General features: G+C 46.4%; 6 protein-coding genes across 10 annotated transcripts in view; 4 read left to right on the plus strand and 2 right to left on the minus strand.

Moving 5' to 3' along the window:
• htra4 (HtrA serine peptidase 4) overlaps nt 1-11,980 on the plus strand; it is a gene marked incomplete at both ends in the record, with an annotated part of 16,908 nt that extends 4,928 nt beyond the window's left edge. Inside the window, 8 exons of the mRNA XM_079749892.1 lie at nt 2,093-2,192; nt 3,189-3,393; nt 5,982-6,176; nt 7,881-7,913; nt 8,642-8,756; nt 9,407-9,464; nt 9,865-9,960; nt 11,812-11,980. Of these exons, the coding sequence (XP_079606018.1) occupies nt 2,093-2,192; nt 3,189-3,393; nt 5,982-6,176; nt 7,881-7,913; nt 8,642-8,756; nt 9,407-9,464; nt 9,865-9,960; nt 11,812-11,980 (971 nt within the window). The remainder of the gene's footprint in view (nt 1-2,092; nt 2,193-3,188; nt 3,394-5,981; nt 6,177-7,880; nt 7,914-8,641; nt 8,757-9,406; nt 9,465-9,864; nt 9,961-11,811) is intronic.
• Nucleotides 11,981-13,823: 1,843 nt separating this feature from the next.
• On the minus strand, nt 13,824-19,890 carry tm2d2 (TM2 domain containing 2). 2 transcript variants are annotated; one of them, XM_079731124.1, is made up of 5 exons: nt 19,495-19,890; nt 18,791-18,878; nt 17,689-17,804; nt 16,927-17,002; nt 13,824-15,622 (listed from the first exon to the last, which is right to left on the minus strand). In XM_079731124.1, exons 1-5 carry the CDS (start codon nt 19,791-19,793, stop codon nt 15,377-15,379), a joined length of 825 nt encoding a protein of 274 aa, XP_079587250.1. In that variant the 5' UTR covers nt 19,794-19,890; the 3' UTR covers nt 13,824-15,376. The 2 variants fall into 2 exon arrangements, with proteins under 2 accessions (XP_079587250.1, XP_079587251.1); XM_079731125.1 differs by lacking the exon at nt 16,927-17,002 and having other exon boundaries at nt 13,825-15,622.
• A 3,358-nt stretch (nt 19,891-23,248) lies between these two features.
• Nucleotides 23,249-24,655, minus strand: tbx3b (T-box transcription factor 3b; the record flags this gene model as incomplete). Its single annotated transcript, XM_079758253.1, has 4 exons — nt 23,249-23,356; nt 23,565-23,711; nt 23,934-24,201; nt 24,291-24,655. The coding sequence occupies 4 exons, from the start codon at nt 24,653-24,655 to the stop codon at nt 23,249-23,251; spliced, it is 888 nt and encodes a 295-aa protein (XP_079614379.1).
• A 5,520-nt stretch (nt 24,656-30,175) lies between these two features.
• lman2lb (lectin, mannose-binding 2-like b) lies at nt 30,176-37,922 on the plus strand (the record flags this gene model as incomplete). Its single annotated transcript, XM_079756610.1, has 8 exons — nt 30,176-30,365; nt 31,009-31,127; nt 31,530-31,647; nt 32,440-32,522; nt 33,327-33,488; nt 34,116-34,230; nt 36,494-36,619; nt 37,161-37,922. 8 exons carry the CDS (start codon nt 30,176-30,178, stop codon nt 37,301-37,303), a joined length of 1,056 nt encoding a protein of 351 aa, XP_079612736.1. The 3' UTR covers nt 37,304-37,922.
• Nucleotides 37,923-40,026: 2,104 nt separating this feature from the next.
• On the plus strand, nt 40,027-45,782 carry LOC307072158 (leukocyte surface antigen CD53-like). 2 transcript variants are annotated; one of them, XM_079731358.1, is made up of 8 exons: nt 40,027-40,179; nt 40,925-41,032; nt 41,603-41,791; nt 42,410-42,484; nt 43,243-43,353; nt 44,188-44,295; nt 45,165-45,248; nt 45,542-45,782. In XM_079731358.1, the coding sequence occupies exons 2-8, from the start codon at nt 40,970-40,972 to the stop codon at nt 45,608-45,610; spliced, it is 699 nt and encodes a 232-aa protein (XP_079587484.1). In that variant the 5' UTR covers nt 40,027-40,179; nt 40,925-40,969; the 3' UTR covers nt 45,611-45,782. The 2 variants fall into 2 exon arrangements, with proteins under 2 accessions (XP_079587484.1, XP_079587483.1); XM_079731357.1 differs by having other exon boundaries at nt 45,564-45,782.
• Nucleotides 45,783-52,170: 6,388 nt separating this feature from the next.
• Nucleotides 52,171-57,548, plus strand: LOC307072530 (leukocyte surface antigen CD53-like). Of its 3 annotated transcripts, XM_079731851.1 has the most exons (9): nt 52,218-52,288; nt 53,018-53,190; nt 53,481-53,564; nt 54,525-54,710; nt 55,105-55,179; nt 55,712-55,819; nt 56,388-56,534; nt 56,830-56,916; nt 57,249-57,548. In XM_079731851.1, the coding sequence occupies exons 3-9, from the start codon at nt 53,502-53,504 to the stop codon at nt 57,318-57,320; spliced, it is 738 nt and encodes a 245-aa protein (XP_079587977.1). In that variant the 5' UTR covers nt 52,218-52,288; nt 53,018-53,190; nt 53,481-53,501; the 3' UTR covers nt 57,321-57,548. The 3 variants fall into 3 exon arrangements, with proteins under 3 accessions (XP_079587976.1, XP_079587978.1, XP_079587977.1); XM_079731850.1 differs by lacking the exon at nt 53,018-53,190 and having other exon boundaries at nt 52,171-52,288; XM_079731852.1 differs by lacking the exon at nt 53,018-53,190 and having other exon boundaries at nt 52,171-52,288; nt 56,833-56,916.
• Nucleotides 57,549-58,235: the final 687 nt, after the last annotated feature.

Below are 58,235 nucleotides of genomic sequence, written 5' to 3' on the forward strand. Positions count from 1 at the left end.
CACGCACGTACACGCGCACACACACACATGTACGCGCAATCCAGTTTTTCCGTAACAAGCCAATTGAAGTTAAGTTACATTCTCATTAGTGAAACTGGCAACAAGCTGAATTGCCTTCATTAAAACACAACATTCAATAGATAGAAGGCGTTCGCGCCTCGATATCGGTGTCACTCTGCGCGTCTCGGTGACTGACTGGAGTCACGCCAAGCGATAACTGCGTTAGCGCCGATGTTTCCAGGTCCTGCTGCGTTCCTCCAGCTCCGACGACAAGCCTGAGTAGAGACACGAGACTCAAGACGAAGTTACTCACTCGATATGAGGACCGATGTGCAGATGGCTCCGCGGAACCGGAGTGATCTGAGTAGGGTTGAAGAACATTTGTGTTCTGAAAGGTGGGATTTTGCCCCCCTGTGGTTGAGGTGGGGTCGTGCGTTCATTCATTGGGAGGACTCCCTGGCCCACCGCTCAGTGTTTGTTTTGTGCGTTTCTACGTCGGCTGTCGTAGTTCATTCAGCTGTCATGACTATCCCTGGAACGAGCTTGAAGACATGTCGTAAATGCAATACTACTTCAGGTAGAGATGATTCATCCTTTCACCTAAGATAGAGATGGAAGTATGATTCGCCCTGTCACTTAAGATAGAGATGGAAGCATGATACACCCCGTCACCTCCGGTAGAGATAGAAACATGATCCACCCTGTCAACTCAGACAGTGATAGAAACATTATTCACCCTGTCACCTCAAATAAAGATGGAAGGGTGATTCACCCTGTCACCTCAGATAGAGATGGAAGGGTGGCTCACCCTGTCACATCCGATAGAGATGGTGAACCCAAAGCAACAGGTTTGAGACGCAGCCCCAGCCCGTGTGTCCACGCCCACATGTCACCCAGAGAAATGGAGAGCTCTTCACCAGGTCTGTTCCACCCCCTCCGTCTCCGGTCCTCTGGATATACGGACCAGCGCTCGGCGTACGGCAGCTGCTAACCATCTCCAGGGCTGTGGTGGGCTCTCTGGTCTGCGGCTGTGCTCAGAGTGGTGCGTGTGAAGTCTTGTGGCAACAGAAAGGTTCAGCCTGCGGCGGCGGAGATAAATCATACAGGGGGAGAAGGAGATCTGGCTGGCAGAGCTTCTGCCACCCTTAGGATACATCAAAAGGGCTCTGTGCTACAGAGCCCCGAGCTATGTGTGTGTGAGTGTGTGCGCATGTGTGAAGGTATGTGTGTGATGGGTTATATATATATATATGTGTGTGTGTGTGTGTGTGTGTGCATGGGGTGTGTACGTGTGTGTATATGTATGTGTGTGCATGTGTGTCAGCATGTGTAAGTGTGTGAGGGTGTGCGTATGTGATTTACATATCATATATATTTATTTATATATATTTATGTGTGTATGTGTGTGCATTGGGGTGTGTGCATGTGTGTATATAATGTATGTATGTGCTTGCATGTGTGTCTGTGTGCCTTGAAGCTATGTATTAAAAAATAATGACTACATTTTTTTACCGTTCGGGAATTTACAGCCTAACCTCTGTAGAATGTTCTAGAAGGCGTCATAAAAGACGACATAAGAGAAACTCTGAACATAGATGTGCCACCACTTGCCAAAAATGTATCTTCTTGAATATTGACCTTCTCCCCTCACCAGAGCTGGTTTCAAGCCACACTTGTGAAAACACCCATCTGATGTGGAAGTGAGGTTATCCTAATGAAGAATATTGATCAATAATCGTAATAAGGTTTTATAGATCTATCTATCTATGCCGCATGGTGCCGTGGAATACCAGCTTTCCATGACCTCCAACATAAACATGAATGGGTATACCAATATAAATAAACAATGAAATGATATCTCGAGAAACGCTCAAGACATAATGTAAATTTTTGTGTATCGAATTAACCGGGCTACTTTTGGGCCAGGGATATATCTGAGCTGGTTAGCCCTGGCCTAAAAGGTTTATGATTAACATGAAATGTATTTAATAAGCCCACTTCATTCAAGCCATGTCCAGGTTGTGTTTAGGATGAGTGTCAGGAGGCTGGGCTTTGAACCCAGGTGCTTTGTTATTTTGTGTTGTTGCTGTAGGCACCAGGCATCCTGAGAGCATGCGCTACAAATTCAACTTCATCGCTGACGTGGTGGACAAGATCGCCCCGGCCGTGGTCCACCTGGAGCTCTTCAGAAGGTACCAGGACAGTGGCGTTAGGTGTTCCCCTCCCAGCCCAGAGGAACTGACTCCCATCCCCCATGTCAACAGTTTACCTGGAGGCTTCCTAGAGCAAGACCAACCCCTACCTGCTCCTTAATGACCTGTCTCTGTACTGTCTAACCACGACCTGCTCCTTAGTGACCTGTCTCTGTACTGTCTAACCACGACCTGCTCCTTAATGACCTCTCTCTGCACTGTCTAACCCCTACCTGCTCCATAATGACCTGTCTCTGTACTGTCTAACCCCTACCTGCTCCTTAATGACCTGTCTCTGTACTGTCTAACCCCTACCTGCTCCTTAATGACCTGTCTCTGTACTGTCTAACCCCTACCTGCTCCTTAATGACCTGTCTCTGTACTGTCTAACCCCTACCTGCTCCTTAATGACCTGTCTCTGTACTGTCTAACCCCTACCTGCTCCTTAATGACCTGTCTCTGTACTGTCTAACCCCTACCTGCTCCTTAATGACCTGTCTCTGTACTGTCTAACCCCTACCTGATCCTTAATAACCACAGATATGTCTTTGTCATTTGGAGAGCTGGTTGAAATGTTACACTGCACAACATTTACTTATTTTGATAAAAGCATCTGTAGCTGAATGACTGAATAGTAAATATTCTATCTGAGTAGAAGACAGACCGTCTTGTAGATCAGAACACTTCATCCATCATCCTCAGCAAAATAGCATCTATTTTCATCAACATCTCTATGTCCATGTCTGACTCCCACCTCCTCTCTCCCTCTCTCCCTCTATCTCCCTCTCCCTCTCTCTCTCTTCCATCCCTCTCTCCCTCTCTCCCCCTCTCTCTCTCTCCCTCTCCATCTCTTTCTCTCTCTGTGTCTCTGCCCCCTCTCTCTCCCTCCCTCTCCATCTCTCTCACTCGCTCTCTCTCCCTCTCTCTCTCCCTCTCTCTCTCCCTCTCTCTCTCTCTCTCTCTCTCTCTCACTCCCCCCCCCCCCCTCCCCCCCAGCATGCCGTTCTCTGAGCAGGAAGTCCCGGTGTCCAGCGGGTCAGGGTTCATCGTGTCCCAGGACGGCTGGATCGTCACCAACGCCCACGTGGTGGCCAACAAGAGGCGCATCAGGGTGGAGCTTCAGAGCGGCGTGCGCTACGACGCCACCATCACCGACGTGGACAACAAGCTGGATGTGGCTCTCATCAAGATCGACTCGGAGGTAGATGGCGGGAACACGGTCGGGCGTTCGAACCCCTCTGAAGGCGTGGTTTTTAGAAGGGACTCTGTACTGTCGGGTTGGATGTCCTTGCACTTAATGTACACACTCATTGCATGTTGTCGACCTGGCACTTACTTTGCTCACTGACGCCGCATTCACACTAGGGTGAGGGTGTGTCTGACGTATAGGGGCCTAGTCTTTGTAGACGCAGCCTGCTCCCAATCAAAACGCTTCCCGCTACAAAGCCGATGTGTGGATATAAATACAAAAGATGACACAAACAACAGGTGTCCATAAACCATCCTATCGATTCCACATTTCTTTTCAACGGCACGATTTTTCCTGCTTCTTCCTGCTTGTTATTGCAAAATGGATCCAGTAGTCGGGGTGGAGTGTATTTGCATAACCGCGATCTGATTGGCCGACGGATCTGTCGCTGCCTGAAAAGTTTAACATTTCTCAGGCCGCGGCGCCGACAGAACAGACGGACCTACAATGCATATCGAGAGCGTCCCATGCAAAGTCAATGAGATTCGTCTACGGACGGAGGTAGTTTGAATGCGCACTTATTTTATGTTGTCGACCTGGCACTTAATGTACGCACTTATTGTGTGTCGTAAGTCCTGTCACTTAGTGTACACACTTATTGAATGTTGTACGTCCTTGCACTTAAAAATAGTACCTGTAGCATCTTATACTAGCTGTCTTTGTTGTATACAGGGAATGGGTTAACCAAGTGATTGTTAGTACTTGGCACTTGGTTCTGTGAACATCCTTACTGTACCGACGGCGATATATTGTTTCTCTTTCTTCTGACAAATGTATTTTTTTTTAGTCGCTTAGGATAAAAACGTCTGCTAAAAGCCTTGATTGTAAAGGCAAATTACTCTGGGCGTGTCCGTACCAGTGCCAAGAAACCAGTGAAACCAGTCCTGCACAACCATAACCTCTGGGCTGAACATGTATTCGTAGTCATAGTGTTAAAATAACTTAAAATAACCTAATAAAAAGCAAAACCAGGCGTCTGAGAGATTGGTTGATTAGCTGAAATCATTTCTTAGCCGAGTTTGTGATATTGTGATATATTGTATATTTATATCTTTTTGATGCATATTATCTTCTTGACAAGATATTTGGTCGACGTGGAATGGAAACATCCTTCTTATTTGACATTATTAGATGCTGTTTTCCATCACTTTAAGTCGAGGCGAGAGAGACAAACCTTGTGATGTTGGAATTTGCAGCGAAATACAGAACATATTTTGAGCTTTAGAAATGAGTTGTAAAATTTAAAATTCTCCTGCAGAGAGCGAATCAACAGGAGAGGATTATGACAACATGGGATTTTTTGATCTCCCTAAATTTCAAACACTCGACAACACCTGGGTGAACACCTGCCTACCCATGTGGGGTCAGCCCGCGTACACTCATAGCTCCGGGTAGCTCTTAGCATCGCAGTCAATCAAAGCTCCGAGGTGGGCCGCGGGTTCTCCGAGACGGAGTTCCAAAGGATCCCCTCTTCAGCCCGACATTCCACCAGCAGAACGCGGCGAACCAACCCCGAAGGCAGTGAAAGACACCTTCACCCCCGGGCCTCAAGCTGGGTCTCAAGCTGTCCCACTGAAAGCTCTGCTCTGGCACGGGGACTAACTTGTGTTTGATTCCGGTGATTCAACCTTTCCATTCAAAGCAGACCCGGGGAAAAGGCAGGCGTGGACAGGCTCGGGAATAAGAAACTGTTGATTTATTTAGTCATCAATTCACAACACACATCAGATGCAAATAGTCGACACACGAGCCAAAACAAATAGCTAGATGAAAGTACCGTGAGTTCCCAGGATGGGAGGCCAGAGTGTAAGCCCATTAGTGAAGGCTAAGGAGCCGGCGTCTTGATCTGCGTTGGCCTGCAGAGCTTTACCCCCCCCGGAGGGAAACAGTCCAGCGTGACGCCGCAGCCATTTATGTTGAGTAAAAAATGAGTACAATTTCTTCACAAGATCCGATTGGTCTTCTTCTGCTCAATCTGTTCTTGTAGTTGTAAGTACTTTTCCTTCTCCTCTGACCCTTATCTGTGTTTGTTCCACGCTGCTCTCTTGGCAGCTGGGAAGAGATGAATCTGGTTCAATAAGAAAAGGAAATAAGAAACCATGCGAGCAGTTTATCCGAAAAATGAAAATTAAGTTGATAAATAAGTAAAAAATAAGAAAAAATAAGGGAGAATTAGCATAACGGTACACATTTTCTGGCAGTCATTCCAAATAAAAGTATCAATCAAACTCAGAGAAAAATCGTACATTTCCCACAATAAAAGCCACTTTTTTTAAAGTAACTCAATAACTCGATCTTACAATATTATTGTAAAATAATATTCATTTGTACTTTTAAGTCATTGACCAGATGTTTTTATCCAAAGGGACTTGCAGTGGATTCAGATACAGGTTACCAAGGAGCAGCTGGAGGTTAGCATGCTAAGCTAAAGGCTGCCTACAGGTCAGACAGCGGACCCCCGCCTTGAACCCCGAGACCTCTGGGCCGGAGCCCAAAGCCCTGACCCCCTACCCTGTTGGTTGTGCCCCCCCCCCCGGTAGTACCCGCTGCCGGTGCTGCAGCTGGGCCGGTCCTCAGACCTGCGGCCGGGGGAGTTTGTGGTGGCGATCGGCAGTCCCTTCTCCCTGCAGAACACGGTGACCACGGGGATCATCAGCACGGCTCAGAGACACGGCGCAGAGCTGGGCCTCGCCGGCTCCACCATGGAGTACATCCAGACGGACGCCATCATCAACGTGAGGCTAGACCGTCTCCCTCCCTCTCTCGCTAGTGACGTCTTTAGGTCATCAACGTGAGACGGGCCTCTCTCACTACTGATCCTCTCTCACTAGTGATGTCTTTAGGTCATCAACGTGAGACGGGCCTCTCTCACTACTGATCCTCTCTCACTAGTGATGTCTTTAGGTCATCAACATGAGACCAAACCGTCTCCCTCCCTGTCTCACTAGTGCTGTCTTAGATCAACAACATGAGACCAGCCTCTCTCGCTAGTGATGTCTTTAGGTCATCAACGTGAGACGGGCCTCTCTCACTACTGATCCTCTCTCACTAGTGATGTCTTTAGGTCATCAACGTGAGACGGGCCTCTCTCACAACTGATCCTCTCTCACTAGTGATGTCTTTAGGTCATCAACATGAGACCAAACCGTCTCCCTCCCTCTCTTACTAGTGCTGTCTTAGATCAACAACATGAGACCAGCCTCTCTCGCTAGTGATGTCATTAGGTCATCAACCTTAGACGGGCCTCTCACTACTGATCCTCTCTCACTAGTGATGTCTTTAGGTCATCAACGTGAGACCAAACCGCCTCCCTCCCTCTCTCACTAGTGCTGTCTTAGATCAACAACATGAGACCAGCCTCTCTCGCTAGTGATGTCTTTAGGTCATCAACGTGAGACGGGCCTCTCTCACTACTGATCCTCTCTCACTAGTGATGTCTTTAGGTCATCAACATGAGACCAAACCGTCTCCCTCCATCTCTCACTATTGCTGTCTTAGATCAACAACATGAGACCAGCCTCTCTCGCTAGTGATGTCTTAAGGTCATCAACGTGAGACGGGCCTCTCTCACTACTGATCCTCTCTCATTAGTGATGTCTTTAGGTCATCAACATGAGACCAAATTGTCTCCCTCCCTGTCTCACTAGTGCTGTCATAGATCAACAACATGAGAACAGCCTCTCTCGCTAGTGATGTCTTTAGGTCATCAACGTGAGACGGGCCTCTCTCACTACTGATCCTCTCTCACTAGTGGTGTCTTTAGGTCATCAACATGAGACCAAACCGTCTCCCTCCCTCTCTCACTAGTGCTGTCTTAGATCAACAACATGAGACCAGCCTCTCTCACTAGTGATGTCTTTAGATCATCCTCTCTCACTAGTGATGCCTTCAGATCATCCTCTCTCACTAGTGATGCCTTTAGATCATCCTCTCTCACTAGTGATGCCTTTAGATCATCCTCTCTCACTAGTGATGTCTTTAGATCATCCTCTCTCACTAGTGATGTCTCTAGATCAACAACATGAGACCAGCCTTTCTCACTAGTTATGTATTTAGACCAGCCTTTCTCACTAGTGATGTCTTTAGATCATCCTCTCTCACTAGGGATGTGTTTGGATGTATTTATAGGATGTATTTATAGGATGTTTAGTTCTACGATGAATTATATGTATATCAGATTTAGGTTAAAGTGTGGTTATATTGTGGGTTGGTAGCGAGGCTTTTGATGAATTAATGGCTACACTGGAGTCGCTTGAATATTCAGCCTTTGTAAAAGTGTTTGAGGTGAGTGACACACACAATGAGGATTTCATGCTGAAAAATGAGTGTTTCAACATAATTGATGGATTTTCTCCACTTTGTCTCTGAAGTCGTTAAAATGCAGTTTATTTCTTCTCCACATGTGTTTCTCTTCTCATCGGCTCCTGTTCCACCGGCAGTACGGGAACTCAGGAGGCCCGCTGGTGAATCTGGTCAGTGGATCTACATTATGTTAATCCGTCCGACTATGAGCCCAACGTATGATTATAAATGAGGCTGATCGGGGGAGCTGCGGCCGGCCTATCGGATGCTCTCGCTGTTCGTCTGCTCTGTATTAATCCGGGGTCTCTCATTGGCTCGTTAATGAAACACAAGCGAGCAATGGGGATTCTGTTTTATTCACCACCAAGGTCTGCACGCCGCAATCTGCTCTTAAACCGCCAATCCCCTCCTGGAAACACTTAACGTTGGGTGGGGTGGGTGGGCTGGGTGGAGGTGGGTGGAGGTGGGTGGGGGTGCGAGCGGTTCTGTTAGGAATAAAGGACGAGCGAGCGAGTGTCCTTGTGGGTTCGAAGGTCACGCCCGACTACATATTTATTGTTCTGCGCCGGCATTAAGGTTTATATCTTAAAATTACATTCACGGCTTCTTAAAATTACATTCATTCACCAAGGACACAGCCCCCCTCCACCGTCTCACTTATTTTATTTTATGCGGCAACGGTTGCCATACCAACGGTAGTTTCCTGGAAATTGTCCTTCGCCGTTCCGGTGGGGGGAGTGACAGGAGTGGAGGCTCCCCTCCCCAAAAAAAAGAGATCCTTTTTTTTAATGTGGTTCTTTGGATGTCAGCGCTGGGTTGTTAAACACTAAAGAGACTGTAAGTTATGTGCACGGGGAGATAATGAAATTGCGCCTCCATTTTCCTCTCCGCTCGACAGGACGGCGATGTAATAGGCATTAACACCCTCAAAGTCACCGCGGGGATATCCTTTGCCATCCCCGCCGACAAGATACGGCAGTTCCTCGCCGAGTCCTACGACAGACAGACCAAGGGTAACCCGGGGAGCCATCTTCGCTCTAACCGCCTCACTGGAGTCTGAGTGCAGTGCAGTCTTCATGAGGCTCATGTTTTCATGAGCCTCATGTTTTCATTAGCCTCATGTTTTCACGAGGCTCACTTAACGTGAGCCTCGTGATAACATGAGCCTCATGAAGACATGAACTTCATGAAAACATGAGCCTTATGAAAAAACATGAACCTGGAGTAAAACATGAACCTTGTAAAAACATGAACCTTGTAAAAACATGAACCTTGTGAAAACATGAACCTCATGAATTCATGAACCTCATGAAAACTAGAGCATCATGAAACATGAACCTTGTGAAATCATGAACCTTGTGAAAACATGGACCTCATGAATTCATGAACCTCATGAAAACTAGAGCATCATGAAACATGAACCTTGTGAAATCATGAACCTTGTGAAAACATGGACCTCATGAAAACATGAACTTCGTGAAAACATGATTTCGCAATGATCAGAACCTTATTCATTAAATGTGGTTACATCATTTAGAAACAGGAGTAAAGTGCGTTAATGCCATTATTTACGCTAAATAACCTTTGATAATAACAAGCAGGAAATAATTAAATGTTATAATACCATTGTTTGGAAGCTATTGACTGTTTTGACGTTATTCAGGAAGTACCAAGTCGAAGAAGAAGTACATAGGAATCCGTATGCTGCAGCTGTCCCCATCGTGAGTACAGACAGAATAACTACACCTCACCACCGACACATCACTAGATACACCACATCAACACCCTCAGTCCCAGTCTGATAATAGCAGGGACTCTGATTCCAAAGTACATAATTCAGTGCATTAACATGCAGATTTAAAACCTGGTTTGGACCCCATTTAGGACCGGTCTTTGTTTCCATGACAACACACCCCCACTCTAACCACCGTTAGACGACACTCTTTATATTATACTCAGCTTTGTATGACCTATACTTGACATATCATAACGTCCCGGATAAACGGACGAGGTCAGAAAAAGGCTCTTGTTTACAAGGACAGCGAGTCCCGCCCCCTCTCATATATGATTGGTTGCCCTCGCCCAATCATCCGTCGGGGTGTCCTCTCCCCCCCCCCTCAGGATGATCCGGGGTCTGAGAGAACGGAGCCCAGACTTGCCAGACATCACCTCCGGGGTCTACGTCTATGAGGTCATCACTGGGGCTGCGGCCGACAGGTACCACACACACTCATATAAGCCACATACACACAAACACACACACACACACACACACACACACACACACACACACACACACAGAGGGCTGGTGGTACCTAGTGATACCTAGCGGTAGAACCCCCTACCCGTCGGCCTCCTAGACCACAATGACCCCTAACCCCTAGCTGCTCATTACTGACATGCATCAAAAGGAACCTCAGTCCGCTGAATGACTAAACAGTAACTAGACGTCAGTGTTCCTGCTGGCCTACCGAGAGCTACGATAACAGAAGCACAGCAGACTGTCCACCAAACGAGACGTAAACACCAGCACGTCTTCCCTGGTCCAGACCAATTAGCAGGTCTCACGCAGGGACGGGGGGTGTTCTCTGAATCCCCGGGCCGGCCCTGTGTTCCACCAAGGCTGCGGCCCCAGCCAGCTCGTTACTGAGCCCGCCGCCCAGAGGCTAATCCCGGACCTCTCCCTCGTTCAGAGGACGGCCGCGCCGCCGTGCATAACAACCGTCTCTCTCCTCTGAAACTGGCTTTATTCATGTCTAATCGCCTGGCTCGCCACAGCGCTCTTACTCTGAAGACAACGAGACACCACTGCGCTTTTACTCTGAAGACCGCAGGGGGTGGGGGGGGGGGGGGGGGCCAGAAATTGACAGAAACACAGATACACACACAGACACCCCCTCAGAGTTCGGAGAAAGCCTGTTGTAGAAGTTCCACTCTGGAGAACGTTGTCTCTTGTTCTCACACACCGTGAAGCAACGGACCTTGTTCCCCCCCCCCCCCCCCCACTGGCTATCTGTGGTGGCAGGGGGAGCTGAGGACGCATCGTGGTGTTAGGTAACAAGGTTGATTTGCATACACGGTGGAAGGAGTCTATTCAGAGCAGGGTCACGCAGCAACATGACTGCCTGGCCCAGGAGCAGACTTGTTCAGGAGTTCCTCAGCGTTTGGTTAAGACCTCTGATGGGTAAGATGGTTTGTATGTGTCACTGAATGTGTCACAGTGTGTGTATAGTTGTGTGTGTTGTGTGTGTGGGTCTGTGATTGTGTATACGTGTGTATAGTTGTTTATGTGTCACGTGTGTGTATAGTTGTGTGTGTGTCATGTGTGTATAGTTGTGTATGTCTCACAGTGTGTGTATAGTTGTGTATGTGTCATGTTAGTGTAGGTATCACTGTGTGTGTCTGTGTTGTGTATAGTTGTGTATGTTTCACAGTGTGTGTATAGTTCTGATGTGTCACTGTGTGTCTGTGTTGTGTATACGTGTGTGTAGGTGTGTATGTGTCACGGTGTGTGTATAGTCGTGTATGTGTCACGGTGTGTGTGTGTTTTGTATACTTGTGTGTGTAGGTGTCACGTGTGTGCTTGTTGTTTATACGTGTGTGTGTTTGTATGTGTCACGGTGTGTGTATCTGTGATTGTGTATAGTTGTATATGTGTGACGTGTATGTTTCACATGTGTCTGTGTTGTGTGTGTAGGTTTGTATGTGTGATGGTGTGTGTATAGTTGTGCATACGTGTGTTTAGTTGTGTATGTGTGATGGGGTGTCTGTGATTGTGTATAGTTGTGTATGTGTGACGGTGTGTGTCTGTGATTGTGTATGGTTGTGTATGTGTGATGGTGTGTCTGTGATTGTGTATAGTTTTATATGTGTGACGGTGTGTGTATAGTTGTGTATGTGTGACGGTGTGTCTGTGATTGTGTATAGTTGTGTATGTGTGACGGTGTGTGTATAGTTGTGTATGTGTGATGGTGTGTGTCTGTGTTGTCTGTTTGGTTGTGTATGTGTGACGGTGTGTCTGTGATTGTGTATAGTTGTGTATGTGTGACGGTGTGTGTCTTCTCCCAGCGCGGGCGTGATCACTCATGACGTCATCCTGAGGATCAACGGGCGGGCGGTGGAAACCACGCAGGACGTGAGCGAGGCCGTTGCCAACGACGACCTGCTCTCCGTGGTGCTGAGGAGAGGAGACCGAGACGTCGCGCTCACCATCGTACCGGCCCAGATAGACGGGTAGATCCAGAGACAGACGGGTAGAGCCACAGACAGACGGGTAGATCCAGAGACAGACGGGTAGAACCACAGACAGACGGGTAGAACCACAGACAGACGGGTAGATCCAGACGGGTAGATCAAGAGACAGACGGGTAGAACCACAGACAGACGGGTAGACCCACAGACAGACGGGTAGAACCACAAACAGACGGGTAGATCCAGAGACAGTCGGGGAGACGAGAGACAGACGGGTAGAATGAGAGACAGACGGGGAGACGAGAGACAGACGGGTAGAACGAGAGACAGACGGGGAGACGAGAGACAGACAGGTAGAACAAGAGACAGACGGGTAGAACCACAGATAGACGGGTAGAACCACAGACAGACGGGTAGATCCAGAGACAGACAGGTAGAACCACAGATACACGGGTAGAACCACAGACAGACGGGTAGAACCACAGACAGACGGGTAGAACCACAGACAGACGGGTAGACCCACAGACAGACGGGTAGAACCACAGACAGACGGGTAGATCCAGAGACAGTCGGGGAGACGAGAGACAGACGGGTAGAACGAGAGACAGACGGGAAGACGAGAAACAGACGGGTAGAACGAGAGAGACGGGTGAAAGAGACCGACGGGTAGAATGAGACAGATGGATAGAATGAGAGACAGACAGGTAGAGTGCGAGAGACAGACGGGTAGAATGAGAGATGGATGGGTAGATTGATAGACGGGTAGACTGAGAGACAGACGGGTAAAACAAGAGACAGACGGGTAGAATGAGAGACTAGTTGATCTCTCCTCTATGAATGTTGCCTGTAATAAATGTTGGATTGATTCTCTTGAATATACTGTATAATACTAGGTGATTATAGAGGTGTTTTACGGACCAGTCCCGACTTCTTCTGAGTTCAGGATTAGTACGATACAATGACGTTGGATATATTACATTGCTTCTTCGAATGCCCTAAAGAAGTAGAAAATGAAGGTTATTTTGGTTGGGGCTCATCTTTGCATTGACAGAATCTCTTGATCCATGCCCACCTGTAAAGTGTAAAGGACTGAACATGCATACTTTGAGACAACACTACCATGCTTGTATCTGTTTAGACCATTTTATATGTACAGAAAGGCAATAAATTGTATAACTGGATTAGAAAAACTTTGTCAATGGTCAAACTTAAAGGTATCACAGCTGTGTTCTCAAAAGGTCTTAATCGAATGGACTGCATTTATACAGGGTTTTTCTAACCAGTGGCCCCTCAAAGTGCTTTACAATATTGCCTGTCACCAATTCATACATACATTCAGACACCGACAGCGGTGTCAACCACGCAAGGCGACAGTCAGCTTGTTGGGAGTCAGGGTGAGGTGTCATTCTCAGGTACACCTCGACACACAAGGGGGTCTGAACAAGCAACCAGTCAGCCCACTCTACCTCCTGAGTCACATGCCGCCCCTGTCAAAACCAGTTGGAGAAAGCCCTCAGCCAACTGCCCACATCTTCCCCAGACTCATCTGCACATTCACCAACGAGACGCTGTTATTGAACAATAATGTGCTGGTTTAGCGTGCCTATGTGCGAACAGCCCTCCCATCGCTGTAGGAGGAGGTCATGAAGCAGTTTCCCCGGGCAACGGGCCAACAGTGTCTCCTCCGGACCATTACACACCGCCTAATTAATAAAGTTGAGGAGTAATTACTCATTTTAAAAGAAGATCCAAGGGCAGGCTTTTACGAAAAACCGCACTTGTAACTTTAGATCTTTAGCCTTCTCAGCGTACTAATGTTTTCAAGAGGCGAGGGCTCAAGGTTTGACGGAACAGAGCTCGGTTAAACCCGTCGTTTCGGAATTCAAACGAATCACGCGGAACACAAGTTTCAGGACATGAATGTTTAATGGTGTCTCCTATTTCACACACAATAACCAGCCGAATCAAACAACCTGAAACATGGCAATAACGAATCCAAACGAATGGCGAGGAACATTATATACAGCGTTACTTTTTTTACATGGCTTTCTTGGACCACCTGAAAGTCTTTAAATGGGTGCTTCTGAAGGGTTAGTCTCATGGGTGCCGTTAAGGGTGGTTCCATCCGGTTTGAGGCGGCTCATGGACTCATTTCGTCCCATGAAGTGGAGGAAATGGACATCAAGTGGTCCACCTGGAAACTCGATAACGTGTCACCCAAACAAGCACGCCATGGTAAGAGTTGAGTCTGTAGGGGAAATGTCAGCCCATCACCTAACCTCCTGCAGGAGAGAGGAGGCTGATCCTAAAGATGAAAAATCATTTCAATCCAATCATTTTGGATATACATTGTGTACAGAGTGTGGTAACATTCAAGGTGTTTCTTGACACCTCTCTTGTTGATGGGACCTACGGCCTACTGAGGGAAATAAGGCTAACTGTTACACAGTGAGCTACCGTGAGTTAGCATGGGTTCACCCAACTCTGGATACGCAGAAAAACACATAAAGCCCAACTTGGCTTTCATCCTTATCGGCTTATCTATAACGGTACTGATGGATTCGTCTTGGCAGAAAGGGGTCATGTAAAAGGAGAGTACAGTTAGGAGCAAAGCATTTACAACTCGGCTGCTCTCAGAAGCCCTGGGGGGCCGTTACGTGGTCGCGAGTTCAGACATGTTCACGGGCTTGGCTCCCATCAGGGTTTGATATCATTCCACTACTGGAAGCAACACCTTCTGGCCTCCAGTGACAGGCAGGCACGCACACACACAATAACACACACACACACACACACTAAAGCGTGGGTCTGTGTGTGATGTCTTTGGGTGAATCACTCACTGCCAGTGACAATATATACATAGAACACAACCAGCGGAGCAGGGAGGCTTGGCTTGGACTGAAACCAAACAAGAAGAGAGTCAGAGCCCTCCCAACACCTCCAGACATCTGTGGCAGCTCAGATACAGTCTGCTGGGGTGCAGCGGAGGAACACAATTAATAGAAAAGCTGAAAGTGCTGGAGTGTTAAGAAACAGCTTCCTCCCCACACTACCCTGGTTTCATGGTTCATGGAGACAGTTCTGGGTGGTTAACAGGGATGGTTAGGGTTGGTTAACAGGGACGGTTCTGGGTGGTTAACAGGGACAGATAGGGTTGGTTAACAGGGTCTGTTGGAGTTATTTTACAGGGAGCTAGGGTTGTTTTAAAAGTACATTTAGGATTGGTAAACAGGACCTGGTGCTGGATTAGAGGGACAGTTAGGGTTGGGTTATAGGGACAGTTGGGGCTGGTTTATAGGGACCAATGGGGCTGGTTTATAGGGACCAATGGGGCTGGTTTACCACGACAGTTGAGAGATGGTTTATGGAGGGGGTGGGTTGTTAACAGGGACTGCTGGGAGTTGGTTTATGGGGACAGTTGGGGCTGTTTTACGGGGACGTGTCAGTGGTGCTTGAGACGTCGGCGACGGGCCCTCAGTAGTAGGTACACCAGTTGCTGTAGTCGCTTGGCATGAGGCCGCCGGTGATCAACAGGATGAGGTCGACGAACCACCAGATGCCCAGCCCTCCCAAGGTGAGCAGCTTGCCCACCGCCGTGCCCGTATGGCCCAGGCAGAAGCGGTCCACGCCGAAGCAGCCCAAAAAGAAGGAGTACAGAAGGGTTGTGATGAAGTAGTGGCCTGTGTACCTGTAACCCAGGGCGAAAAAGGGTTAGAGGGTGAGAGGAGGGGGGCGGAGGTCCACTCAGCAGGGGGTTGAGAGGTCAACAGGGTAGGTTTTATTTTTTTTGTGCATGTGTTTAGTCCCCAGTCTAATAGGAGGCATCCTTCAGCAAGATCCCCCTCACCCCAACCTGCTCAGCGTCTGAATCAGCTTTGGAACCCATTCTGGGGGGGGGCTGTAAAAGCAGAACTAGAGATATCCAACAGGACTGGAAGAAATAAATTGCTGGGCAGTAAACTGGGAAAGTTTGGCGATTAGGAGGAGAAAAAGCGACGAGTCGGGCACATTTTTCATGATCCTCATAAATCACTATTGTCCAACAGTGGTGTGTTCGTTTCACGTGGTGCTGAAGGCGAGGTTAAGGCTTCCCTTATGCACACATTAAAGGCGCTGTGCCGTACAGCAGACAGGAAGAGGGCAAGAGTGCACCAAACGTAGTCGCTCAAGCACGAAATAGAGATGAGTTAAGCCGTTTCAATACACATTTTCCAATCCTGATAGTGCAGATAGCATATCATTTTGCTTTATCAGCGCGTCGCTGGTTAGTGGCTTGAAAAGGGACGCTTGGACTGTAAAAAATGAGACTCTGCTACAGCAAGTCCAGTGACCAACTGGACTAAATGTTTGTGTGGGTGATGAACACGCTCTGCCGAACATGCTTTCGAGATTAGTTAACACTGCCCCCTAGTGGAGAGTTATGGCTGTTGCGTTTTAGCACAGATTTACCAACGCTAAATGAATGTAATTTGTGGTACTACAATGCCGTTCTGAACCAGATGGGTTAAGCTCTTCCATGTGTGGAACCAGCCCCACAAAGACAATAAAAAAAGGAAGGAAGGAAAAATGAGACATTAAAGAGGCAGGTAGAAGGAGTCCCAAAACAGATGCAGGCCCCAGTGCTGGACCAATCAAAAACTAAAGAACCTTTAAGCATTTTGGCCCAGACCCAGCCCACCACAATCCAAAGATATGTGGGCTCACAAAGAACCCCCCTGATGGGAGAACTCGATGTGCCTGGAGGCCCCAGTGCCTGGCCAGCAGAGGATACAAGATGTGATTGGAAGAGCCTAGAGTTAGTTCAGAAAAAAACAAAAGGGCAAATCTGCCTGCTTCAAGGGCCGGTCAGACTAAAAAATAATAATAAATATAAAAACAAAAAACAGTTGTTGCTGGGCCACCAGACAACAACCAGGACCTGGTTTCCCGATAACGCCCAATCTTAGCGCTACGAAGACGCCTACGTTTAGACTTTAGATCAAAGTTGTTTACCTCTATAGGCGTGGTTCCCGAACGGTCTCTTAGGAGTCTTCTAAGGCAACACCCCTTACGTCGTTCGTACATGGTGCTGTCCAGAAAGAAAGTGCTGAAATCGATTGCTCAGAGTTCGATTTTCCATTTCATGCGCAGGTGCATGACAGCGTTCTAAAAAATATTGCAGTCTTTGCGGATAAAACATTGTTCGAAATCCTTCTAGTAGGCCTCAACATTTATTTAACCATGGGCGAACATAACATAGCCTACATTGATTTAAAAAATATATCGAAAATATAGAAACAGCGGAACAGATTGAGGCAATTACATTCTTAATTACATCTGTTGCAGACGTTCAAATGAGGCTATTGATTTTCTGTTTGCAAAGTTGTCTGACTTGGCTAGCTGTAGGGGTCTGTGTGCGGGCTTTTAAAGGTTACAGTGGCGGCGCCTAGCGTCAGGAGCTGAACCATCACTACGGTAGAGCTAAGAAGGTTCTACGAGCGCTTCAGACCAACCTTACCAACGAACAACGCACAAAAGAGATTCGTAGCAAAGGACATTTCGGGAAACACACAAAATGTTAAGGTAGAACTTAAAGTAGAGGTTACGAATGACGTAGCGTTAAGAAGGCTTTAAGAATGTTTCAGGAAACCGGGCCCTGGTCTTCCCGACACCCGGTCCAGCCCTGGTAAGATCGGTACCTTTGACCTCATAGACGCTAACAACGGGTAGCTCGTTGTTGAGCATGGCTAGCTCGGTCTGCGCGGCGCTGCTTACTTGATGCAGGGCACATTGCCCCTCCGGAACTCCCGGGGCCCGGCGCACTCGATGTTTTCCAGCGCCATGCAGATCACCTCCGTGTGGTTCACCTCCTTCTGGGTCTGGCCCCCCCACTGTCGACACAAACACCCCGTTAGCCTCCCTGTTAGCATCACTGTTCACAGGCTGGGCTAACGTCAGCAGATGGAGGTAACGCAGTGGTGTTTGTGTTTGGTGTCAAGTTGTTTCAAATTCAAAACTGACTCATGATATAACACAATTATTGTGGCATACTTAACATGGCATGATTAATTGTTTTAGTATATACACTACACGTGAACACTCCAAAAATAAACAAGATAACACTTTTTTGCCAGAATTTATTTGTTTTTATTAGCATGACAACTATCGTCACGCAATGTCCCGAGTTTGAGATCTCAATCATGGGAAATTGCACAATATCCTGAGATAGCGAACAAATCAAATTGCACCATTTTAGGAGGTTCGCGTGTAGCATATACTAAATGTATGTATCTAATTGCTCAAATTTAACAAAATTAGGAAATGGGCTTATAATCTCATTTTATATATATATATATTAGATATGGAATATTGGATCGGTACTAGCTTACACGAAGTTGCAACCCTAGTGAACACAGTAGTGATGATGGTGGGGGGAGAGAGAGAGAGAGAGAGAGAGAGAGAGAGAGAGAGAGAGAGAGAGACAGCGAGAGGGACAGAGAGAGCCAGAAACAGAGAGAGGGAGAGACAGAGAGAGAGAGGGACACAGAGAGGGACAGAGACAGAGACACAGAGAGAGATAGAGGAACAGAGAGAGCCAGAAACAGAGAGACAGAGAGAGAGAGAGAGAGAGAGAGAGAGAGAGAGAGAGAGAGAGAGAGAGAGAGAGAGAGAGAGAGAGACAGAGACAGAGAGAGAGGGACAGAGGGAGAGACAGAGACACAGAGAGAGATAGAGGGACAGAGAGAGCCAGAAACAGAGAGACAGAGAGAGAGAGACAGAGAGAGAGAGAGAGAGAGAGAGAGAGAGAGACACACAGAGAGACAGAGAGAGAGGGACAGACAGACAGACAGACAGACAGAGACAGAGAGAGACCCACCCCTAGGCAGCCGTGCCCCAGTTCCTGGAAGGCGCTGGCGTTCAGGCCGTGGTCCACAGGCTCCTGGCAGTGGACGAACTCATCCGGCCTGCAGCCCACAGAGGGTCACATGAGAGCAACATTACACACTACTGTTCCTACCTCCAGGGAAACGTTTCAATTACAATTGATCTTCTCTAGCTATAGAACAGATGAATGCCTAAAGATGTGAAAAAAGAAGAGGTAAAAACTAATAATTTTCCATTAAATTGTGCGGGTATAGTGACAGCTATTAGATATTAGTCTTATTTGACTATAATCCATCAGTTGAGAAAAATAAGTGCAATGAGTTTCAATTAGAGCAATTTATTTATCCGTTTATGCTTCAAAACTTCACTTCCTCAGACGCCACAGGAAGTCAAACGAGCTCTGACCCAAACTGAACGTGCATGTCTTCTTCCGCCTGAAGGGGCGCTGTTGAGACAAAATACCATGAGCTACCCTCACAATACCCGCCAATCCCTGCCTTAAGGAAACCTTAAAATACACACTTTATAAACGGCAACGGACCGACATCGTATCACAGCTGGATAGACGACCGTTCAAGGAGTGACAGGCAGCCTTCAGATTCATATTCGGCACATGTGAACGTTAGGACGCAGGGCTGACACACATATAAACAACAACCCCTCGATTCTGTGTACCGTAGATCTTTCTAGACTCACAGAAAGCTGCAGAGGACCACCGGGGACGGGGGACGGTACTCATACTCCGTGTTGTTGATGCCCCGGTCCGTTGCTAGGACGGGGGTCGTCGTATTGTCGGGCGGCAGTGCGCTGGAGGGAGCGGCAGAGGCGGCGGCGGCGGATGCGGTCGCTCCGGGCGTCGTGTTTGCTGCGTCTACCGCTGCAGCGGTGGTCGAGTTGTGGGAGTGAATCCCCTCCAGACATTGTAGAAATAACACCGTCAGCAGCAGCAGGAACTGTCCGCACAGTAGGATGTAGTTCACCGAAATCCTCGCCATGCTGTGGTGCTATAATCCCCCTGCGGAGGTGTGGTTAAAGGGGCATTTATGGAGATGTCTTCACCACCATCACTAACGGGCAGCTCTCTCTGCTAGTTCCGTGTCGGCTCATGTGGATGACGCGGTGCCTGAATCCCCGCCCACTTAAAAAAAAAATCCTGCGATTGATGAAGTAGATTGTGTTCCACTGGACTATAACCACTAGCACACCCTTGTAGATATGAAACATCACTTTTTCTGTCTTTTCACAATGATTGTACACGTCCTCCACATTGCAAATCCTGTGTATGTATAGTGTATCTTTCATTTATCTTTATCGTTTATAGGAGATACTGGAATCTTTATAATATCCCACATTATACTTTTTACATATTGAGTATTTAATATTCTAATATGTGATATGTTTATATATTTTGACCGTTGTATACTTTGACCTCTTAATTGATTACCTGCTTTGGCAATGTAAATGTTTGCATCTCATGCCAATCAAGCTTTTTTTAATTGAATTGAACTTGTGTTCTACTTGACTCTTTCTTATCTAGTGGGGTCCCTCAATAGCTCTGGGGTGGTCCCCCACAGGACTTTAGGGGCACTACGCCAAACCCCAATATAATCTCGGATCCAGAGGTTCGACTGATAGAGGATAAATGGCCCTAAAATCAAGGGCCGACTGGAGACCACGATGGAATAAACAGCAGTCGGTTTCTCTTGTGGGCATAACAAAGAAAAAACGACCTTACCTTTGAGCCCCACACACAAACAGTGTTGTGATAATAAGTGTTGAGATATCATTTTGATCATTTATTTACACCACAATAGATAGTATAATGTCTCATCTACTGTCTCTTGTACCAACACAATAGAACCGATACAGTATCAACATATATAGAGTAGGCCTTCTATTGTACTAGCATATCCTCACATCTTAAGCACAAAACACACCGGCACCGAAGCGGCGCGTCAAAAAGAACGCCCCCATTATTTTGGGCGTACTAGCCCGCACCGGCTAGACGCACGCCAGCGCGCCGCGCCGCCCATATAGGCTTCACGCCACTGTTCTATTCCCTAGCGTCGCCGCGCCTGAAAAAACGCTTTTTTAACATCCCGCTGTTTTTAACACAACAGCTGTTTGGTACATCCCGGCTTGATATAAGGTCCTGTACATATGGAGATAGTTGATGCACTAGATGAATAATACCACAATGCAATGCAATAAAGTGTGTAAAGTGACCGTAAACAAAGTGCCGGACTGTACATAAAGTCACTATGAATTAATGTGACTATCATTGTAATTACTAACAGAGGATCATGGGCATCAGGGCCATATATGTAGTCATAAAACAACTGGTATGATGTTATGGCAGCCTATACCGACTTTGCTTGTTGATCTGCTTCTTTCAAAACATATCACAACAGTGCTGCAGCGCGCCGCTTCCTATTGGTTCAAGGGGCGGCTTTTGACGTGTGTGAAATGCGTGTGTGGCTGGCTTCAGCCTTTATCCATGAGCGGTCTTCACGTGGTCCAGGTCTGTCTCTTAGGAGGGTCCTTCTGCCTCTGATTACTTGCGGTCGACTCTGTTGTTTTCTATGTATTTAGAATAGAATACATATTCTGTGTATTTAAATGTACTTCAATGTATTTTAATTGATATGCAAAGCACTTTGAGCGTCTGGCTGAAAAGCGCAAAGCAGATGTATTATTATTATTAGATAATAATACCATTGATTATTATAATTATGAATCACAGTCAACACTGTTGATTGTGACTAATAGTTAAATGCTCAAATTTAAGCATAGAGAGACAGACAGGCCCATAGAGATAGACCTAGGACGGGACAGACCACTCTGTGGCCAGTGTAGACGTCAGCTTGTCATCAAGGACCCCTGTAGTCTGTTTTAGTGACCCCCACCCCGGGGCCGTGGGGGAGGACGTCTCCCTGACAGCAGGGCCGCAGGCACGCCGTGAACTCTGGGTATGTACAGGGGAAAGACAGCTTCTGGGGCGTCGAGGGGGGGCGGCAGGGGTGGAAGTCCACGCACGGTTTCCCTGGGAGGTAGTGGGGGAGGAACGGGGGGGCGTGGAAGCTTGGGTACGGATAAAGGACGTACCCCCCGAACGGAGACACGCCCACCAGACCCTGCGGACAAAAACGCACAGACGACCATAACAACAGCCTGATCATAATATGAATATTATTAATTATTATTATAATAATATTACCGTTATATTTCTGTAATCGTCATTATTGTCATACCTATATCACCACCAATGTTATTTTTACTGATTGCTATTTTTATTTTTGATATTGATATTAATATTCATATTAATAATACAATAATATAACCATTATATTTCCATAATCATCAGTATTGCCATACCTAAATCGCTATCAATGTAACCTTTATAGACTTATGTTTTTATTGTCAATACTGTACCAGCGCCTGGTGCTGGAAGGGAAGAGGGAGCCCAGCTCTGGCGGCGGTCCTGACGTGGTGAGACGGGGGGCCGGGGTCGAGGGCGGTCCCTCCGTAGGACGTCACACTGCGGGGGGCCGTGAGGAGGCCCTTCAGCGAGGCCCGGTGCCCGCTCACCTGGCCAGGGGAGCCCATCTCCCCGCCCCCGTCTCTGCCACTGGGGGGTCTCGTTCTGTCTGGGGGACACCCGGACCCCCCGGAGAAGCAGTCGCGCCCTGCTTTGATTTCTCTCCCGGTCACAAAGCACCTGTGGGGGTCTCCCGGCGTCCGCACACTTCCTTCAGCGGTCATGTCGACCCCGGGCCCTGGCTCGCCGTGGCCTTCCTCCTCCGTCCCTGCGCTGGAAGGGGGCACCGGGGTCGGGGTGTCGGAGGGCCGGTCTCTCGGAACACGGGGCCGTTCCAGGGGACTACGCGCCGCGCCCTCTCCGTGGTCCTCAGAGCCGGCTCCGGGGTCGCTGTCGCTGTCCCGCTGCGCTGGAAGTGCAGGACATGAGTTCATGAGACAAGGGGTTCATATCTGAACACATCCCGGTCTGTTCACAGCAGAGAGAGGAGAGAGGGGGCGACAGCAGGTCGTACCCGGGGATGTGGAGAAACGGGAGCATCCCCGTGGTGAATCCTTGACCCGTTTCCCCTTGTTTCTGTTCCTCCTCGTCTCTGAGGTCCTCTGGGAGGGAGGCTGAAGTTTCCTTAGGTGGAAGAAAACGGGAAAGTTCTGAAACGTTTTCAGAAATGTAAATATGGCTCTACTGTTTGACAAGATTCACTCATCATGACTGGGTGAGTTAAAATATAAATCAGCATAAAATACTTAATTTAGTTGTCCACAATCTTGCTGTAATGCATCAATAACAAACGGCTCTGTAACCACATTTTAAGCATCATATATTTGACAAATTTAGAAATGTTTTTGTTTTCTCGTGTTTAATCGTATTGGGTGGGCAATGGCATACATATGAAAATCAATTCAAATAGTTTTAAAGAGAAGGTAGTAAAACAGAACCCTGCCTCTTCTCTCTGCGACCGTTCCCAGTTTCCCGGAACCCTTTGGCAAAGGGGTTGTTGTCTATCTTTAGCTGAGTCACCTGAAGAAGAAAACAATTTCATATGATTTCAGTCTTTGTTTATCAAACCCTGATCAGAGTATATCTTTGTTGTTATAATTATAACATATGATATAAATGAAGTGGTCTACATTCAAGTTGGTGAGATAGTCTTCTACCCGATAACATTTGGTTTACTGTTTCCCATTACATAGGAGTATGACCCTAAGGTCATAAGCCTGCTTGTTACCTTGTCATTCTGGTAGGCTGTCACCGCGATGAACTCAGTCTCAGAGAAGAGGCAGGTTTTAAAGGTGCTGTAGGGAAGCTTCTGGATGTCATTCGCCTTCACCACGTGAAACCTTGGTTGATATTTGTGCATCGAATTGAGAATGGTCTGAAAAAGAAAAAAGAAAACCCGAGTTTAACAAACAAATCTATTTCTAATATTTTCTAATCTTATGTCATTCAATTGTGTCCTTTTAGAGCTGCTATGCAAATGTATAAAAGCTCATCTAATTACATCAGGGTGAGAGCTCTGACATAAAGGGAAAAACACTTAACAACCCATTCCTGGACTCAACGTAATGTTATGTAATGTTTTAACAGCCTGACATACAAAGCCGTGCTTGTCAGAGATGTTGTTGGTTAGTTTGAGTTTGTTGAAGTTGACCGTCTTGGCCATCCAGTGGTCCCCCGAGGCAGGACTGTCCGGGTGGAGGTACATGCGTCTGGGCATCTCGGGGTCGGCCTTTCCCGCGACCATCCAGTGGCCGTTATGGAACTTGTACCTGAAGTCATCTGTCGCTACGATATCCATCAGCAGGATGTACTGAGCTTGCTTGTTGAGACCAGAACACTTGACTTTAAACGGCGGGAACATGCGCCTGGAAGGCATACAAACGTAACATCAATGAAATGAACGCGTAAAGGTCTGAACGGTGACGGTTCGAGTTGAGCGTCTTCGCATATTTACCTCCCAGATTTAGTGATGACCATCTCAGTGCCGTGTGTGTGGAATTGTCTCCAGAGCTCCTTCGCTTCCAAGTGAACTTTGGGTTCCTCGTCCTCCACCCCCTCTGTCTCCAACACGTCGCGCGGCCTGGGGGTCGTGGCCAAAACGGACGGCTGTGGCTTCAGCGTCGTTTGGCAAAGAAAGTGTTCCATTCTGGGCCGATGGCGCGTGACAGGCGATCCGATGGACCCACGTGACGTTAGCGTGGTGGGCGGGAAGAGAGGGTACCCCCCCAGCACCGACCCGAGGGACACGTCCGCCACCCCATTCGTAGAAAAGCCATGCGTAAAGTCGCCAGAGACGCACTGATCCAAGAGGTTGTGCATGACTTTGCGCGTCGCTATGGCTTTAATTGGAGTGAAGTCATAATGGTGCAAATTAATTTAACTCGAATTAAAAGGTTCCACTGCATCTTTCAGCTCATCAGCAAGCACTACACGAGGCTACCGATTGTAGTTCTCCACGAGGGCAGAAGTGTTGCCGTAGTGCGTCCCGTCCGTGAACCTGCGCGCCTCTGATGCACCGCTGGTGTTTGGTCTCCGCTGGCGCCCGGGGGGGGCTGGCTCTGGTCTGCTCGGACTCAGAGTTTTACACTCAGCAGTGGGAGGGGCAGACACACAACATCTATTAAGAGGACAGGACGTGTAATAATGCACAATAATGTTCATCACCAGCAACGCATTGCTCAGGTTTGTAAATGTGTTTTAAAGTAGTTGGGTTTGAGTTTGTTTAATTGTCGTTCAAATTAAAATAATTTACACAATACAGTCGCACAAGACGACACACATATACAACTGAAGAAAGAAGTGTAGTGTTGTTTGTGTTGTGGGTGTGCAAGTTTATGCCCATCAGCAACAAGAGAAAAGTACAAAGTATCTTGATACAGTGTACAGCATTTCAATGTACTGTGACATCTATTTGTCACAGTACGTTAAACTGCAATCCTTCTTTATCTCAAACCTCTCAAACCAAATGTAATGTGTGTGCATATGAGTTCACTGAGGCCACCTCCATACCCCCCATGCCCCATGGGGGGTATGGAGGAGGGTATACTGGTAGGGTCCTAACATCAGCTGCAGGTATCACATTACAAACGATTAACCTTTAACATCGAACCAGGTACAAGAAGACATTTTATAAGACATTGGAGAGGGGAAGTATTCACCAAATAACAGAGGATTATAATATCATGAACAGCTACTAGTATTTTAAGATAGATTGTTTGTACGTGGTTTTTCATTCTTTCTGTCCGTCTTTCTGGTAACTTCTATTCAGAAAAATTCATATTTCTTAGAAAATAAATCTACTCTTTGTGGAAACTCTTTGTGGGAATTCATCCTCAAATTCATCGTGTGTGTGTGTGTGTGTGTGTGTGTGTGTGTGTGTGTGTGCGTGTGTGTGCTTGTGTGCGCATGTGTGCGCGTGTGTGCATGTGTGTGTGTGTGTGTGTGAGTGTGTGTGTGTTTTTGTGTGTGTGTGTGTGTGATTGCATTTCCTTGTGTGTGCATTTTTGTTTGTGTGCGCGTGTGTTTGTGTGTGTGCGTGTGTGTGTGTGTGTGTGTACGTGTGTGTTTGTGTGCGTGGTTGTGTCCGTGCGTGCGTGTATGTGTGTGTCTGTGCGTGTGTGTCTGTGCGTGTGTGTGTGCGTACGGACTGTCCCTCACACCTGGGCTATTTGGACAGGACAGGTAGTGGGTAGGTGAGAGAGAGATCTCAGGCCTCTGGAGGTGGGAGGAATGTCGTTTAGTGGTGGAGTGGAGGTGTTAAAGGAGAGGAGAGGTGGGCCCACAGGAGAGGAGGGGGCGGGGCTAAAGGAGAGGAGGGGCGGGCACACAGGGGAGGAGGGGGCGGGGCTAAAGGAGAGGAGGGGCGGTGCTCGTTTCAATCCCCAATGTCCACAATCAACCTGTAAAAGTGTGTGTATGTGTAAGTATGTGAGTGTTTGTGTGGATGTGTCTGTGTTTGTATGTGTGTGTGTGTGTGTCTGTGTGTATGTGTCCTCGTTTGTAGGTGTGTGTGTGTGTCTGTGTGTGTGTGTGTGTGTGTGTGTGTGCGCGTGTGTGTGTGTGTGTGTGCGTGTGTGTGTGTGTGTGTGTGTGTGTGTGTGTGTATGTCTGTGTGTGTATGTGTGTGATTCACAGGGTGATGCAAAGTATTCCTCACATTTTCCAGCCCTCAGATCCTTCTAGAAGGTGTGAGTCTGAGTGGACGAGGACCTTGAGGAGGGGTGAGAACACTACACAACGCTCCATGTTTGGGAATCTCGGAAAACACTTCAGAAACACGTTTGAAGAATCAGGGAACCCCTTAATTTGTCTTTCAAACCATCGTTTTGAGAGGTGGTTATGAAGACGTATTACATGTTGACCGAGCCACTGTTGCTGCAGTTTTCTTGTTGAATATTGAAAATGTTACCATAATATTATGTACAGTTCCTAGACATCATGTTACTCCACACACCATGCCAGATTTGAATGTCGAATAAACGTACACGTGTTGGATATCTGTTGGAGAGCAGAGCTGTAACTTCAGAAGAGGTCACGTTTGACCGGGTCAGGTAAGAGAACAGACAGGCAATGAGACAATAACTCCTGTACTAAGGCAGCGAGGAGGGAAACCATAGGGAGACCGTACAGCCTGCTCAGTAGAATTCATGAATAGTCATGAATTGTAAATATGAGTAGGCTTCATACTGTAGTCCTGATATTATTTTTAGTAAGATCATAAAGTTATCAGCTGATATCTAGTTTGGACCAAGCCTCTATGACTGCTGTATTGTACTGCAGTGGGAATAAAGCGTGACACCCTGTTTTCTATTTTATGACTGAATGAGTGAATTCTCCCTCACATAAATGCCTGTGCAGACACACACACATCGATGGAGTGAATAAACAAGTGACTGTGATCTGACCCGAACTACATAGTTAACGTTATTATAGTCCATAAAAACTTGAAACGCAAGAAAGTTCCATCAGTATTTCATTGCACACAACAATGAATGAATGAATGAATGAATGAAGAAAGGGAATACATCAAAGTTGTTTACTGTTACTTCTACAGAAAAACTTGAATCGAGAGATTGGTTTATGCGGAGAAAAACAGCAACTGAAACAACAACTGTCTAAACGGAAACAGAGGCCGTGAATCTTATTTGTGAGCGGGTCGGGAACGAGGAAGCCGTTTGAGCTAAGGAGTAGAAGACTCCAGAAATCAATGATCACACATTAGAACAATGAGCTTATTGAGAGATGAGTGGATCGAAGAGGGACGCGCTGTAAAAAGCCTTCTGACTGCAGTGTGTCGAGTGATGACTTGATGACTTCTGGTGTGTTTCCACGGGTGTATCTTAAACAACCTTTTAGAACGTAAGCAAAGCACCGTCGAGAGAACAATCAATTACCCCAGGACAGAGTAAGGAGGTTTCATATGAGGACGAAAAGGATGTGGGTGTTTAGTTTGTAAATACACAAACAGGAAATTAAAATTTAAGTATTATTTTTTAATAAATTGTGTTTCTAAATAACTAACCTGATTTTTCTTTACATATTTATATGTTTTGGGATGTAGATCTGTTTTACACATCATAAGCATGGTGTTACAACAAGTCATGAATATTCAACAGAGTATTTATATATACGATACAGTTTGTTATTGAACATAGCTTTGGTTGTTTCAATAGCTACAATATTACTTAATATTGTTACTAACTGCAATATTAAGAATACAAATAGCACCATGACATTTTGAATACTAATTATTAACTTATGTGATTATTTTAACATATTAATGATAACTACTTGACAAATATACTTTTCTGAATCACTTTAATCGAAACACGTTATATACAGTTAGTTACAATCTCAAATGTGTTTACCTTTCAATTTTAATTTGATTGCTGGTATTGAGGAAATAACGGTTATCTGACTCAAACAAACGTTGAATCATTAAGTGAATGTGTTAGAGAGAGGAGTGCAAAGTGCTGCGTTACAGCACCACGCCATCACACTAAAAGTCCCTGTGGACAGATTATAGCAGGCTATTAATCCATCTCTTCTCACTTCCAGCTGAGCTGATTTAGACACTTTCCACTACAAGTTGCAGCACTATTTTGTTTAATGTACAGGCTGGCAGACACACGCTAATTTTGTGAAGTAGCTTTTCACTGCCTGACACGTCAATCGTTGATTCAGGCAAAGTTTATAGGAGGAATGTGTTGAAGGCCCAGACAACAGCTTGCATTGTCTGCTACAGTCGTCAGCCATTTTAGTTCTTATGTAATGTTTATGTACACGTTGTTATAACCTGGCTCAATGGTGTGCATCAACAAGAGGGAAACCACCATTCAGCAAAGATGAACATTCCTCTTTGCTGGATATTATTTGCAGTTATCTCTTTTCTTCGAATACTGTAAGACGCATTCGACAGGATTTTCCATCTGGGATCTTATTCAACTTTGCATAATAGTATAGAGTTATAAACAAATATGTATAAACGTGCAAATATAAATGAATGAATCAATAATTTTATGAATTTTTGGCATGATGTTATGAAACTGTTTTGTGAACAAAGAGTCGTTGATCAGCTACGTTGGTGATTGAGACGTTGATGGAGGAAGTGGCCTGAGGACCCAGCACTAATGGCTCTCGGTAATGAGCTCTTCAATTAGTCGCGTCTTTCCGCAGGTCAGCAATGCAAGTGGGTGGGTGGGTGGGTGGGTGGTTATTGGGGGAGACTGACCCATTAAAGACCGTCTGACACGGCCAGGCGTCATATCTCACCCACAGATCGACCGGCCATGCCCCCCGCTGCGGCGTGAGTATTTATGTTCGGAGGTGTTTGTCTGTGCCTGACGCCCGCCGTCCCGCCGGAGATAAGGGTGACACGTACAGGCCGCCGTAATGGCAGGGGATTGATGGAGGGAGTGTTGGGGTTCGATCTCTGCAGCCTCTTGAGTGCACGGATCATGGGTTCCACGATGAGGAACCTCCACGAGACACACTGTGGATATGATGGTTCAGACGATATGTGAAATGATGTGAAACTTGAAAACTGAAACATATGTGTACAAAAGAGCCAATCCAGCATTTGCCATGAAATAAACGCTCGGTTTACCCATCATCCTAGTCAGTTGACCTTCCTCCAGCTTTCCATTATGTAGGCCTATCTGATCTCACAAAATGTGTGAACCTCTTCCACAAATCTCACTATTTCTATAGACCTAAGCAGAATATTTCTTTACTTTGCTTACTTTGCTGATTAGAAAAAGGCAATGGCCATATGTATTATGCGTCCAGCATGCATCACCATCAGACAATAAAACATCTGCTTGTGTGAATGATTATAGCAATATCAGTGGATGAGGATAAGTTATTTCTGTTTGTTTCATAGTAGAGTTGTCGTTGACAATTTGTTTTATATCGATATAGGGATCATTATATCAAATATATGTCCAGTTACTGATTTGTATAAAGTGTATTGCCACACAATTAGTCTGCTTAACTACACATCACAGTTGTGAGTAACAGAACCATAATTATTATTTTATTCATCTAATCTTATATAATCAGTCCAATGTGCTATTCCATCAACGAAACAAATAACAAATACTTCTTTGGTAAAAATCGGGTCGGTTTAGGGTATTACCAATTCACACTGGAGTCTGGAATCAATCAATTAATCTTTTTCAAAATCGAATGAGCTAAATATGAAATAGTAATTGTGGGCGGAGCCTAGCAAACTGTCCAATGGTAGACATGGGCTGGGCGTAGAAGGCTGTCCAATAAGAAAACGTGGGCGGAGTTTGGCGGATTATCCAATAGTAAATCTGGGCGGAGATTATCTTCAAAATGGCGGCCGCCGTGAGCAAAGTCTACCGATCACTGACTTCGGATTCACTGGTTTACCTGAAAACTCTCAGTAAATCGGTATGTTTGTTACTGGTTTTGTGTGTCCTGCTGGGCACCTCGTCCGCCGACAATGTCTACGAGATGGAGGAGTTCCTGAAGCGGGAATACTCGCTGACCAAGCCCTACCAAGGTAGTGATCATCACCGACACCCTCACTGACACCCCAAGTGACACCCTCCCTGATCCCGTTTTCCTCCGCGACTAGAGCTTCAATGTCGACATAATGACCAGTTTACCATCAGTTCACAACTATTTCTGTTGTGTACGTTGAGATGACAAGACAATGCAAATAATACCAGACACACCACCTTATAGTTACCACACAAGACAAGACCCATTATACAAGACACACCATCTTAAAGTGAAAAGACAAGACCTAAAAGGTACCACAACATACAAGACCAATAATACAAGACAGACCACCTTAAAGGTACCTTAATATACAAGACCAATAACAAAAGACACCACCCTAAAGTTGCAAGACAGACCACCCTAAAGTCGTAGGAAACGATTAGGAAAACTTAGACATTATTACTAGGGAACCATACAGTCTTTCATAGTAATTAGACATTTCTCACACTGCAGGCTGAGGTACTATCGCCCAGATCACTGTTATATAAATAAATTACATTATTCTTCAACCATTTTGTATCGAAAGGGATCAAATGACTATTCCGTGCACGACATGGAATGGACGGGAGAGGGAGAGACGCCTGTGTAGAGAAACTTCTGGAGTCTGTCGATGTTCAATGTGAGGATTCTGCTGTCCGCAGGGCTGGGCTCCTCAAGTTCGTCTCACTGGGACCTGATGGGGAACGCCATGGTGACCCCAGACCACGTGAGGTTGACCCCTGACCTGCAGAGCCGACAGGGAGCTGTTTGGAGTCGAATCGTAAGTCCCCGATGTGTCAAAGCCAATGAATTACCCATGTCACACATGAACGTGTCGTAGCTCAACAGACACTGCTGAAGCTTACCAACCGGTTAACCTATGGGGTGGCATCTGGCTCAGGAGGTAGAGCGGGTTGGGCTGGTAACCGGAAGGTTGCTAGTTCGATCCCAGGCTCCTCTTAGCTGAGTGTAAAGGTGTCCCCGAGCAAGGCACCTCACCCTGACTGCTCCCGACGAGCCGGCTGTCGCCTTGCGTGGCTGACACCACCGTCGGTGTGTGAAGGTGTGCATGAATGGGTGAATGTTGGGCAGTATTGTAAAGCGCGTTGAGTGGCCACTGGTTAGAAAAGTGCTGTATAAATGCAGTCCATTTACCATTAACCACGACCTCTCGGCCTCGCAGCCCTGCTACCTCAGGGACTGGGAGCTTCAGGTCCAGTTCAAGGTCCACGGCGAGGGGAAGAAGAACTTCCATGGCGACGGTGTGGCCTTCTGGCTCACCAAAGAGCGCATGCAGAACGGTGAGTGCCGGTTCACCTAGAGAGTTCACCCAGACTCTGCATAGCTGCCCTCCACCTTTTGACCCCACAACCCTCTTACACACTTATTGTGTGTTTGTACGTCCTGGCACTTAACAATAGTACTAAGCATTGTGTAGCCTCCTATCCTAGCTATCTTTGTTGTATACGGGAATGGGTTAACCTAGTGATTGTTAGTGCTTGGCACTTGTTTCTATGAACATCGTTAATGTACCGACCGACGATATATATTATTGTATATTGATCCTCTTTCTTCTGACAAATATTTATATATTTATATTTTATAATAATATACTGATGATAATATATACAAATACTTAGGGCTGGGCGATTAATCGAATTTCGATCTTGAATTTAGCGTCAAACGGACAAATAAACTAATATAATTGATTTTTTGATTTTTTTTATTATTGGATACATATCTGCTGGATACATATCTTTACATTATTTTAGATTTGAACATTTTCTTTTTGACCATTTAGTGTATTTTTTTTTAAGGCAAAATTTCAAAGTTTTCAGTTACAAAGTGTTTTAGGGAGAGACATGCTGAATAAATACGTCATGTTTTCAAACTCAAAAATAATCGTTTGAATAATCGTGATTATGATTTTTTTTTCCATAATCGAGCAGCCCTACAAATACTTACTGTAAGTCGCTTTGGATAAAGGCGTCTGCTAAATGCCCTAAATGTAAAGATAAATGTGTGGCTGGTAGCGCGAGCGGCCAGCCACAGCCGCCTTGAGGGCTTCTAGAACGTTCTGAACCTTTCCCCAGGCCCGGTGTTCGGCAACATGAACCATTTCACCGGACTGGGGGTCTTTGTGGACACGTACACCAACGAGGACAAGAACCGCGAGGTGACGCACGCACGCACGCACACACACACTGTACACATGCACTTTACACACACTCGTAATAAAAACGCATGCGTGCGCACACTTTTGTGTCGCTAACGTAATCAGTCGATTTCTTCAGTATTTCACGTTTGATACGGCTGTTGGTATCTTGATACATTGGAACTGCAGATCTAATCTCTTCCCTATTTTATACCAATATTATTAATCCCTTAACCTGTGTCGGTCGTTCACTAGTGTATGCTCACTACTCGACCTTATAGTATGGAGAGTGGGTATAAATGTTCACTAGTGTCTGCTCACTCCAGGCAATTCCATCATGGTTAATAGTGAGTATACATGCTCCCTAGTGCATAATCACCACTTCAGGTAGCTCCACCATGATGGAGAGTGAGCGTATCTGCAGAGTGTTGTTTATGGTCTTCACTGTGTCATCCCTCTCTCTGCTGCCCTGGATATGCAGAAGAGACAGACAGGAACTCAGGTAGCCTTTAGCCCTACCATCACTAAATCATCTCTGGGCCTACTGTTTTTCCATCCTGATGATCTGGTCAATACTTTGAACGGGAAAATGTATCCCATACATATCTGTGTATGTATTGAAGCCTGCCTACGGATGTCATGGAACCAGAAATGCTTTGTCACGACGGAATAACCCCGGGTTAGGGGCTAACCCAAACTGTACCCATGATCCATGCAAGGTTCTCATCTGGTTTTCTCTGTCTGTCTGTCTGTCTGTCTGTCTGTCTGTCTGTCTGTCTGTCGCTCTGTCGCTCTGTCGCTCTGTACTCTCTGTCCGTCCCCTAGCGCGTGTACCCGTATGTGTCGGCCATGCTGGGTAACGGGACGCTGAGCTACGACCACGAGCGCGACGGGCGGCCCACCGAGATCGGCGGCTGCACGGCCATGGTGCGCAACGTGAACCACGACACCTTCCTGCTCATCAGATACATCAGGAGCCGGCTCACGGTAGGACGCCGCTGCTAGGACGCTACCACGGGAGCTACCGCTAGGACGCTACCACGGGGGGGTACCGCTAGGACGCTACCACGGGGGGGTACCGCTAGGACGCTACCACGGGAGCAACCACTAGGACGCTACCACGGGAGCTACCGCTAGGACGCTACCACGGGGGGGTACCGCTAGGACGCTACCACGGAAGCTACCGCTAGGACGCTACCACGGGGGGGTACCGCTAGGACGCTACCACGGGCGCTACCGCTAGGACGCTACCACGGGGGGGTACCGCTAGGACGCTACCACGGGAGCAACCGCTAGGACGCTACCACGGGAGCTACCCCTAGGACGCTACCACGGGGGGGTACCGCTAGGACGCTACCACGGGAGCAACCGCTAGGACGCTACCACGGGAGCTACCACTAGGATGCTACTGCTGAGGGGGCTAACATGCTAGGGGGCTACCGTTAGGCACTACCGCTAGGATGCCACCGCCAGGGTGCTACCACTAGGGGGCTACACTAGCGCTAATGGCATTTGTTAGGTTTGTAGACTGACTCACCCCCCACTGACTCACCACCCCCCCCCCCCCCCCCCCCCCCCCCTCCTGTGTGACTGCCTCTCTCCCCTGCTCCCTAGATCATGGCGGACGTGGACGGCCACCGCGAATGGCGAGACTGTGCGGACATCTCGGGCGTGCGGCTGCCCCTGGGCTACTACTTTGGGGCGACGTCCATCACTGGAGATCTCTCAGGTACATGAAGACCTCTTCCCTCTAAACCATGTCAGTGAGAAGGTAGGGGTTAGACGGTACACATCCAGGTCGTTGAGGACCAGGTAGGGGTTAGACGGTACACATCCAGGTCGTTGAGGACCAGGTAGGGGTTAGACGGTACACATCCAGGTCGTTGAGGACCAGGTAGGGGTTAGACGGTACACATCCAGGTCGTTGAGGACCAGGTAGGGGTTAGACGGTACACATCCAGGTCGTTGAGGACCAGGTAGGGGTTAGACGGTACACATCCAGGTCGTTGAGGACAAGGTAGGGGTTAGACGGTACACATCCAGGTCGTTGAGGACCAGGTAGGGGTTAGACAGTACACATCCAGGTCGTTGAGGACAAGGTAGGGGTTAGACGGTACACATCCAGGTCGTTGAGGAGCAGGTAGGGTTAGACGGTACACATCCAGGTCGTTGAGGACCAGGTAGGGGTTAGACGGTACACATCCAGGTCGTTGAGGACCAGGTAGGGGTTAGACGGTACACATCCAGGTCGTTGAGGAGCAGGTAGGGGTTAGACGGTACACATCCAGGTCGTTGAGGACCAGGTAGGGGTTAGACGGTACACATCCAGGTCGTTGAGGACCAGGTAGGGGTTAGACGGTACATATCCAGGTCGTTGAGGACCAGGTAGGGGTTAGACGGTACACATCCAGGTCGTTGAGGACCAGGTAGGGGTTAGACGGTACACATCCAGGTCGTTGAGGACCAGGTAGGGGTTAGACGGTACACATCCAGGTCGTTGAGGACCAGGTAGGGGTTAGACGGTACACATCCAGGTCGTTGAGGACCAGGTAGGGGTTAGACGGTACACATCCAGGTCGTTGAGGACCAGGTAGGGGTTAGACGGTACACATCCAGGTCGTTGAGGACCAGGTAGGGGTTAGACGGTACACATCCAGGTAGTTGAGGACCAGGTAGGGGTTAGACGGTACACATCCAGGTCGTTGAGGAGCAGGTAGGGGTTAGACGGTACACATCCAGGTCGTTGAGGAGCAGGTAGGGTTAGACGGTACACATCCAGGTCGTTGAGGAGCAGGTAGGGTTAGACGGTACACATCCAGGTCGTTGAGGACCAGGTAGGGTTAGACGGTACACATCCAGGTCGTTGAGGACCAGGTAGGGGTTAGACGGTACACATCCAGGTCGTTGAGGACCAGGTAGGGGTTAGACGGTACACATCCAGGTCGTTCAGGACCAGGTAGGGGTTAGACGGTACACATCCAGGTCGTTGAGGAGCAGGTAGGGGTTAGACGGTACACATCCAGGTCGTTGAGGACCAGGTAGGGGTTAGACGGTACACATCCAGGTCGTTGAGGACCAGGTAGGGGTTAGACGGTACACATCCAGGTCGTTGAGGAGCAGGTAGGGGTTAGACGGTACACATCCAGGTCGTTGAGGACCAGGTAGGGGTTAGACGGTACACATCCAGGTCGTTGAGGAGCAGGTAGGGGTTAGACGGTACACATCCAGGTCGTTGAGGACAAGGTAGGGGTTAGACGGTACACATCCAGGTCGTTGAGGACAAGGTAGGGGTTAGACGGTACACATCCAGGTCGTTGAGGACCAGGTAGGGGTTAGACGGTACACATCCAGGTCGTTGAGGACCAGGTAGGGGTTAGACGGTACACATCCAGGTCGTTGAGGACCAGGTAGGGGTTAGACGGTACACATCCAGGTCGTTGAGGAGCAGGTAGGGGTTAGACGGTACACATCCAGGTCGTTGAGGACCAGGTAGGGGTTAGACGGTACACATCCAGGTCGTTGAGGACCAGGTAGGGGTTAGACGGTACACATCCAGGTCGTTGAGGACCAGGTAGGGGTTAGACGGTACACATCCAGGTCGTTGAGGACCAGGTAGGGGTTAGACGGTACACATCCAGGTCGTTGAGGACCAGGTAGGGGTTAGATGGTACATATCCAGGTCGTTGAGGACCAGGTAGGGGTTAGATGGTACATATCCAGGTCGTTGAGGACCAGGTAGGGGTTAGATGGTACATATCCAGGTCGTTGAGGACCAGGTAGGGGTTAGATGGTACATATCCAGGTCGTTGAGGACCAGGTAGGGTTAGACGGTACATATCCAGGTCGTTGAGGACAAGGTAGGGGTTAGACGGTACATATCCAGGTCGTTGAGGAGCAGGTAGGGGTTAGACAGTAGATACAGTTGGTCTTAAAACCATCTGCCATAAACCCTGACATAAAATTTGGATGTTTTTTCATGGTTGCCCTTGCAGACAACCATGACCTGATCTCCATGAAGCTGTACGAGCTGACGGTGGACAGGACGAAGGAGGAGCTGGATCTGGAGGAGGAGGAGGAGGTGACCATCCCCAGAGTGGACAACATGCATCAGTTCATAGGTGACGACTCATTTGCCGATAGACCTGCCACACCAAGTTGTTCTGCAGACCGTTGAACTACTATCCTGAGACCAAACACACACCACTGTTCAACGTTAGGCAAATTACTCGTCAAAAGTTAAATTAAACTCCTTGAGCTCCGTGATTCATATAAATGACTGAAACTGTTCTTGAATTGTTATACTTTTGGATGAAGAATGATGACGGTGGTGACAGTTTGAGGCCTCGGCAGATGTGAGGCCAGTTTCAGTTGGAGACTAGTGAGACTAGTTAAAAGAGTAAGACTACTGAAACGAGTGAGACTAGTTAAACGAGTAAGACTAGTTAAAGAAGTAAGACTACTGAAACGAGTGAGACTAGTTAAAGAGTAAGACTAGCTAAACTAGTAAGACTAGTTAAACGAGTGAGACTAGTGAAACGAGTGAGACTAGCGAGAGGTTCGCTGGCGCCCCTGACGCGCTCCTAGCCGATGCGTTCCCTGCAGTGGAAGCGAGGACAGGAAGTGGTCTCCTGCTGATGCTGTGTGCTTCCCGTGTTGCAGTGGTGGAGCCGGAGGAGGGGATGAGCGGGGCGCAGTATGCGGTGACGCTGTTGTTCTCCCTGATGGGCCTGGGGGTGCTAGCGGCCATCGGCCTCATGGCCTACGGACGCTGGAAGGAGAAGAGCCGCAAGAGATTCTACTGAACACACACACACACACACTCGCACGCTATCACAGACAAACAGACACACCAGTCATATAATCACACACACTCACAAACACACTGACACACTCGCACATAATCAAACAATCATATAATCACACACACACACACACACACACACACACACACACACACACACATAAACACACTGACACACTCGCACATAATCACACACACACAATCGTATAGTCACACACACACACACACACACATAAACACACTGACACATAATCACACACAATCATATAATCACACACACACACGCATAAACACACTGACACACTCGCACATAATCACACACACACAATCGTATAGTCACACACACACACACACACACACATAAACACACTGACACACTCGCACATAATCACACACAATCATATAATCACACACACACACGCATAAACACACTGACACACTCGCACATAATCACACACACACTCGCACACATAAACACGCACACTCACACACACCCATTCACACTCCCACATTAACACACACACAGTCAGTTTCAGACTCAGACACACACATTCTCACACACACTCACACTCGAATACGCATACACATACACACACAGACATTGACTGTACACCACTACGGTCGAGGGGGGGGGGGGGGGGGGGGGGGGGGAAGAGATGAGTGAAGGAGGTGAGGGGGAGGAGGGGAGAGGTGGAAAGGGAGAAGGAGGGGAGGGGGAGGAGGGGGGGAACAGGAGGTTCCATGGGAGGGAGGGAGAGAGATGCTGTTAGCTACTGTGAATATTGACCTGTAAGCATCTCATTGGACGTAGCCATATTTGCACTGAGGCCATGAACCGCCCGATATATAGCACACGCTATACACACAAATAATACTAATATCACAACAATGATCCAGCACTTGAGAACAGTGGAGAGGCTCGAGGTTTGGGACAAGCCAGAGCTCTCCACTGCCACAAGGGAGTGTGAGTGGTGCGGGCGAGTTCCATCACTAGTGCCTACAGCGGTCTACTGACGAGTCTTACTGTACAGGTCGTGTTGAGTCGATCATGGGGATGTTTTGCCACGCTCCTTGCGCTGTTTATCGGGCACATGGAGGAAGGTTAAAGTCGTCTTTGGGAAGCTTTGGACAAACAAGACTTTTACTCTGAAGACTAACCTTTCTTGTTCCTGTTCTGAAATTGTTGTTCTTGTGAGGAGCTGTGGTGATGAGTTTGACCTGTGGAAATGAATAAAATGTGTTTTATGCCCCTTATGGGCAGTGCCTTAATCAAGATCTGTCTTCATTGAGTGGAATATTTAAATATTCCATTTAAACTTTTCTAAGGCAAAGGCTTTTTCTTTATCCCTCCATTTTTTATTTCAAATCCAGATGATTGGAGTCTTAACGAACTTTCATTTTCACTTAAAATTATTTTTTTGAAATGAAAAGATGTTAACATCTAGCTGTGTCCAATATTGGTGTTTGTGGACATGTCTGCATTGTGTCTACATGTGTTGGCTTCAAGACATCAGGGTCAAACTGGATCTCGCTAGAGGTGGGAAGGGTTATGTTTATGTGGAACATCTTTCCGGTTATGGTTCTGTCATGGTGGTCTGAAACTCAATCCATAACTGTGCCATTCCGAGACGGAAAGATACAATATGATTTAAAAAAAAAAAAAAAGAATATGACTAAAAACTAAATAAAAATCAAAAAGGTTTTTGCAGCGGCACTTATGATCAAATACAAAATGGAAATGTATGTATTGCAATCAAACCTTTATTGTAGTCAGCAATGACGTTATCTGGGACGTTTGTGTTCACTTTTCTAGCTGTTCTCCAGTGGGACCTGCTGCAGTCTGCCTGGAGAAGCACTCATTTTATTCATTGGTTGTTTGTTGGAATTTCCTGTTGATTTCCTGTTTAGTGTAATAGTTTACATACTTAACAAATCGCCATCTACAATCTCCTTTTATTCCCCGGACTTGTTACTATGAGTCAGATCGGTCGGTGAATCATCACCCACGTTGTGTAATTGTACAACAGATTACTGGTAATAAGGTCATGGCAGTGAATGTGTTCATGCTGCTTAGATCCATGTTTTTTATCTGTTAGTATCATCTTTGGGCCAACCAAAGTGAAAACAAGAACTTTTCATGCTGGGATTACAATAAAAGTCACTAGGGTGAAGTGGTGTGTAGCTGTTTGTTTTCTAGGGATTGAACCTATGTCCTTTGCGTTCCCTAACATTAACCTCTTCTCTGGGGTCCTTGTAAACCAATAGATTCATGTGTTAACCAGCTCCCTTCATTCACTCAATCACGGCAAACTAGCGCAATATGCTAAAGATATATGGGTTAGCTTCCCACTCAACTAGCACTATATGCTAGAGCCATGTACTATTCTTCTAGAAACCAAACTGTCAACCTATTCCAGCAGCTTCTAGTGCGGTACAACAGGCTATATTTCTATAGAGTCCTTGATGGTATTTTAGTGGCCGAGTGTCTCGTATCAGCTCGCTCCTGTCCCCTCGCCCCTCAACCTTAGGTTCAAGGTCTTCTATTTGTTAAATGAACAACATAACAGGCAAGCAGTCATAGCTGGCAACGAATTTTTTGTTGTTGACATGACTGCTTGCCTGTTATGTTGTGGTCACCTGGTGAACAACATGCAGAGGAACACTTCAAATTCCCATCTCCCTATTGGTCAGCTTGAGACAGAGACTGCCTCTACCCACAGCTCCCTGTGTCTCCTGCTTGTACCTGGGGGCAGGTGTATCTGTACACAGCTGGGTCCCTACCTGTAAACGGGTGAGTCTACCTGAGCACAGGAACCACCTCAGAGCCACCAGCCCCTGGCCTGTCGGACCCTTGTCGCCCACCGGAGCCCTGCGTCAGTAAGTTAGTGTCGATATTCTAGTACTGTCCAGTTGTTTTATGGTGGGATGTAATTACATTAGGGAGGTGGGATTTTTTTCTAGGGTAACATTAAGACAAACCATACATCTAGATTTGGCTTGACTTGGCGTGTGGTTTAATAAGATGACTTTAATCATAAACTTAATTGTTTATAAGACATTTCTGAACTACAGCAGCTGATTGACGTGGAGAGAAATGTGAGCTTTAATGTTCGAGAGCTAAAGAAGAGCTACTTTGTGATGAGTGTTGTCTGGGCCACTGGCATCGGGCTCAGTGTTGTCACACCAAACACACATGTCCTTTAGGCTGTCTTGCTCACCCCAGGCTGCGTCACCCTGGGGCAGACGGGCGTCTGGTCTAGGGGCCGTCGGACTAGTGGTAGGGGGTTATGGGTTATGGTTATGGGTTTACATTAACATTTAGGGCGTTTAGCAGACGCTTTTCTCCAAAGGGACTTACAATAAGTACATGTGTCAGAAGAAAGAGACAATATATCCCTGTCGGTACAGTAAGGATTCTCATAGAGCCAAGTGCCAAACACTAACAACTGTTAGGTTAGGGTTTGATTCCCCATTGTTAGCAGGCTACCCGTTGGTTTCCTAGCGCCAGATGCCCCCGAGCTCCTAGATCTTCTGAAGGACGTTTCACCATGGGTCTGCTAAATGACTGGTGAGAAGAAGCACTCCAAAAGGCCGGTGTGAGTAAACCCTCTCCGCTCCTCAGCACTACAGGTGTTCGGCAGCGAGGGCGGCGAGTGAAGCGGGCAGAATGGATCACAATCAGGCGGACTTCCTGAAGAGTCTCATTGGTCTCCTCAACTTCCTCTGCTGGGTGCGTCCATACTCACACTTCACGTCACCTTCTCAACGCACACACTGGGAACCAGTCGCCTCTCAATGCACACAAGACTGGGAACCAGTGACCTCTCAACACACAAACACTGGGAACCAGTCACCTCTCCACACACACACACACACACACTGGGAACCAATCTCCTCTCAACACACAAACACTGGGAACCAGTCACCTCTCAAAGCACACACACACACACACACAGACACACACACACACACACACACACACACTGGGAACCAATCTCCTCTCAACGCACACACCGGGAACCAGTCACCTCTCAACGCACACAGACTGAGAACCAGTCACCTCTCAAAGCACACACACACACACACACACACACACACACACACACACACACTGGGAACTAGTCACCTCTCAATGCACACACACTGTGTTGTGTTGCCTCCAGCTGTGTTGTGTAAAAAGTATGTTGTGTTGTGTGTCCAGGTGTTCGTGGTGTAACAGGTGTGTTGTGTTGTGTGTCCAGGTGCGCGCAGTGTTCGTGGTGTAACAGGTGCGTTGTGTTGTGCTGTGTTGTGTGTCCAGGTGTGTGCGGTGTTCGTTGTGGGCTTCGGGGAGTTCCAGAGGATGAACTCCCTGTTCGGGGCCGTGGTACCCGGCTTCCTGCCCATCTACCCCACCAACACGCTGATCGTCACCGGAACCATCGCCTGCTGCGTGTGCTATGTGGGCGTGCTGGGCGCCATGAAGGAGAACCGCTGCATGCTCATCATGGTGGCCATGCAGCAACACACACACACACACACACACAGGCTCTGACACACACACACACAACGTGTGTCACACACACACACACACACACACACAGGGAGACACAGTTAGACACACACACAGGGAGACACAGTTAGACACACACACACACACACACACAGGCTCTGACACACACACACACAACGTGTGTCACACACACACAGGCTCTGACACACACACACACAACGTGTGTCACACACACACACACACAGGCTCTGACACACACACACACAACGTGTGTCACACACACACACACACACACACACACACAGGGAGACACAGTTAGACACACACACAGGGAGACACAGTTAGACACACACACACACACACACTAACACACAGCCTTCAACACACACACACACACAGACACACACCACACAACTTCATACCTGTCAATCTCAAAATGCAAAGAAGTTTGTTAGCATAAATTAGTTAAAGTATCATAATTAACTCTAGCCATACACCTGAACATACACATACCATTATTTTACATATATTGCTGTATATGACTATATAATTATTCATATAGCTGCTTAATTGCTGTGTTTTTCTCCCGTTTCAAATGCCTTGTGGCTCTTGTAGTTCTTCCTCCTGCTCTTCATCCTGATACTGGTGGAGTTGGCGATGGGCATTTTGTTCATGGTCTACGTCACGAAGGTACGTCTGTGTGATTCAACATTGATTCAAAATTGCACCGATCTTTTTTTAAATTGATTGATTAAATATGTACGGAACCCGTAAAGGGACATGGGGTTAAAAAAAATATATATGTTAACGTTTCTCTTGAGCACGAGAAAGTATCTGGGGCTCACGAGAAAGTATCTGGGGCGCACGAGAAAGTATCTGGTGCGCACGAGAAAGTATCTGGTGAACACGAGAAAGTATCGAACGCATATCAGTGTGTGTGTGTGTGTGTGTGTGTGTGTGTGTGTGTGTGCGTGTGTGCGTGTGTGCGTGCGTGCGTGCGTGCGTGCGTGCGTGCGCCAGTGACACTGCCAGTGATATGCGTACGATAATTTCTCGTGCTCACGAGATGCTTTCTCGTGCGCACCAGACACTTTCTCGTGCTCACGAGAAACGTTTAATTTTTTTTTGTCCCATGTCCCCTCCCTTTACGGGTTCCGTACACATCAACCCGAGGGCGGTTTAAATAAAAAAATTGAAAACGGTAGAATTTTTATAAGGGAGTGCAGTACTGCGTAGTCGCCATGAGAGGTCGTTGAGGACCAGGTAGGGGTTAGACGGTACACATCCAGGTCGTTGAGGACAAGGTAGGGGTTAGACGGTACACATCCAGGTCGTTGAGGAGCAGGTAGGGTTAGACGGTACACATCCAGGTCGTTGAGGACCAGGTAGGGGTTAAAATGAGCTGCGATGCTCGGAGGTGTGACGGGGGGGGGCTTTCCTCCCTGCAGCTTGACAGCTACCTGGAGAGCGACCTGATGGGCAGTCTAGAGGCGCTGAGGACCGCCCAACCGGACACCAACAAGACCCTCCGTGATGACTTTGACGCCGTCCATTACCTGGTGGGCGGGAACCCCATGCACAGACACACATACATAAGTAGACGCAGGGTGCGATTTGTGAAAAAACCAGAGGGGGGGATAATTTTGAGAAACATTTTAAAATGTTTCAAAATGGAGACGGACCCTGTGTATTTTGGTTGTTAATTATTATGATGTAATGGTGAAAATACTTTGGTTGGGGGGGAAAATTTTTATCCCCACCGAGGATAAAAATAATTCAGCAGAGGGTAGGACGTGTAAACCAGAGGGGGGGATAATCCCCACCATCCCCACCGGCAAATCGCACCCTGAGTAGACGCACACACACTCTTGGATATGGATGCATAATCGTACTTGCACACGCACATGCGCACACACACACACACACACACACACAGGTTTCACTATAAACGTTCCCTTCATCGTTAGAGGGAACTGATTCTTGAGGTATTTATTTTTGTAACCCATGGATCTTCCATGCAAATGTTATTTGTTTTTCATGCTTTGTGTTAGATATCAGCCTACTGCTACTCATAATACTCATTATAATGTGTACTACAACTACAATACATCTCATCATAATGTGTGCTAGTACTACAATACAACACACACACACACACACACACACACACACACACACACACACACACACACACGCAAATACACATGCACACACAGATTCAATGAAGCGGCAGAAATGGCGGGTCCGGAGCAATCAGACGACCATTTGCTGTAGTATTCGGCAGATGTTCCAGAGCCTTTGCAACTAAGCAAATTAGAACAATGAAACCTACTCTATAAATACGTGTAGAACATCAGTGTAATGAATCCATATATGGGCTTTAAACCGGACAGTTCCAGTGCTGTGGAGTCAACGGGGAGTCCGACTGGGAGGGAAACGCGCCCGTCTCATGCTGCAGTCAGGACGAGTGTGACAGCGCCCCCTACGACACCTGGTCAGAGGTAGGTACTACACCCAGTGCCTACTAATCAAAGACGTGTCAATGAATCACATAGGCCAGGGCTTCTCGACCTATGGTCACCTGGTCTTCGGTAGTACAATGGAAATGTATTACAACTCAATGGAATTGCTGACGTAGTTAACTGAATATTTAGATATTTTAACTGAAAATGTAAACTATTTCCGTGGCTAGCTGTTGGGTCCAACAATTAAAAAAGCAACTGTAGGACCGTTATTAAGAATCAAGTGTTTATTAATAGGCAGTAAAAGACTCATAGTTCTCAAACAGTTTTAAACATGTAGGCTATAATTATTGTGAAAAAGTTAAGCCAATAGTAAAAATCGAGATCTATAATTCTAAAAAGTCTTATGAAGAGAATGTGAACTAGTGTGTCTTCTGAGGTGGATGTGAACTAGAGTGTGTCTTCTGAGGTGGATGTAAACTAGTGTGTCTTCTGAGGTGGATGTGAGCTAGTGTGTGTCTGCCTCCTGCGGAGGATGTGAACTAGTGTGTGTCTGTCTTCTGAGGAGGATGTGAACTAGTGTGTCTTCTGAGGTGGATGTGAACTAGTGTGTGTCTTCTGAGGTGGATGTGAACTAGTGTGTGTCTTCTGAGGTGGATGTGATTAAGTGTGTGTCTTCTGAGGTGGATGTGAACTAGTGTGTCTTCTGAGGTGGATGTGATTAAGTGTGTGTCTTCTGAAGTGGATGTGAGCTAGTGTGTGTCTGTTTTCTGATGAGGATGTGATATAGTGTGTCTCTTCTGAGGAGGATGTGAACCAGTGTGTATCTCAGAACTGTCTTCTGACGAGGATGTGAGCTACTAATAGTGTGGCTCTTCTGAGGTGGATGTGAACTGTTTGTCTCTCAGGGCTGTCTCCAGAAGCTGAAGAACTGGTTCTCTAACAACTTCCGCAGTACGGGCGCAGGCGTGATCGCTCTCGCCATCCTGAAGGTGGGTTCTGTTAATCTGGTTTATTCATTCAAACATTTAGGTTTTCACAATAAAAGCTTCAGTGTCTGGCTTCCCGTTTTAATATCTCGGGGAAATAGCCAATATTGTTCAAACAAATTTTAATGAATTCAACCAAGTTCCTGTTATTATGTTACTCTTACAGGTTGTTATAATCATGTTATTATTCAACATAGTTAAAAAGAATCATGTTAAGAATGACATTGAACTGCAATGTTCCTAATTCATATACAGTATGTTGTACATGGTCTGATTTCCCTTGTTTCTCTTTACAGCTGGTTTGCATGTGTGTTACAGTTCCCCTGGTCATCCTTCTCAGACAGAACCGTCTGGGGTACATCTGAACAACTTAAGTTGGGGTTGGGGAGTTGGACTTGCACCCCTATCTGTCCCTCAGGGACATTTGGCTACAATTATTCCCTGCAAGTCAAGTTACAGCCACTGCTCAATGCCAAAACTGATCAATAATGATAACATGAATGAATAAAGTAGTACAATAGTTTTAACAAGCAAGTATTTTCCAGTGAGACTAATTGATGCACAAATGTTTTTCTGACCTTCCTTAAGCCCATGGGCAAGCACAAGCCTACTTGTACTCTAAATGAGAAACCTTTGATAAAAGCAGGTTGCTAATGCTTTCCTATTACAGTATTGTGCAGAGATTGTAATGTGTGGGCATCTGTCTTTAGTTATGTGGTTATATTAACTATCTATCACTTTATCACAACTTATTAGTGTTTCTTTTCATGACATGGCAAAATTACGTCCTATAAAAATGATCTGTCTCTATGTTAGTCATAGTGTATTTATAGATGTTCGGCACTGCTAACATATGCTAAGCTAACGGGGCTAATCAGTGTGGTATATTGTGTATCAGGATCAGAATAAAGCACAGGTCCGTGGAGGACATCAAGTCAAGTGTGTGTTGAATCTCCTCCTAGCTGTCCTGTGCTGTACTCCACACTGCGGTTAAACAATCATTATTTTAAACATACTTAACTGGGCGGAACAGTGATGTGCGTTTACACTCGTTTAACTTTAATCCCGTTTGAGGTCCCCTCAATCCACTTCCTCCAGAGGTCCACGGCCCAGAGATCTGTGTTGACCTTGGGTGTCGAAATAGAAAGGAAAAGTATTCTGCCTGGTTTGTGTTGAAATTGTCAATTCTGGACACATTTATTGTCCTTGGCTATATTAGAAAAATAAGAAATGAGAGCGCGAGAGAGCGAGAGGGGGCGGTGCCATGCCTGTAATTCCGACACCTCATTGTTCCGACGCCTCAATGGTCCGAAATATTTCCCATTAGATCGACATGCCACTATGCCGACGTTTCAATGTTACGAAAACGGAACCCGTTGTTCCGAAGGACCGTTTGTCCGATAAGTCAAACCAGAGGCGCATTAGGCCGACGGTCCAATATGCCGAATAGGCCTACATATAAAGAGTTTTATACCTCGCTCTCTCTCTCTCCCTCTCTCTCTTATATTATAGTTATGGTTGAGTCGTATTGTGGTCATAGCCTCGGCAGGACACCTGAGACATGCTGCTAGTGGATTTGAAAGAACAACCACATTATACAAAGGTTATCATGATTTAACAGCAGCAGCTATTGCCATTACCTAAGAAAATTGGGGCAACTATACATGGGTATCAATCACGTGACCTTTTTGTTGTGACGGCCATCTTTAGGACCATAGCGCCAACAACCGAGTCCAGGTGAAATGGCGTTGGCTACCGTTAATCAGATGATCTCTCATCTATCTGATGAAGAAATGCAACGCTATTCCCAAAAAATTGATATTTTAAGTTTTGATCCATATTTACTTCCCAATCAATTACTGACCCCGCTGAAATCGCTAGTTGTGATCAGCTGTCTGACCTCTACCCTCCTGAGCTGAGGTGTCATCACAGGGTGCCACAGGTCCAACATCATGCGTCCTTCTCTTTCTTTTGACAGCTTGGATTTGCTCAAATTTGCTGTAGCTATTTCTTTTTCTTTTGCGTTGCTCAGGTGTGAGATAATCAAACAAACTTGGCACATAGTCGGGGTGCAATGGATTCTCACTCTTGTGACCTACAGTGGTAGAATGAGATATAGTGACACATTAGATAGATACATAGATAAATGTATAAATAAGCAGTATAATTGTAGTGCAAAGTAGAAATATAAGGTGCAAGTGAACAGATAAAACATATAAGGTGCTTTGAGACTGTATTATTCTTATTATTATTATGACATGAGTTTCAGCTGTTATTGTACAGTGTGATGGCATGTGGCAGGAAAGATTTCCTGTATCTGTCCCTTAGACAGATTAATGAACCGTGTGTGAGACTAACAGGTGGGCTACGCTGTGTAAGTGAACGTTCGCAACGCGCAAAAAATAGTTTTAGAAAACTAGTTTCATCACATCTGATCATAGCAGAAGGTAATTGTTACATCAGACGCAACGCGAACGGAACAATTCAGTTACTGCCCAGTGTAGCCTTGTTACATCTCTGCCAGAAATAAGTAATGTTACTCGACCAAAAATCAAATAATGCAATATAGATGATTATTTTGTGAATCACTGTCATCATCAACATTTTTGTGTGGCATGTCATTGTATCATCTCAGGTTTGATAGCTAACGTCAGGTAAGGAGTTAACTTACCCGAAATGAAGTGTTCATTGCACAGTCTGGAGTGTTCTGTCGGAGTCCAGTGATCCCTTTTAATGGCAGCTAACCACTTATGTCTCCTTTCTGTGTTTTTGGGAATGTTATAAAACGTATGTCCCGTTTTTTTTGACTTACTGTTATCACAGCCCACGGCACAGCAGATAGAAGGCATTTGTACCGTTTACTTTCGGTCACTGGGCGGTCCTAAAGATGGCGCCGGCTTTACGCTGTGACGTCACATGATACCCGTGTATAGAGAAAAAAGGAGCCGCAGGACGCAGTTTTTTTGAACAAAGTTTTCCGAGGAGCAGTTGAATGTTGCATTTGCCGTCGCGCATCTCGCCCCGGCCTTCCTCATAAAGTAGCATAACTGGAGTCACGGAACTCCGAGAGACCAACCCAGCCAAACGGATAACGAAACACATGTGGGATTATGAAAAAATAAAAGACGATGTAGCCTAAGTTCCAGCAGTGCACTTCACCAAGCCAGACTGTTGCTGTGGTCTTGAACTGTCACAAGAGGTGAATGTATGAAGCGCACGTTATACAAGGACTGCTACTTTCCCCGTAAAGAAGTCAAATGGTGAGTGAAAAACATTTTTATATTTAGTAGCTGTGTGTGGGTCTGTAGCCTAGGCTATGTGTTGTTTACTGTGTTTGCAGTGGGCGTTTAGCCTAAATAATTTCGGTGGTATTGATTTAGTCAAACTTATACCTCATACCGTCTACTTAGTCAAGTGAGTCAGTCGCTGACAGCAGCCAGCCAGCCAGGTTTGTGATCTCTGCTGCCGGTGTGTGTGTGTGTGTGTGTGTGTGTGTGTGTGTGTGTGTGTGTGTGTGTGTGTGTGTGTGTGTGTGTGTGTGTGTGCGTGTGTGTGTGTGTGCGTGTGTGTGTGTGTGCGTGTGTGTGTGTGTGCGTGTGTGTGTGTGTGTGTGTGTGTGTGTGTGTGTGTGTGTTCGTGCCCGTGTTGAGAATTAGACCTCCGCTCTCCATGGTGCTGAAACACCGTGTCGAAATGAAGTGAAGCGTTGCCACTTTGCTCTCCAATATTCATCGTGAAAGTGATATGTAGGCCTAGGTTGTATTTTGGAGAGAGAGAGAGAGAGAGAGAGAGAGAGAGAGAGAGAGAGAGAGAGAGAGAGAGAGAGAGAGAGAGAGAGAGAGAGAGAGAGAGAGAGAGAGAGAGAGAGGCAGTAGCGTGCGGTGCCCCTTCATTTCGGTGGGGCAGAAACTACTGGCGTATGACCACACCCACAATTTATATATATTTTGAACATGTATAGGGTTAGGGTTAGAACTAAAAAGAAACTAATAGCCTATTGTTACTGCACGCTTTTGAAGTGCTATCCGCAACACTCGTCATATGATGTCGGGCTGATTAGAATAGCATATGTGCAATGGAAACACCAACTCTGCAAAGTCAAAAATTTCAAAGGACAAATTCGACATTATAGGGAAGTTATTTCTTCCATATTTTATTTAAACAATTTAACAACAATTTAACAACAGACTTAGCGAGTGCATTGCAAATACATGAAAAGTAGAAATATAAGTCATCAATCAAGCAGACCTTCGATTTGTAACTTGGCCCGACGATGTGTGCAAATCTCTCAATAACAACACTTTTGAAATCAGGTATTTCTCAATAACAGCTGTTTAAATCAGGTATGAAATCAGGTATACAATTTTAACACCTGCTGAAATAAATAAATAGGTTTCAATGCCTTAACAATTTCAACCGAATATCCAAATATATTTTTTCTGTCTATTGACAACATAGGCAAGTGCACTGCAAATATATTAATGAAAAGTAGAAATCAAAAGCCAGGCCTATACAGAACGCAAGTCGGCAACAAACAAACGAACATAAACGAACAACTTATGAGAAGTCATCAAGCAAGCTATCAGACCTTCATTTAAACACGAACTTGGCCGACGCTCTTTCACGTGTGCAAATTTCTCAATGACAATTCTGTTGAAATCAGGTATGTCCTGTGTACAGGGGCGCTGCCTGGCGGGGAAAAGTGGTACTGATTCTAAGGGCCCAGCCCAACGCAGCACGGCCCACGGCCCGCGGATGGCAATTAATAATATAATATATTATTGCCTTTTTTTTTTTTTTTTTTGAAATGTCTTGAAATGTTTTTTGTTTTGGAAAAACAGTCGATAGATGTTGGGGGGGGGAGCTGGGGGGGCCCAAAATTAGAATCTTTCATAGGGCCCAAAATTCCTGGCAGCGCCCCTGCCTGTGTAAGTCGCTTTTCGATGGACACCATTGCCAATGCGTTCAGTCTGTCCTGGGCCATAGTATTTCTTAGGAATGTCTTAATTCGTTTGAGCGTTGAAAAGCATCGCTCTGACTCAGCTGTAGTCATGGCCGTGGTGATTAGAATGCGAAGTAATTTCAACGTTTCAGAAAACAACTCCATTAACGTTTCAGAAAACACCTCCATTAAAAACACCTCCATCTTACTAAAAAGCTGAAACAATGCCATTGCGCTGCTGCATGCTCTGAAGTCAGGGTTTTCATAAAAAAGAGAAAGCTCTGTTTGCAGACGTGGTTTGCTCAACATTGGATAGGCATCCACTGCCTCTCCGAGGGCTGCTGTGAGGAAATGGTCTGCGTATTCAGGAAAACGCTCACTGTCAAACAGTACAGCCGCAGCCAAGTGTCCAGTAAATGTAAATCTATCCGTTGCATTGGCAATTACAGTGTCACACACTTCATATCCAATTCTCTGCAAGTCTGGAGCGCCACCACGTCGAGTTGCGTCAGGAGTGAATTGCGCAGAAATAGAAGGCACTGAATCGCGAACTTTTGAAATTGAGCTGACAAAGATTTCTACGATCCTTTGAGTATGCACCACATCAATGTTTCTCCTCTGAAGCTGTGCAAAGAGTGTATCTTCACGCAGGCCCGCCGCTCCCTATACGCAGAGTTTCGGCAATTATATGTTTTTACCTAATATATAAAAAGAGGCTCCCCCCCCCCCCCCCCCCGCTCGTGTAGGGCACCGACACGGCCAGCAGCAGCCCTGTCTACACGGGAGTGTATGGTATGGAACAGCTCAAGATTAAAAATGAATTCTTTGTCACCCAGCATTCGTCCCTGAATTACATCAAGCATGCAATCGAGAAGCTCATTTTGAATGCGGTTCGACGTACCTTTGAACACCGTTGCCTTCTCCAGATGTTCTCTCATTGCGCTATCCAATGATGCTTTTTATTCTGCTTTTTTTAATTGCTGTCTGCAATTGCTTGGTTTGCTTGCCTTCTCGCGACGGGCCTACACACACACACACACACACACACACACACACACACACACACACACACACACACACACACACACACACACACACACACACACACACACGACTAAGTAGACGGTATGAGGTATAAATTTGACTAAATCAATACCAGCGAAATTATTTAGGCTGAACGCCCACTGCAAACACAGTAAACAACACATAGCCTAGGCTACAGGCCCACACACAGCTATAAAATATAAAAATTGTTTTTCACTCACCATTTGACTTCTTTACGGGAAAGTAGTAGTCCTTGTATAACGTGCGCTTCATACATTCACCTCTTGTGACAGTTCAAGACCACAGCAACAGTCTGGCTTGGTGAAGTGCACTGCTGGAATTTAGGCTACATCGTCTTTTATTTATTCATAATCCCACATGTGTTTCGTTATCCGTTTGGCTGGGTTGGTCTCTCGGAGTTCCGTGACTCCAGTTATGCTACTTTATGAGGATGGCCGGGGCGAGATGCGCGACGGCAAATGCAACATTCAACTGCTCCTCGGAAAACTTTGTTCAAAAAAACTGCGTCCTGCGACTCCTTTTTTCTCTATAGTTGCCCCAATTTTCTTACGTAATGGCAATAGCTGCTGCTGTTAAATCATGATAACCTTTGTATAATGTGGTTGTTCTTTCAAATCCACTAGCAGCATGTCTCAGGTGTCCTGCCGAGGCTATGACCACAATACGACTCAACCATAACTATAATATAAGAGAGAGCGGGAGAGAGAGAGAGCGAGGTATAAAACTCTTTATATGTAGGCCTATTCGGCATATTGAACCGTCGGCGTAATGCGCCTCTTGTTTGACTTACCGGACAAACGGTCCTTCGGAACAATGGGTTCCGTTCCATTGATACGGCGGAACAATGAGGTTTCGGAATTACAGGCAGGCCCCGAAGGGGTGGGGATTACAGGCAGGCCCCGAGGGGGTGTGCGGCCTCTCGCCGAGAGCTATGACATAAGGACAAAGCAGAAGTCTTTTCTCAGTCAGGGTTGTCAGCTAAAGACGTCGGCCAACAGAACCCGTAAAAGACACAGATTCAACTTGGGGACTTAAGGTAAGCTCTAAACATAATCTTTGTTGAGAATATTATCGTTGATTCATCGATGTAGTCGGCTAAACGTGTCGTCATAGCAGAAGGAGTTGTAGTGGTGTAGGGCTTAAAAACAACAATGTCTGACACACACGCACGCACACGCACGCACACACACACGCACGCACACACACACACACACACACACAGACACACACATGAGAGTCCCCCTTTCTTCAAGGTCTAACTAAGGGTCAAAATATCGAGCTTCATAATGTTGGCCATAGAGACGACACAAGGAGGAAAGCACCAAACGACATCAGAAGTGAAATCAAGAAGTGAAACCAAACGCTGTTCAAACCATCACAAAGGGCAGTTCACAATAATAACTATCGGTATATAACTTTTCAATACAGGTTACATCCACACTTAACAACAGTACAATTAAAGCTGTAAAATAAATAAGAATCTGGCTAAAACCAAAGATATAAATACTGGACGATGAGGAAGTTTGAGGTCAAACGATAAGGGCTTCTCTGTAAAGATGTGACTATAGTCGTGATAAAACAGGATACTGCCACCAAAACCTGATCTTCTCAGGGTGATTTCCAAAAGAAAGAAGTCCACCACCATGTTTAGACCGTGTTGGGGCTATTCTTAGCCTACATGAAGTGAGACCCAAGAGGCGATGTAGTTCAGGGCTTCAGGGCGTGGGTCCGGCTGTAGTTAAAGTAACGCAGGCGGCCCAAACAGGGGCCCTGGGGGACGCCTGGGGTACACAGCGGAAGTGCGGTCGGTGGTGGGTGTGTTACGGCTGCTGAGGGGTGAACGGTGACACGGTCCTGCACGCACCTGGGTGGCGCTCACACACAAACACCTCCGTCCACGGCCCTAACACTACTATTCAACTCGTTTTCAACAGAACGGTGAGTGTAAGAGCAGTGAGTATAATGATAATAATACATTCGATTTATAAAGCGCTTTTCTAATTACTCAAAGACACCTTACAAAGGGAACACAAAATAAAATCAGTTAATCATTCAATTAATTAAAGAACGCATATTAGTAAACAGGAGGAAGTGGGGGAAAGGGAAGGATGTTATGCAATCTTAAAGAGGTTGGTTTTGAGGGCCTGTTTAATGAAGGGAGTGTGTTAGCCTTTCGATGTATGTGTTTAAAGGGAAGCTTTTGTTTTCCCCCCCTCCTTGTTTTTCAGAGCTGACAAAGTATTCTAAAAATGGCGCAGAACTGTCTGAAATGCTTAAAGTACATCATGTGCGCAGTCAACTTCCTCTTCTTCGTAAGTATACACGCATCTCTTCATTTACGAATCACACAGCTACCAATGCAAGACTGCAAGTTACCTGCATTTGGCAAGCGATCATCTGTCATTACCTGGTGGCAGAGGAACGGTCGTTGTGTAAAGTTGCATGTTGTGGTCGCTGGTGGGAGGCCTTTAACCAACGAAATAGTACCATCCAAATTTGTGCAAACTGTCGCTTGAACCGCATAACAAAGGGCATCCCACAGGGACGCTGTCACCATTTCAAAATCTATCCACTGGCTCCCACACCCACTGGTGACATTTACATTTACATTTACATTTAGGGCATTTAGCAGACGCTTTTATCAAAAGCGACTTACAATAAGTGCATTTGTTACAATAAGTACATTTCTCATAAGAAGTGAAACAATATATCGCTGTCGGTACAGTAAAGACGTTCATAGAACCAAGTGCAAGTATTACAATCGCTAGGCTAACCCATTCCCTGTGTAAAGCAGCGATAGCAGCTACTGTAGATGCTACACAATTAAGTACCTTGAATAAGTGCAATGTACAAGTGCCAGGACGTACAACATTCAATGGTGGCTGTGCATTGGTTTCTATGCAGAGTCGAGATGAACTCTGAACAGGTGAGTTTTGAGTCTTTTGCGGAAGCTGGTGAGCGACTCTGCGGTCCTGACATCGGTAGGGAGCTCGTTCCAACACTGAGGTCCCAAAACAGAGAAAAGTTGTGACTTTGCTGATCGACCTTTGCTTGACATCACAAGTGGGCGTGTCTTACAGACCACAAGTTGGTCTATCTGTCATACATCTAGGCGGACACTCACTTGTGATGTCACTAGTGCGAGGACATCACAGTGGGAGGTCAACCCGGGGCACCTTAAACCACCGGGGATGCCGGTGAGACTCTGCACCTTTGGTCTTTGTAGGCCACCCGTTAGATAAAGCCGGTGTGTTTGTTTTGCTGTCCCAAAGATTTCGGGAGCCATCATGCTGGGCTATGGGGTGTACCTGACCGGCTATCAGACGCACTCGCTGCTCAAGTCCATGAAGTTTCTGACGGTGGCCAACCTGCTGCTCGTGTCCGGCATCATCGTCACCTGCGTCTCCTTCCTGGGCTTCATCGGTGCGCTGAAGGAGAACCGCTGCTTCCTGCTCACCGTATGTTCACTCAGCGACCACCTCCTGATACAGCGCTCTTCTAACCAGTGGCCTCTCAAAGGCCGCTTTACAATACCGCCAAACATTCACCCATTCATGCACACATTCACACACCGACGGCGGAGTCAACCCTGCAGGGCGACAGCCGGCTCTTCGGGAGCAGTGAGGGTTAGATGCCTTGCTCAGGGACACCTCGACAGGGGATTGAACTAGCAACCTTCTGACTGCAATCCCCTACTCTATGTAGCGCTTTCTAACCAGTGGCCTCTCAAAGGCCGATTTACAATATCGCCAAACATTCACCCATTCATGCACACATTCACACGGATGTGTCACAGCACGGGAAAGCCACACGGGAAGAGCGTGTTGTGTACTAATGAACCTCCGTCCACAGTTCTTCATCCTGCTGTTGATCCTGATGCTGGTGGAGTTGTCCGTCGCCTGCCTCCTATTGATTTACGAGAGTAAGGTAGGACACCCATTGGTCGATGACGAAGAGGAGACCTCCTATTGGTCTGTGATAAAGACGAGACCTCCTATTGGTCTATGATAAAGAGGTAGGAGACCTCCTATTGGTCTATGATAAAAAGGAGACCTCCTATTGGTCTATGATAAAGAGGAGACCTCCTATTGGTCTATGATAAAGAGGAGACCTCCTATTGGTCTATGATAAAGAGGAGACCTCCTACTGGTCTATGATAAAGAGGAGACCTCCTATTGGTCTATGATAAAGAGGAGACCTCCTATTGGTCTATGATAAAGAGGAGACCCCCCCTATGGGCCACAATAAAGATGGCTAATTAATTTGACACCTGGCTAGTCGATCTGGTGAAACCCTCCTTCTATCTCAGTATAATTACTACTACTATTCTCCTACCAGTAGTAGTCTACTATCATCTACCTCCCTGTTAATCTGCCTTCAGGCTAAAGAGCCCAGTAACCGTAGTGATGATCCCAGGTACGCTCACAATCTCGATAACTCTCCGTCCTGTGTGGTCTAGATCAGCAAGGTGCTGGAGGAGGATCTGAACGCGGGATTACAGCATGAAAAAAATAACAATTCGACAATGACACATCTGAAAAGCGACTGGAATCTGGTTCAGAAAACGGTGAGAGAAACCAAGATGAAAACATACGTAGGAGTTGGCCTGGACTCTCCTCGTGGTCAACCGGCCAGCACCACATCACCATTTTAACATGATGTGCATGCATTTACCTGTATGTCAATTATGGCCCCCGTTGCACTCCTGACCATCCCTGGAAGAAGGAATCCCCTACTATGCGTTTCTTCTCAAGATTTCTTCCTTGCTAATTTCAAGGGAGTTTTTTTCTTGCCCTTGTGGGGGCTTGGGTAAAGGGGGATGTCATAAATATTTGACCTGTTAAGCCCTTTGAGACTGTAATGGTGATTAAGGGCTATACAAATACAATTGAATTGAATTGAATTGAGTTTGAAGCAGACAGAGCCACCATTTTACCCCCAAGGGTAAAGGCTTCTTATTTCACGCTACAAGCCATTTCAAGATCCATTGGGCCTGTTGGGTGCTATGCTGTATGCCATGCTATAAACCGTTAGATAGTCAGCAGTACATTGAAGCGTCAAAACAGTGATGTCACTTTCCTAAAGCGTCAGCCTATCAGAAGGAGATACTGCAGTGGTGTGCTGTTGTGTTTCAGTTCAGCTGCTGTGGAGTCAATGGTTCGTCAGACTGGGGCACACAAGTGCCTCAGTCCTGCTGCCCTACTCCTGCTGATATTCCATGTCTGCCCAGAGATTCCGAAAAACAGGAAGAGGCAGCATCCAGTTTGTACCCGATACATGCTGTGGGTCATGTTTCCAATAAGTGTTGTCTTGTGCTACATTGTTATTTATAACAGGCTTGTTGACAGGCTTCTTCCTCATATGCTGTGGTTATTTTCCAACATTACACAACACTACTTTGTAAACCATTATTAGTGGTCAGAGCAAACTCTCATAAAACATGAGGGACAAATGTAAAGGTACGACCAACAGGTTACAGCCATTTCAACCTATACTGCATATACATTATATATATATATATATATATATATATATATATATATATATATATATGACGTTTTGGTCTTTCTTTCACAGAAGGGCTGTCTGGGAGCACTGAAGGAATGGTTTGAGAACAACTTCTTGACCACTGGGATCGCCGTTATTGCCCTCTGCGTCATGGAGGTGAGAAGACCCCCCACACACATACTTGTTAGGACGCCATGACCTCCTACAGCCGACACCCAGATCCTGAGAATAGTAGCATAGTAGCATGCTGCACTGACTACATCGAGGAGTTGGTTGCACCCTTTCCACTGAGGAACACGATCCACTGTAGACTAACCTTGGTGTTTACAATATTATTAAATAAATACTTCACCAAGATCAGTGTGGCAATTCCTAACCCATGAAGACAGCTCAGTCAGAAATGTGTTTTTCAATGAAAAGACTACGGGTTTGAATCTTGGCCAGATTATGAAGGTCAAATGTTAAACATTTCTTCTCTTTGCCGACAGGTACTGGGAATGTGCATCTCCATGACGTTGTTCTGTCACATCAGCAGCTCTGGGCTCAGCTACAAGCTCTAGATTCCTACCCTCCCTCGACCCTTACTGTGGCATCCGTGCTTTTGTGCAGTCTTGTCTTCTCACACCATCTTTTAATTTCTTCATTGTTTTTCTTTTATAAAAATCTTTATTGTAAATGAACCAAAGAAAATGTATTTATGTTGGAAACAATACCAAATGAATGCATCATGTCTCAAATTATCCTCAAAAAAAAAATCAAAGAGCCAAATAAATATCAGATATAATAAATCAAAAGGTTGGTGTGGCCGTCATTAACTCCCGCTATAAACCTCATTCCCCTTGCGGCGCATTGGTGAGTTGGGAGGCAACCGTCACAGAAACAGAAAGGCTCTGTGACGGTTCAAGGTTCACCCACCAAACTAACTGAAATGGCTGCAACACATGCATGCTAAGCGGTTTTCGGTTGCTGGTTTCACAGCTCATATGCACGGCTGTGAATGAAACCACTTCCTCCTTCCCACAAAGTGCTCCGAAACCGGCTGGGGTTCCAGCGCAGGTTAAAAACACTTCGCTCAGTTAGTGTCATAGAGCGACGAGGGAAAAGCAAAAGGATTTGTGAAACGTAAGGAAGGAGATAAGACCACAAACTCATCGTTAGTATTCCACAGTTTTATTTAAAGACTCCTGCATCAATATTTTAAGACAAAAAAAAACTAAAAAAATACTAAGATTTCCTTTACATTTAAAATAATTGTTCTTTTTTTTCTCTTGAAACCGTCACACAAAAAAATAGAAACAAGTACATTTTAATTAAAAAAGTAACTGTACAGAGCAGGATACACCATTTATTGCAAACTGAACACCCCTGAAACATCAGAAAACTATAGACAGTTAATTGCAATTCACCTAAAAGATATGCAGAAAGAACCCTATTCCAATATAACTCCTACCCTTGCCTCTCTGAAATAGACAGCC

The sequence above is a fragment of the Pollachius pollachius genome (assembly GCF_949987615.1).
Source record: "Pollachius pollachius genome assembly, chromosome: 1".
Taxonomy (NCBI): Eukaryota; Metazoa; Chordata; class Actinopteri; order Gadiformes; family Gadidae; genus Pollachius; species Pollachius pollachius.

What these genes read in the sequence shown, in the direction of transcription:
- LOC307072158 (XM_079731357.1), top strand. Translation starts at nt 40,970, where the DNA reads ATGGATCACAATCAGGCGGACTTCCTGAAGAGTCTCATTGGTCTCCTC. An exon ending in TCATGGTCTACGTCACGAAG is followed by an intron (nt 42,485 to 43,242) that starts GTACGTCTGTGT and finishes TCCTCCCTGCAG; the next exon opens with CTTGACAGCTACCTGGAGAG. An exon ending in CCTACGACACCTGGTCAGAG is followed by an intron (nt 44,296 to 45,164) that starts GTAGGTACTACA and finishes TTTGTCTCTCAG; the next exon opens with GGCTGTCTCCAGAAGCTGAA.
- LOC307072530 (XM_079731850.1), top strand. Translation starts at nt 53,502, where the DNA reads ATGGCGCAGAACTGTCTGAAATGCTTAAAGTACATCATGTGCGCAGTC. An exon ending in CAGTCAACTTCCTCTTCTTC is followed by an intron (nt 53,565 to 54,524) that starts GTAAGTATACAC and finishes GCTGTCCCAAAG; the next exon opens with ATTTCGGGAGCCATCATGCT. An exon ending in TTGCCCTCTGCGTCATGGAG is followed by an intron (nt 56,917 to 57,248) that starts GTGAGAAGACCC and finishes CTTTGCCGACAG; the next exon opens with GTACTGGGAATGTGCATCTC.
- tm2d2 (XM_079731124.1), bottom strand. Translation starts at nt 19,793, where the DNA reads ATGGCGAGGATTTCGGTGAACTACATCCTACTGTGCGGACAGTTCCTG. An exon ending in TGGGGCACGGCTGCCTAGGG is followed by an intron (nt 17,805 to 18,790) that starts GTGGGTCTCTCT and finishes TTGTGTCGACAG; the next exon opens with TGGGGGGGCCAGACCCAGAA. An exon ending in CGGGAACCACGCCTATAGAG is followed by an intron (nt 15,623 to 16,926) that starts GTAAACAACTTT and finishes CCTGGGTTACAG; the next exon opens with GTACACAGGCCACTACTTCA.